The sequence below is a fragment of the Dasypus novemcinctus genome, chromosome 25 (assembly GCF_030445035.2).
Source record: "Dasypus novemcinctus isolate mDasNov1 chromosome 25, mDasNov1.1.hap2, whole genome shotgun sequence".
Classification (NCBI taxonomy): Eukaryota; Metazoa; Chordata; class Mammalia; order Cingulata; family Dasypodidae; genus Dasypus; species Dasypus novemcinctus.
This window is the reverse complement of record NC_080697.1, coordinates 58,726,288-58,798,376: the sequence shown is the minus strand read 5'-3', so window position 1 is coordinate 58,798,376 and position 72,089 is coordinate 58,726,288.

Genomic DNA, 72,089 nt, shown 5'->3' with positions numbered 1-72,089 from the left:
AAGTGCTCACCCAAAGGTGGCTTATGGGATCGAGGCCCCCTCTCAATTAGAGGGGGAGTGGGCATCACCATCCCAGAATCCTCGGGTTTGAGGAATAAAATATGGACTAGAGTGGACTCACTGGTATTCTACTATAGACTCGTGATTCTAGTAATGGAATAAATTATATCACTGATGTGGAGACAGTGGCCACTGGAGGTGCTGAAGGCAGGGAGAGGGAAAAAGGTGTAATATGGGGCATTTTTGGGACTTGTTATTGTCCTGAATGACATTGCAATGACTGATACAGGCCATTATATATCTGGCCATAACCTACAGAGTTGAGTGGAAGAGAGTGCAAACTACAATGTAAACTATAATCCATGCTGTGTGGCAATGCTCCAAAATAGATTCATCAATTGCAAGGAATGTACCACACTAATGAAAGAAGTTAAGGTGGGGAAGGGTGGGAGGTGTGGGGAATGGGGCATACGAGAATCCCTTATGTTTGTTTGTGTAACGTGTTGTGTAATCTAAGTATCTTTTAAAAAAATTAAAAATATATTAGGAAAAAGCAAAACAAAGGTGGTTTATGTTCGCGTTCACAGTTTCTTACACCGTGTTTGCACATGCTGCAGATTCTGGAGTTGTCGTTGCTTCTGTGTTGTTTACCGCTGTAGTCCAATCAACAGCCCAGACTCTGCACTAACTCAGGGGCCCAGGCTTACCCGGGCCTCCCTCTTCTCCTACTGCTATGCCTGTATCACATGTGGTGGTGCGAGTTCAGGTCAACTCTGAAGGAAAGTCCCTGGTGCCTTTCATTGTAACTGGACTGGAGGTGAGAGAAGACACAGACTGAAGTTCCCCTGGAGGGGCTTCTGCTAGCAGCAGATTACACCACCACTTTCCTGATAACATTTATAGATAAAGAACCCATCTCTTCTTCCTAACCCTACAGTATCCTGCTGTGGCTCCAAGGCACCTCTGCTCAAGAGCCGAAACTCAAGCTTCTCAACCTGATCACTTCTCGTTCCTTATCTTATTATTTTTCACTCTTAACTTCCAGTCTTCTTCCTCACCTCAGACCTTCTACATCAGTGTCTATCTTGTTTCCCCCAGCCTAAAATAAGCTCCCCTCTCTTCACCTCGACTTACTAAGAGCTGTCCTACTTTCTCAGCACTTCGTTACTGAGGCACAGAGGAGTCAGCACTTGAGCCTCAGCGTCAGATAGCATGTAGACTTGACCTGTGGTTCTAATCTGGTCTATTCAGAATGCCAAGGATTATCTGTAGATGCCCATCTGCTGCATAAGTCGAATACCTGTTCTCCTACCCACCCCGCCCTGACAATCTTCTCTGGATATGCTTCTAGGCAGGGCTCATAGTCACCTGGGACCCCTCACTGGCACTGCCCACGTGGCTGCTTATGCGGGCATCTGCTCTTATCAACCCAGAGTGTGGTCTGATTGTTCAATGCCTGTGCTGAACAATGTGTTAAAAATTTTGTGTGTCACCTTTGCTAGGAATCCTTTTATCTAGCTGAGAATCACGGATTTAATCTTGTGACTCTGGTATCCTGAGTTGGAAGTTGAGATAACCATTTATTATTTGTGTCATCATGGGAAAATTATTTAGCTTCTCATCTACATTTCCCTTTGTCATCTTAAAAAAACTTGGTTTTAATAGTAGTAAGTCCTGGAGCTGTTTTGAAGATTAAACGACATAATCCACATAAAGGTGTTGATATGGTGTCTGGTGCCTACCAAGCACTCGGGGACATAAGAGCCTTACTATTTCTCACTCTGAAATTCCAAGTTTAAGTACGTCTACATTTTGCTCCCCATTATCCAGGACATACTTCATTTCAGGGAAGTTGCAATGTGCTTCTTCTACAAAATATCAACAGGCTATTCATTGTAATAGTGATGCGTTTGTAGTGGTGATGCGCTTTCCCTAAACTATTCCTACTCTTCTGTTTGATCCTCTTGGACCAGTGGTGTAACTGGTGACGCGCTTCATTTGCTTTAGGAGCAGAGCCTGGGATCGCTGAGTGGCGTGTTTCAGAGCAGTGCTAACTGGCCGTGCAAGGACTGAGCCTATTGCTTGGTTCAGTTAGCCTCATGACCTAATCAAAAACGCCATTAGGTCCAAACCTCGGCCGCCAAAATTACAGCCCCAGGGCGAAAACATTTCTCTGTGAAATGGATATTCCAAATATGATGTTGGGTGCAACAGGAAGAGAAGAATACACCTAATGCAAACTATAGGCTATAGTTAACAGTAATATTTTAATATTCTGTCATCAATTATTATAAAGGTACCACACCAATGCAGAATGTCAAACCATGGGTGGAATATGGGAATGTTGCATTTTTAAAAATGACTTTTATGTAAACCTACAACTTCTCTAATTAAAGAAAAATTATAATAATTTAAAAAACACGTTGTGCTAAGAGAAAGAAACCAGACACAAAGTACTGCATGTGGTATGATTCCATTTGTATAAAATGTAAATATAAATAAATCTACAGAAACATAATTAGGTTAGTGGTCATGTAGGGCTGGGAAGAATGGAGGGATTGAGAGGTGACTACTAAGGGACATGGGTTTTTCTTTTCGGAGAAATGAAAATGTTTTAAAATGGATTGCGGTGATGAATGCACAGCTCTGATTATACTAAAAGTCATGGATTGTACACTTTGGATGGATTGTATGTATGAAGATATCTCAATAAAATTGCTTTAACACACACACATACCCAACAAAAGAAGAGTTAGTAGGCTGGGATTCCAAAAAAATTCTATTTTCACTACTATCTCTGTCCCCTACAGTCAGAGATATCTGACGGAGCCAGAGTTTCTAAGAGAAAAGGCAAAATTATAAACAAGGGGTTTGACTTACCTCCTGGTAATGGCAGGGAATAGTCAAATCCTGCCTTGCAACCTAAATGAAAAACAAAACATACCGGAAATGAAAATTAATGCAGGAACTCACACTGTCTAAGACAGTACTCCCAGCCCACCCCCTCTGTAGGATAGCACCTCGAGGGATGGCAGGCCACCGAGGTTAGTGGCCAGCACGACTGATAACCAGGAAGATCAGCACGGAGGAAAACTGGAAGGAGTGGCTATGCAGTTGCTCTTAGAAAATGCCATTACAGGGTCGGGAATGTCCCCTGAGAAACACAGGGGGACGCTGAGCTTACTCTCAGTTTGAGGATGGCACACAGAAGAGCCATCACACTTCACGATCTGCTCCACTAAAATTCCATCCATTCTCATTTACCTGATGGAAGTTGAGCCAAAATGAAGGAAAAAACACAGACAAAATAAACCATCTTCAGGCCTGGGGCCATTCCTGAGAGAACACTCCTGAGCGCAGAGGCTTGGGATCTCCTTGTGAGAACAAGCGGCTCCTTTATATTTGAAAGTAATAGGCTCGCTCCTAGTCAATGAAGTGAATCAATAAAGAAAGTACAGGTGTATGCTCCATTTCCCTGGATCAAGGAGTGACGTCAAGGGTACTAACCCTTGGCCCCTACCGGCCATATATTTGGGGGAATCTGACTGGTGTAGTGAGAAGAACATGGGGCCAGAGTCGGCAAGCCAGGCCCTGCCATCCTAGCCCAAGGACTGGGAGCAAGTGACCCACTCTCCCAGCTTCTGATTTCTCCTTTTTCAAATAAGGACAGACCCATGCGGTCGGCCTGCCTCTCAAGGTCATTATGAGAACCTAGTATGATTATTACATCAAAGCATTTTGAACACATGGGGTGCTTAGAAGAAGGCCAGGTAGCCTGTAAGAGCTCAATAAACGGGGAGTATTGTTTTTCTTGCTTTTACTATCGATGAATGTCACTGGGAAAAAGAGAGAGTGATCACTTTGCCAAGTTAAAGCTGAAATCTTGTCCCTGTAACCAATATCACCTAGCAAAGTCCTGATTATGCTTTATAATTACAAGCCAAAAGTAATGCTTTTAATTCATTAAGAACCTGGATCTCAACAAGTATGTTTATATCACTGTTCCCTCCAATAAATTCTGCCTATTCCTACCCTGTTGTTCATTTTGATACAATGTTCTGATCTGGTTTTTGAAATATAAAATAGAACAGTAAAAAAAAAATTAGGTTCTGTGGTCACAGAGTGATTGACCAAGTGTATGACTTTGGACAAGTTGTGTAATTTTTTTGGAATCTCAGTTTCCTCATCTTTAAAATGAGGCTATAATAATGGTACCTACTTCAAAGGATATTGAGAGAATTAACCAAGGTAATCGTGGTAAAGTGTTTAGCAGTGTCTGGCTATTACTACCAGCATCACTTTTATATTTCTGCCCAGGTTCGAGCCCCGCTTTTCCGTCAGTTCTTTTTCAGGACCGCTAATCCATCATGGACCTTTTCTGACTAATAAAAGGCAAACATGCCGATACGTTTATGTTTGCTTCTGTGGCGACAATTTCGGCTGCGCTGAGAGAAGCTGATCCGGGTGCCGGTCTGGGATGAGGGCCGAGCCGGGGTGCCCGACTTCCAGCGTCCCGACACCCGGAGCAGGACGGGGCTCAGGGCGAACGCTCAGGGCGGCCGCGGGGGCCCATGCCCCGCAGGGGTCGCGCCCCGCAACCGGCCGCTGAGCCGAGGTTTTTGATAACTGCCTTTGGCTCTGTCTTCCCTAACTCGAGTCCCACGGGCCTCGGAACCTCCGCCCGCCGCGGCCCGGCCCCGGGGCCTCGCCTTCCCGGGAGGGCTCCCGGCCGCCTGCGCCCCGCTCCCGGCACCCTGGCGCCGCGGGCCTCCGCCTGCCCATCCACGGCCACCCCCCACCCCCCACCCCCCACCCCCCCAAAGAACCCGCGCGCGGGCGGCGGGAGGCGCGGGGCCGTCTCAGGGCCCTGCCTGCGACGACCACCCCCGGCCCGGGCCCACCGCGCGGCGTGCGGGCAGCGGCGCGGGGGCGCACCTCTCCAGCGGCAGGGGCGCACGCAGGCTGCCGCGCCCTCGGGGGCCGCCCCGCCCCGCAGGCAGGTCGGGAGGCCCAGGTGCCAGGCTGGACTTCGCGGTCCGGGTTGGGGCGCGGCGTGTGCGTGGGTGGCTGGGGGGGGGGGGGGGAGTGGCCCCGAGCATGTGGGCGGCTGGCAGGATGGGGGTCCCGAGCAGGTAGGGGGGCGGCTGGCGGGGGGCGGATCCCGAGCGGGTCGGGGGGCGGCTGGCGGGGGTGGCCCCGAGCAGGTGGGTGGCTGGCGGGGTGAGGGTCCGGAGCAGGTAGGGGGGCGGCTGGCGGGGTGGGGGTCCCGAGCAGGTGGGGGGGCGGCTGGCGGGGTGGGGGTCCGGAGCAGGTTGGCCGCGCGTGCGTGCACAGGGGCCCAGAGCGGGGAGGGTCTGCCCCCTGCCAGGGTCTGCCCTTGCCCAGAGCAGCCCTGCGGCCCGGGAGTAGATATTTTAAAGGCGCCAGGACCGGCCCGCAGCTCTCAGAAGGAGGAGAGGCCTCGTGTTTTGGTGGCTTTCCCTGCACTTCCCCTGCTTTTTTAACTAGCGACGCCGCGTCCACTTCGGCCTGGATCTGGCAGGTTAGGGAGCCGGTCCCGCCCCGAGTGACCCTCCAGTCTTAGGAACACAGCTGCCCGTGACCCCTCGATGCGCCTCCCAGGAGAGGGCCGCGCCCCACAGAACTCACCGGGTCTGCGCAACCGCGGTGCTCTCCTGAGAGAGGGGCGACGGCGCGTTTAGCGGGGAGTGGGCGCCGTGTGAGCACCCCCACGAGGCAGTGCAGACCCTGAGCTCAAGCGAGAAGCCGCGTGGAGCCAGGAGCACAAAGCGAGGCTCCACTGCCGTGTTGTTCACACTCCTCCTCTCAGAGGACCCTGCCCACACTCCCACCGTCGCAGGTTCAATGTGCTGACAGATTAGACTTGCTCTGTAAGAAGCGAAGAAGATAAGAGAGGCAGCGTACAACTGAAGAGCCTGAAAGCTTGGCATTCCTAGTGGCGCTAAATCTTTTCAATTGGGCTTTGGCAGGGAATAGAGAAACCGTGTATTTTCATTTTATTACTTTAAAACAGATTATTCATAATATATAACCAATATGCACCAAAAATTAGCTAATGGAATATGGTGAGTAAGGCTAAGAATGCATAGGGTGGTCCCTAAGAGATTCTAAAATAAGATTTTATTGTGGAATAATTTTAAATTTACAGAAAATTTCCAAAGAAAGTTCAGAGGCTTCTGAGGGACTTGCTAAGTTGCTTACCCAGGTTTCTCTAATGTTGACAACATCAGGCATTACCTTGGGCCATTTGTCAAAACTGAGAAACTAACTTTACTACGTTACTATTAACTAAGCCACAGAATTTGGGTTTGTCTGAGGCTCTTGGGTTTGGGGGAGATACCACAGAGGTGATGCGCCTTTCTCGTTTCATCCATCCTACATCTTCCTGATCGCTGGTGGTTTAGCCCTGATCCCTTGTCGAGGTCATGTTCAAGTTTCTCCACCATTTCCTCCTTTCTTACTTTGGAAGTAAGTCTTTTCGACTTAAGGCGAGGGGAATTAAGACCCGACTCCCAGAGGGGGAGTACCTCCATATGTTATTTGAAATTCTTCTGTTAGAAGAATGTGTGGCTTCTCTCCCATTTAGTTATTCTCTCCCATTTAGTCTCGTATTTAATCATTTAGTCTCGTATTTAATCATTTATTGATAACAGTATGCATGAAAAGTAGAGTGACGATCTTGTCCAGATCACATATGAAAACCACATTTTCAATAAGACAACAATTATTTGGGAGGGTTATGATTATTTTAACAAATACCATTTAGGTATTCCAACTTTTACTAGTGATAGTAATAATAATAATAACAGGATAGTGAGGATGGATCTTCATTTCCAAAATCTCATGTTTTTCTGAAGGTGGGTCATCCCACAAGGGGGAAGTCTTAAAATGGACACTGCAGATCCATCTCTCCACCTGCTTAATTGATTTCCTCCACGTTCGGAGGAGAAGGTAGTCACACTGGTGGGAGGCTGTAACTTTTGGAGCATATTTTTCTACGGGGAAAGGGGGCCACACATACAGTTAAAGGCACTGTTCTTATTCATGAATTCTAAAATTATTTAGATTTCTACAGGTTTTAACAATTAGAATACTATGTGTGCATTTATGAATATGCATATACATATGTATATGTATTTTATATATAACAAGAATCCAGGGAGCTGTGTGAGGATTAAACGAGATGAAATGTGTTATAAAACGCACCTAATATAGTAAGATTTACATTTTAAAAATAAATCAATGAAATATATGCATAGATTAAGCAACTTGCCAAGTTATACGGTTTGTAAATACTGGTAATGCAACTTAAATTCTGACTCCCGCGCACCAGCTCTTCATCAGTGCATGATCATATTCTATATTTACGCTTATTTTACATAAACTGGAGGTATTAAGGAACAAAGTCAGGATTAGAAATCCGAACGGCCAGACTCGGGCTCTTCTGCTCCTTCTGCTTTATTCATCTATACTTGCTCATCAATATATGTAGTACACTCTTCCCTCCAAGCCCATCTTTCTTCTTGGGAACTTTCTAGAATCAGGAAAAATGACACACCCTAGGTGGAGGGACACCCACTGGGGTCTGCGCGTTCTGCCCGCCGGAGCGTGGCAGTGTTTCATCTCTGCCAAGCTTCAGCGATCAAGGTGGTCCTTGGTGTGGGGAGGACATAAGCGCGGGCTCTGCCGGCCCTTCTCGTGCACACGCGCTGGCCTCTCGGAACGCTCCTGCCATGAGGACCTTCCTCTTCCTCCTTGCTGCTCTCTTCTTTCTGGCTCCAGGTAAAATGAGCACCTTTGCAAGGAAGGTTTCCAGAGGCGGTGCCCAGAGAGCGCGAGCCTGGCCAGCGCGGCAGCCACGAGGCCCAGGAAGGAGGCAGCGGCCCTGCAGGGGCGCACGTGCTCCGGGGGCGCCTTTTCCCCCCAGTGCCTTTCCTGTAAATCCTGTGCATTCGCCGTTAGTATCTGGGGAGGACTGCTTTGGTGGCTTGACTTGTCACAGGTTTGAAGAAATAAAGGGGTGCCAGGAAGAATGCCTTTTGGTTCCCTTGTGCTCTTTAACGCACATACCAAAAAAAAAATTCAAAACAAGGGTAGCAGTCTATGGGCCTTTTAAAAAATAGTTATGATGGAGATTAAGGCAGACAAGAGAGACAAAGAAATGAAGAAATGCAAGGGAAAGGGAATGGCGCCTAAAGAAGCCTATTTTAAAGGAATACCTGCTATGGACCAGACAGGGCATTATGTGAAAGAATGCAAATGAAACTGACATTCCTTGATCATATACTAACAAGCTGGACACTGTGATAAATCTTCACGTGATGACATCTATCTAATTCTCCAAAGCGAGTGCTTTTGAAGGCAATTTTGTCCCACTTCTAATTTAGTCTTTTTTGGGGGGGAGGGGATGGGGAGGTTGGGAGACCCATTTTGCTGATGCAGAAATTGGGGCTCAGGCAGGCTAAGCCATTTGCTCATGGAGCTAGGAAGGGGTGAAGCCGTGGCTGGAGCCCGACTCCGTCTTGCTGCAGTGAGAGGAGTTTAGGGTATCATTCCCACATCAGAACTCTTTTCACTTTCTTCTGCTCCTGGGAAACTCTGGTGGCTCTACTCGATCCTGTCCCAAAGTAAGGTCTGAAACCAGTCTCGCCCCAAGTTCCAGAGAGCTGAAGAAAGGGCTGCCCGGAGCCCACAAGTCCACGATGTGCCAGAGGCTGGTACTCTATTATCCCGTGTGAGATGCTCAGAAGTTCACACCAGCTGTGCCTGTCCTCTCAACCTGTGTGAGAAGCCTGTGGGAACTGGCTCTGTGCCAGAATTAGGGAGCTCTAACACCTGTAGTGAGCCGTGCTCTGCATATGAAACTGACTTTGATGGGAAACTGACCAGAGGTACCCTTTTCATGATTATACTTATTATAGGATTATTCAACACAAGATCACAGAATATGAAGTTATGATATCTAAATGTGATCTGCATATTCATGTGCCACACGCACCCACACATGCAGTGCCGTTAACCTCTTGCTGGGTGTCTGTTGTGTCCACTGGAAGTCTGGTAGGCAGGGGCACTCTTGCCAGGAGCTACCTGGATCATCACTCTCATCTGGATCCCGGTGTTGAAGGACTCTTGTCAGCATGAGCTCCAGTGCTTCCAGTAGTACTCAGCCTCACAGCATTAGCGGAACAGGGCAAGAGTTCATTGAGCTTGGAAATTCCAGGGTATTTTTACTAGTGAACTTATGTATTGATGCTAGAGATGATTAGTCCATATGCTGGCACTATGCCATCTGGTGCTAAGTTTTACCTCTAAGTGTGAGCTAAGCCACCTTTTAATATTTTGTAAGTGCTGCTTCGGTGCATAAGACACCCTGGTTCACATATCCATATCAGGCAATCCTAAAAGGTTGGTTCTGATAAGATGTGCTGACTGCCCGGCACTCAAAGCAGCAGCTCTTGTGACAGCCACTGACAGATCACTAAAGTCAGACCTGGAATTCTATGCAGAGTATGTAAGCAAAGTCCTGGAGAAGTTCTCCAAACACTCTCCTCTCTGCTCTAGAGCACGTCCCTTGCACAACTGTCATCTTGATGGAATGTGCAGGAGAAATCAGACTGAGTAGTTGTAAACAATTCCTTTACTTCTATTCACCATGGTAACTTTTAAAGTCCTCTTCATGGATTTATCTCCTTTTCCTCCAGTCCTTGGTCTTTTTCAGCAACTACCATGTGGCAGTCTTTGAAAATGCGTTGGAGAAGTTAACTGACCCTGGAAGTATTTCTAGGAACAAATTGATAATCGCCCCCAGCAGATTTTAAGGGAAGACAATGACTCCAAAGCACTCCCCTGCTAGTCTAATCCAAATACTGGGAGAAAAATATATTTCTGCTGCTTTTCCGCTCTATGATAGTTTGAAAAGATATCTTCACTAACTAATTATATGACTGAACCTGGTAGCCAGACATATTTGAGAAGAAAAATAACCCAGGTGATTCCTTTCCTTGTGTAGCCAGGAATGAATTTTTTGATGAGCGATGCTACAACCTTAAAGGGAAATGTCTGAAATCTTGCCGGAAAAATGAAGAACTTGTTGCTCTCTGCCAGAAGGCTCTGAAATGCTGTACGACACTCCAGCCGTGTGGGAGGACGAACATTGAATAAGTCTGAGGACCTGTGCTTCCCAGAGCGGCGAGAACAGCCCAGATTCTTATTTTTACTCTGGCCTTTGGCCTCTTCTGTAAGCAGCTACTTCAGTGAAAATAAATGACTGTCTTTTATCAGCTGTCATGCAGTTCATGTAGAAGGTGGGCATGACTTGCCTGCCTCCGTGTTCCCTTTTTCCTGGCTTCTTTTTCTGTGTTTTGCAGTAAGGGCATTGTCGTAAAGCAGTCTGATAGTCCTCTAAAAAGGGGAGTAGAAAAGGCTATTAATCAGTTAACTGCTAGCTTGCTCTCAGGTAGTCAGTCCAACCAACATGATGAGATGAAGAAGAGAGAGAGAGGGTGGGCCTGAGCAAGGAAAAGGGGAGGGAGGGGGGAAGGGAGGGAGGGGATAGAGAAATGAACATAAAAAAATAAAAAATGAACATATAGCTTGATGGATAGCTATGTTAATGTAGATGATAGATAGATAGATAGACAGATAGATAGATAGATAGATAGATAGATAGATAGATAGATAGATAGATAGATAGATAGAAAACCATGGAATAATTTGGTTAGGTGAAATGCTTTTAATTTAATCTATGGAGGATGCCAGTGTGTTTCATACCTGTCTAAAGTTATCATCTAGATTCCATTCATCTAGTTGGGGCCAGTTAAATACTTCCTATGGATTTATCCCCTATCCATAAATCTGGGATCAAATTTGTTGCTTGTAAACGCGTCTATGATGTAACCTGGATACTGGTCCTGCACTGATTTTCTGCGATTTCCTTAAGAAATGGATGACTGCCAAATTACAAAATTACCCCAGGACTCTAATACCACCTCGTTTCAGTAAGGCATCTCTGTACTTAAGATTCAGTTTCAGTTCCCTGTCTTGCCTCACCCCCTCTTAAGTCCTCAAAGTCACACACTTTTTAATTATCCTCCTCGTTTTTAGGTAACTGTAGGTTCGCGTGCAGTTGTAAAGCACCATACCGAGCGAGCCCCTGAACCTCTACCCTGTTCCAAGCCATAGTGCAATATCACAACAGGACATTGACATTGATGCTGTCGAGAGGCCGATCATTCCCATTCTCACAAGGATGCCCCATGTGCCCTTCTAGAGCCATCCATCCATAGGCCCTGGAACCCCTACTCTGCTGTCCACATCGATAATTTTGTCCTTTTAAGAATACTATGTGAATGGAGTCACACAGTATGCAACCCCATTGGGGACTGGATTTTTTCACTCAGTGTAATTCTTGGAGCTTAATCCCAGTGGTTGCATGTATCAATTGTCTGTTCCTTTTTGTTACTGAGTGGTGTTCTGTAGCACAGGAGTATCACAGTCTGTTTCAACAGTCACCCATTGAAAGTCATCTGGGTGGTTTCCTATTTGGCATTATTTGCCATAAACATTAAGATATACAGGTTTTTGAGTGAATATAAGTTTTCATTTACTCTGAGATAAATGCCCAGCAATTGCACTGCGGGAGGTACATATTTAGATTTTTAAGACAATGTCATACTTTTCCTGGCTTGACTGTCCATTTTATATTCTCATCAACAGTTTAAGAGTGATCTAGTTTCTCCAGATCTTGCCAGAATTTGGTGTTGTCACTATTTTTAAAAAAAATTTTAGCTAGTTTAATAGGTGTATAGTGATATTTTGTGATTTTAATTTGCACTTCCCTAAAGTTTTATGATGGCATTTTTCATGTGCTTATTTGCCATCTGTTTGGTGGATCTTTGGTGAAATGTCTGTTTCATGTCTTTTGCCCATTTTCTAATTGGAGTGTTTGTTTTATTACTGTTGAGTTTTGAGAGTCCTATACATATTTTTGATCAGTCAGTTGTTGTATATGTTGTACGCAAATGCTTTTTCTAGTCTATAACTTATATCTTCATCCTCTTGGGATCTTTTTCTGTGCCGAATTTTGAATTTTGATTAAAATTAATTGATCACTTATCCTTTTATGAATCATGTTTTTTGCATGTCTAGTCTAAGAAGACTTTGCTTAGCTCTAGATTAAAGATTGTCTCCTATTATTTTCTGAAAGTTTTATTGTTTTACATTTTACATTTAAGTCTGTGCATAGTTTTGAGTTAATTTTTGTATAAGGTGTGAGAGTTAGGTCAAGGTTCACTTTTTTTGCCTATGGATGCTCAATTGCTCTAGAAGTATTTGTTTAAAGGCTGTCTTTTCTCCACTGAATTGCTTTTGCATCTTTCTCAAACATCAGTTTGTAGGATTTTACTAAACTGATTTAAAAATTTATGTTCACACAAAAACCAAGACTAAACTGTTTATGGCAGTTTTATTCATAACCACCAAAACCTGGAAGCAACCAAGATATCCTTCTATGGGTGAATTGATTCCGTGCAATGGACTATTATTCAGCAATAAAAAGAAATGAGCTACAAAGCATGAAAAGACATGGATGAATATTAAATACGTATTGCCATGTGGAAAATGCCAGTCTGAAAAATCTATATACTTTGTGATTCCAGCTATATGACAACCTGGGAAGGACCAAACTATAAAGATGGTAAAACAATCAGTGGTTGCTAGGGATTGACTAGATGAAGCATAGGGGATGTGTTAGGGTAGTAAAACTATTTGATACGATACTGCCATGGTGGAATGATCCATGTGATAATGGATTAAAGTTGGAGACATTACCGTGAACTTGTATTTAGGTTAGTGTAGATATAGATGGTTACATTTGGTTGTATGTGTAGATATCTGTATATGTACACAGGTTGGTACACACACACACACACACACACACACCACACATTTCTTGCTCTGTTAGCTGAGAAGACCTAGAAGCAGTGACTTCCCAGAAGCAATGAGCACACTTAGAGTCCAGACCTTAGTTTCTAATACCATTCTCTAATAAAAGGAGCCAGAGCTCCTTGGAAAAATGCCTGATTCTAGGACTGGGAAAGGATATACAGGAGGAGCCTGGAGAAACTTGTAGTGATAAAACATGGAAGTTCTATAAAACAAACAAACAAATAAAACACCCCACAACATAATGAATGGGGTGTGTCAAAGGAACACAAGAACCAACTGAAAGAGCTCCCAGTAACCAAAGATGAATTAATTTGGCAACAAATAAATACAGTAATATTGGATTATAACCCTGCATATAAAAGAAATATCCATGACTTCATAGTGTATAAATAAATAATTCAATAAGTATTAAAATGAGGGAGAACAGATAGCTCTACTTTTCAGAATTCCAAATAATTTATGGAGACATGTCATTCTCAAGAAAGTAGATCATAGCTCCTGTGTTTTATTTTTTAATTTTTTTCTTCTTTATTTTCTTTTAATGTTACATTAAAAAAATATGAGGTCCCCATATAGCCCCCACCCCACTTGCCCCACCCCTCCCACATCAACATCCTCTTCCATCATTGCGGAACATCTACTGCGCCTGGCGAATACATTCTGGAGCACCGTTGCGCCACATGGATAGTGGTCCACATTGTAGTCCACACTCTCCCACAGTCCATCCAGTGGGCCATGGCAGATACACAATGTCCAGTATCTGTCCTGGCAACACCACCCAGGACAACTCCAAGTCCTGAAAATGCCCCCACACCATATCTCTTCTTCCATCTCCCTACCATCAGCAGCCACTGTGGCCACCCTCTCCACATCACCACTACAATTTCTTCCCTTAGTAATTACAATAGTTCCCCAGCAGAACATCAGTAAATCCACTCTAATCCATACTCTATTCCTCCATCCTGTGGACCCTGGGATGGTTATGTCCAATCCCCCTCTACATCAAGAGGGGGCATAGCTCCTGTTTTAGTCTGCTAAGCTGCTTAAAGCAGGTACCATGCAATGGGTTGGATTAATTGGAAATCTATTAGTTTGTGATTTTTAGGCTGAGAAAAATGCCCAAAACAAGGATGATGCCCTCTTCCTGAAGACTGGCTGTTTGAGATCCTTGATGCCTCTGCCATATGGCAAGGTACATGGCAGCGTCTGCTGGTCTCTCCTTTCTCTTCTCAGTTTTGTTGCTTTCAGCTTCTTGCTTATGTGGCATTTTCTCTTTGTCTGAATTTCATTCTCTTATAAAGGACTCCAATAAGAGGATGAAAACCTCCTCAGCCACATCTTAACTCAAGTAGCCTTGTCAAAAGGTCCTACTCACAATGGGTCCACACTCAGAAGAATGGATTAAATTTAAGGACTTAGCCTTTCTGGGGTACATACACCTTCAAATGACCACAACACCACACTCCTTAGGTGTGGGCCATGCATAGTGACTTGTTCCCAAAGAGTAGAGTTTGGGAAGGGGGCAGGGGGAGAGTAACCTTCCAGTAGAGAAACGTGACAAGCATTATCTCAGCCGTATGATCAAGGTTAAGATTAACATGCTGATAGTGTATTCCCTGGATATGTGAGAGAAGTGGTCTTCCTCCCCCAAACTAATAACTCCAGTATTATCATGAGAAAAATAGTGACTAAACCAATTAATGGACAGTTTACAAAATACCTGACAAGTACACCTCAAAACTGTCAAGGGCATTAAAAACAAGAAAGTCTTAGAGATAATTGCAGCCAAGAAAGGAGCCTAAAGTGACCTGACCAGCAGCAAAATACAAGGTGGTGTCCTGAGCAGGACTCTAGAACAGAAGATGTTAGGTAAAAACTAGGAAATCAAAGTAAAGTTCAGGCTTCATTTAATAATCATGTATTGATATTGGTTCATCCATTGTAACATCACACTAATGTAATATGCTAATAATAGGGAAAGTGAGTGTGGGTTATATGGGAACTCTGTACCATCTTCTCAGTTTTCCTGATGGCTACATTATAATCTTAGACAGATAATCCTAACATCGCTGTCATTTTTTGTTTTTCGAAGATCAATAAGAGTTTTAAAAATATATATTTTTATTACAGAAGTTGTGGACTTACAAAACAATCATGCATACGTGTAGAATTCCTATACAACAACCTTTCACCAAGACACACCAGCATTGTGGAACATTTGTTACAGGTTATGAGATAAGATAATATCAGACTATTACCACTAACTCTGTTCTCTAATGGACATTTGGCATATTTTTTCCATATCACCCTATTATCGGCCCACTACATCATTGGCATTGATGCAAGTATATTACAGTATTTGTGTTGACTCTAGTCCATAGGCTTACATTAATTTTTCCCATGCTTCTCCACATTCCCAATACCCTGCAGTAGTGATGTACATCTGTTCTAGTTCATAGAAAGACATTCTTGCATTTGTACTATTAACCATAATTCTCATCCACCTCTGGGTTCACTGTGTTATGAAAGTCCCTAGATTCTTCTCCTGCTTTCTTTCAATTGACATTTAATATCTAGACTACCCTTTTCAGCCACAATCCTATTAATAAACCAGCTGCTGCTCACTATAATGTGTCCATTTCCACACTTTTACAGTCAAGTTAACTAAATTTCCTACATATATTAATCATCAGTACTCCTTCACAGCTCTCTTCTTATCGCCTATAAAACTATGCTCTAGGTTTTAACTCCATGCATTTATTCTTTGTATTTAGTTCATATTAGCGAGACCATACAATATTTGTCCTTTTGTGTCTTTCACTTAGCATAATGTCTTCAAGAATCATCCATGTTATCTTATGTGTCCCAATTTCATTTCTTCTTAGTAAAGAGCGTAGTACTCCATCATATGAATGCACCACATTTTGTTTATCCATTCATCAAGTGATGGATACTTGGGTTGTTTCCATCTTTTGGCAATTGGGAATAATGCCATTATGAACACTGGTGTGCAGATGACTCACTGTCATTTTTATGCTGGCTTGTATTCATTTTTTTAAATTTTTTAAAATTCAGTTTGAGATCTTTCTGTTTCTTGATAAAAGAGGTATTTTCAATTGAAATTTGGGCATTTTGCTTGTGATGTTATGAGACTCTGGGTCTATTTAAACCTTTTGTAGGAGGATATTTTTAAATACCACTCTGGAAAATGAAGTGGGGTAAGGGATGCCACTTATTTTCTTCCAGGAGGGGTAGAAGTTCAAGTTCAAGCAACTGTGTTCACACAGGGGTGGGGTGGGGTGCCTCGCCAACTGCTCTCTTTATAGCTCGGTGGGGGGTGGCTCCCTCTAAGTCAGTACCGGCACCTCCCTGGCTGGTAGGGGTGGAACCTCTTCTGAACCACAGAGAATGTGGGTGGGGGGGCATTACCTCTGGGAGGCGGTCAAGGCATGGACTCTCCATTGGCCCCCTCTGGCACATTCAACAGAGAGCAGGGGAGGTACTTCATTACTGCCAGGTGGCGGTGGAAATCTTTGTTAAAATCCAAGCACATGATGATTCAGGTAAGACCCAATAATTCATTCCTACTGGTTTCTTATTTCCCCATTGATATAGGGAAATGTAGGCCAAAATATTCTCCCCCCCAAAGGAAGATAAGCTTTCTATTTCTATTTATTTCTGTTTATTCCAAATTTCTTACTAACAACTTCATTATGTCCATAACAATGGCCTAAATTGGCCTGATTCCAATAGACTGACCTTCATATGACAGTGAACAATAGAAAGACTTTCATCCCACACTTGGATTTTGTGGATAACTGGGTGAATTGATAGATGATGAAAGATGAATTCTTATTCTTATTGAACAAAGAAAACAGTCTTGGGTATTTCTGATAAGTAACTATGCCTGGTATGCAACATGTACTAATATTCATATTTGCATTACTGATGAAACCAATTCCATTCTCAGATACTTATTCTAGAAGTTTTATAATTTTGTGTCTTGCATTTTGGTCTGTAATCTATTCTGAGTTAATTTTTGTGAAAAGGATAAGGTTCGTGGCTGTATTTATTTTTTTCTTTACATAAGGACATCCTGTTGTTCCAGTTAGAGTCACTGCAAAGACTACCCATTCTCCATTGAGTTGCCTTTTCACCTTTGTAAAGGAGCAGTTGGCTATATTTGTTTGGATCTATTTCTGCATTCTCTCATATGTTCTATTTATCTATGTGTCTCTTCTTTCACCAATACCATGTTCTCTTCATTACTTTATAGTAATTTTATAGCTTTATAGTAAGTCTTGAAATCAAGTAGATTGGGTAGTGTGTCCTCCAACTTTGTTCTTTTCAGTATTGTGTTGGCTATACTAGGTTTTTTACCTTTCCATATAAACTTTAACATCAGTGTGTTAATATTTACAAAGTAGCTTGCTGGGATTTTGATTGTGCTTGTGTTGAATTTATACATCAATTTGGGAAGAACTGACATCTTAACAATTTTGGGTCTTCCAATGCATGAACATAAATTATCTCTCCATTTATATAGATCTTCTTTGATTTCTTTCATCAAAACCTTGCAGTTTTCTGCACACAGATTCCCTACATGTTTTGTTAGCTTTGTACAGAAGTATTCAATGATTTTTGGTGTTATTGTAAATAGTATTAATTGGTGATTGAATTATGTCCCATGTAAAAGGAATTTTTCGGTCCTAACCCCTGGCCTGTGGATGTGTAAACAGAACCTTTTAAGATATTAATTAGTTAAGGTGTGCCCACACTGAACGAAGGTGGGCCTTAATTGAATATGGCTAAAGATATTATGAGCAAAGGAAATGGGTCACAAAAAGAGAAGCCACAGAGAGTAATCAGAGCTGGAAGTCAGTGGAACCCTGAAGAGAATGGAGAAATCACTGCCATATGCATTGCCACGTGGCAGAAAAGCCAAGGGCCGAGGCTCGCTGGCACTAGCCCCAGAATGCTCCAGTCTTCAGGGAGGAAACACCGTCTTGCTGACATCACAATTAAGGACTTCTTCTAGCCTCCAACAATGAGTTAAGATGAGCTAATAAATTCCTGGTGTTAAGTCAACCTACTGTATGGTATTTGTTTTAGTAGCCAAAAACTAATATAGTATTACTCTTTAAATTTCAGATTCAAATTGTTCATTGCTAGCATATAGGAAAGCAACTGACTTTTGTATATATATTTTTAAAGATTTATTTATTTATTTATTTCTCTCCCCTTCCCTCCCACCCCCAGTTGTCTGCTCACTGTGTCCATTCACTGTGTGTTCTTCTGTGACCTCTTCTATCCTTATCAGCAGCACCGGGAATCTGTGTTTTTTTGTGTTGCATCGTCTTGCTGTGTCGGTTCTCCGTGTGTACGGCACCATTCCTGGGCAGGCTGCACTTTTTTCACATGGGGTGGTTCTCCTTACAGGGCGCACTCCTTGCTCATGGGGCTCCCCTATGCGGGGGGCACCCCTGTGTGGCACGGCACTCCTTGCGCGCATCAGCACTGCGCATGGGCCAGCTCCACACGGGTCAAGGAGGCCCGGGGTTTGAACCGCGGACCTCCCATGTGATAGGCGGATGCCCTAACCACTGGGCCAAGTCTGCTTCTCGACTTTTGTATATTAATCTGCAACACTGAAACTTGTATATTTTCTTGTAGTTTTCAGGATATATTTGGCGATTCTTTGGCATTTTCTACATTGACAATGATGTCATCTGCAAACAAAGACGCGTTCGTGTCTTCCTTCCCATATTTCCTTTCTGTTTTATCACACTGGTTAGAGCCACCAGTACAATGTTGAGTAGGAGTGGTGAGAGAGGACCTTGCCTTGTCCTGACCTTAAGGAGAGCTGACAGCCTCCACGACTGGACACGGCTTTGCGGAGCCCGCTCTCTCCCGGGGTTGCTTCTGGTGAATGAATGAGCACAGCGTGGCCCTGGAGCTGGGCGAGCTCTGCCTGGTGCAGGACTCCGCTGAAGGGCAGTCTTGCCTCTGGGCTTCTCCACCGGTAATGCTGATATTTTCTTCACTGAGGTCTGAGGCTCTTCCTACCCATTGTCCTCCTGCCCGCCCTCTGACACATTTCCTGAGTGTCACACCTGCATTGTGGTCTGAAGGTTTTCCCTGCCTGCTCCCACTCCTTCACCCCTTTACCCCTCACAGGCACTTCCCCTAATACATTTACTTCATTTGGAATTCCTTTTGATATTCATTTCCTGAAGGACCCAAACTTGGACACTTGGTGCCCCTCGGTGGTGTAGCCTGCTGTTGTGTAAGTAAGCCTGGCTTTCCAGCACATTTCTCCCTAAGGGGGTGCTCTGGGTAAGATGCACTTACTACCGGATTTTGCTTATGGGGTACAGACAAAGTGTGGTCTATCAGGCTTTTACAGCCTACATTCCAGGAGGAGAAGAATTTATTCAAGAATGTCAACTTCCACAGTTGAGATTTGTACTTTCTCTAAACTATTTCATTTTGTTTTCTTACTTGGTGTTTGCCTATGGGCAAATTCCCAGTGCCTACGCTCTGTGCTGTTTTGGGGTAAATCCAAGTGTTTATACTTTCTGGAAGACTAAAGGGTAAGAAGACAGAGTGTTTGGTGCAGAGCTCCTTTCTGACTTCCCTTCTCAGCCTGCCCCCTCCACCCTCAGCCCCTGCCGGTTGGCAGTTCCGCAGCCAGACTGCTTGTCTTGTCACGACGCCATCGTCACGTACTCATTCCAGCTGTTGTCCTCCCATAGGCTCCTTTCCAGAAATGTGCGGAGATCCTTCAGGCGTGATGACCTCCCTAGACCCCACACCGTTCTTCTCTTTGACATTGTGTATTGATCTCTTTCCACGTGTTTGCTTCAGAAGGGTCTTTGGAGGGGTGGACTTTAACCCCATTTGTCTTTACTATTTTCACAAGAAGCATCAGACTGAAATTCAGATGGAACAGTTTCATGCCAGTGTAACTACAACAACTGAATGCCACTTCATCCGACTCAGAATACCAAGGCTGAAAGGCGTCTTAGAGATGATCGAAGGCAATTCTTGTTTCAGAGGGGGAAGCTAAAACCGAGGTAGCCGATGAATTGCACCAGGTGACGGACAGCCCCAGGCAAAGGCCCCTTTGCCGTCATCGCCCTCCTGCTCTAACAGGCTTTCTGCTGTCCCCCGGCCCCTGCCACCTCCCTCCCTGGCTCTGGGTGCCGCTCACAGTGAGCGCCGGCTCTCCAAGCTTCAGCAAGCAGGAGCAGCGTGGCCCTAATACCGCGCTCCTGCCTGCGGGACGTCCCTCGGCCCTGCCGCACTTCTTTCCCCCACCTGCCACCATGAGGGTCCTCGCCCTACTCGTAACCAGTTTTCTTCTACGGTACCAAGCTTCTCCAGGTAAAAAGAGCCTCCTGGCTAGAAAAATATATCTATAAAGTTGTAGGGGATGGGAGGCAGGGGAAAACCATGAGGGAGGAAGAAATCCTGCGGACTCGGCAACCTTCTTCAATTCCAGCCTGAATCGTTTTTGCCCTCATTGAGGCTATGAGTAAAAGAGAGTCAAATGGTTACATTCAAATGGAGTGAAAGAGAGTCCCCATCCATGTCTTGGCAGCAAGGTTTAATACCTTAAGGAGCCAAATAAATAAACAAATAATAACTAGCTAACTAACTAGCTAGCTAGCTAACTAGCTAACTAACTAACTAAAAGGTAGGGGGCTCGGTAGCGCTGACGCCTACCCTGGCCGTAGGAGTTCCCCTGGGCGCCCCCGTGGTGCCCCGTAGGGCAGCTCCAGCCACCCCTGGTTGATTTGGGGGTGGCAGGTGCCTCCTCCTTCTCCCCGTTTCCCTCACAAACTGCCTTGTTTTGCACAGAAAGGGGACCACCCACCCACTTAAATTTCGTAATACCTTTTCATGTCCAGACAGAGGATCAGGATGAGGGAAATGGAAGATTAATTTCAGCAGGCACAAAGCACATTTCCTGATAGCCCAGGTAACGGGTGCCTCGGGGCTCGGCTGAGGACAGGTGGATTCAGAGCGAGCGGACACCGTGTCCTGGGCTCTAGGCCGGTGGGCGCACCTGGGAGTGGACAGCCTCGGGATGTCAGATTTGGAAAGGGCCTTGGAGACCGGCTGGTCTCCCTGCTTTTAAAGGCTGAGTGTCTCAGAGCCATTCAGCAAGATAGCTGGCCGAGACCCACACTCATTGTTCTGACTCATAGACCCCACCCGGCCCCCTCTCCAGAACACCCAGAAGGTTCTCTGAGCCTCTGAAGGATGGCCGTGTGCCCACGCCCTGCTAGCCTGCGTCTCTGCTGCCGTTCGGGTGGGCGAACTCCTTCGCCAGCGGGCGCAGGCTACCGTCACTTTCTTCGTCCTCTCTTCTTTGGCCATTTCCTGGGCACACTTCTGTAGTTCTGCTACCAGTCTCTGCCAGGTTCCCCTCTGGGTTCTGCCATAATACAATAGCAGTTTCCTTAATAAAGAGCAGATGCCCTCAACCTGTGATCCCCGGACACAGAGCAGGGCTCCTCCCAAGGCAGGAGGATGCTCTCGCAGAGCTGGCCACCTCTTCCTGTCCTCGGCTGCGGTGACCGCTGTCAGATGCGCCTCTCCCATCTAACTGTGAGAAGGGCCCTCAGGAGGGAGATGGTTTGGGGGGAAATGGATGGGGAGGTGGTTGAGTGGGAGCTGCATTGCCCACCCCTCATCTCTGGCTGCCCCTTCTTTTGGTGACTTTGGCACTCACTGTCTCTTAGCCCCTTTAAGTGCCTCTGATTAATGTCCATAGGGCCTGGCTATGGGTATACAGGATGGCAATTAGTGATGTAAGAAGAGAAACAGTATATTGTGGTCCAGTCGAGAATGCATTTATTGCTCAGGATGTGAATTCTGCCCCTGTATTCTCCCTCTTGCATTTTTCACTCACAGTGTAAGACCAAAAAAATTGGCTTTTTATTCCAGTTTGGCCACTGAGTTGTTGTGTGACTTTAGGTTAGCCACTTTCCTTCTCTAAAACAAAATGTCAGGCTGGTGAGGCTTCCTGGAATTTGACCTTCTAACCTTTTAAAGTCTGTATTTCTCATCTCTTCTGCTTCTCTTCTAATTCTAAGCTTCTTTTTCTCTGTGCTCACACTGGGGGGGGGGGGGGTGGGGTCTCTTATTCCCCCTCTAACTGCAGAAGGTAAAGTTGTCAACTCCAGCCATCTGAGAATCTTATATGTGTCCGGCTTCCACATCATAATCCACCTAATATTTCAGCTCACTTTGCTTCCTTCTTCTTTGACTTACACGTAGATCACAAGGGCTTGCTTTTGAAGGAAAGTCGCAGTGTAAACCGACTCTTAACCTCATTCACTGCTGAGGAAGTCCCAACAGTTACCCTTTTTGATATTCTGTTGAGCACACTCTGTAAACCACCTTTTTAGTCCTCAATGTGCCCTGAACAGAGGACTCATAGTCGTCGAAGCTGGAAACTTTCTTTACTAGGACACAGGAAGAAAATAAAATCCTGGCCCAAATGTAAGCGGTTGGAGTGATCTTGCCACTTCTGCTTTGTGGTCAATGGACAGATGGGGACGGGGTTGAGGCAGGTCAGGACAGGGCACTGGGAACCGGTAAGGGTGGCGGGTGAGCACAACCTCGCCCAGGCCTGAGCTACTGGGTGCGAAACTCAGAAAACAGGCGATAACCTCTTAGGACACCCTGGCCTAACCCCTTCCCTGCCCGCTGGAGCCTCAGTGCCAGAAGACCCTTCCGTTTGATGCCTACTCAAGCTCCCGTCCCCAGTCCCCGCGCGCGCTTCTGCTCTGGTCAGAGCGCTGCCCCACATCTCGGTGTGCTTCCACTTTTCCCCTCACTTTGCCATAAATTCCCTGCTTGCTTGCCTCATTTGTGGCGCGTCTCTGAGTTCTTTCTCATGATGGGGCTGAGGACCTGGGAGCCGCCCACACCTGGTAACAGTGGCAGGTGCAATAAGGACCCGGGCCTGGTCTCAGCACGGCCTGCACCCCTGCTCTCCTTCCTCAAATCTGGTGCCTGCCTAGAGCTGGGAAGCACCCCTCGGTGGACCCAGCTCCGAGAGGCCATTTTGATCCACTTTGTAGCCATCCTCTCTACCATCCACCTTGTTTTTCGGCTCTCCTGATGCAGCTGAAAGAAGCTGCCAGCTTGGCATGCGAATTAGCAGAAGGCTTACAAAGCTGCTTTCCTCTTTGGAGATCCATTTCTGGGACTTTGAAAAACAAACACAAGGGCCAACAGACCAGGATTCGATTCTGTTCTGTTCCGTTCTGTTCCATTCCGTTCCATTCCGTTCCATTCCATTCCATTCCATTCCATTCCATTCCATTCCATTCCATTCCATTCCATCTGATATCATTTATTCAACAGGTATTTATTGAACACCATTATGGATTAGGTACTGGGTATATAACGATGAGCAACGTAAGTGTGATCTTTACATTTAAGGAAATTATGGTTCATCTGAGAATACCAAATAACTAAAAAGTAAATGTATGACTACAACTTGGGACAAACACTATAAAATAACAAAAAATTTGCATAGAGAGGAAGTAGTTTTGGGGTACATAACCAGATGAGGGGGTCAGAGGGAGATTTCCCTGATATTGTGACATTTGAGTTGAGAGCTGAAGGTTCAAAGAGGTCATTCATGGAGGGGAGAAGAGGTACTCCAGGTGAGCGAAGGCACCAGACAGCAAAGAGCTGTCGTACCAGAACTGCGAGGAGGGGCAGGGCTTGACCCAGGGACTGCTAGGAGGGAAGCCTGCGCTCAACCACTGGGCCACGTCAGCACCCCTGAGATGGTTTTGTCATTTTTTTGCTCGTTGTTTGCTTTTTGTTTTTTAGAAGGCACGGGAACTGAACCCAGTACCTCCCATGTAGGAAGCAGGCGCTCAACTGCTCTAGCCAATTTCCTCCCCCTTGTGGTTTTAGCGGGCAGAGTGGGGACGCTGGTGGAACAAAATGAGTTTGAAAAAGGTGGCCCAGGATCGGATGATTAAAATCATGCTTTGGAGAATGGGGTAAAGGGTTTGATTGGCTTTAATCAAAAAGTAATGGGGAAAAAATGAAAGAAAAAAAGGAACGGTAAGAGTTATTGCTCAATGAGTACAGAGACTCCATTTGGGGTGATAAACAAATTTTGGTAAGGACCGTAGTGATGTTATACAATATGGAAGTATCATTAATGCCAATGAATTGCACACTTAGAAAAGGTTAAAATGACAATTTTATGTTATATATATATATATACACACACAAACACAATAAAATTAAAACAAACAAAACAAAAAGTAATAGCAAGCCGTTGCAGGGATTTTAAGATGGGGAATGACCTGGGCCAACTTACGTTCACAATAATAACAAAAATCGCCTTGGATGGGAAGGGGACGGTCAAGCCCACCTGGTTGGGATGCGGGCGAGGGGGGGGGTTCCGGGGAAGCCGCTATCATAGTATCCTTCACCGCAAATGCCCAGAATTCTCTCGAGTCCATTTCAGTCTTGCCCCTGAGGAACCTGCTGCCAAGTCTTGCCTCCGTGTCCTCGGGCACAGTTAATCCCATTGGCTCCTTGTGCTCCCCAGTGAGAAACTTCCTGGAGGAGGACAAGGTCTGCGGCTACGGAACTGCTCGCTGCAGGAGGACGTGCAAGGCCGAGGAGCACAGAATCGGAAGATGTCAGAACACGTTTTCTTGCTGTTTGAGAAGATGGCATGTCCACGTGCTGAATCCTGCTGTCACGTCCTTACCACAGTCTCCTGGTCCGTGGGGGGGCCGCCGGCAAGACCTCTGTGCTTCCTGCAGAGCCTCTTAGGGCTCGAGCACCCCCAGTTTCCATCACTGATCCAGTTCTTAGGCAGGGCCTTGCTGAGCCTCCACCGAGTGCAGAACCAGCACAAGTGGATCGGAGCAGAAGGCGGGGGCCAAGCCTTCTGAGCCCCCAAACTGGCCTTGTCTCATTGAGATATGGGGCTGGGGGGGCGGGGAGGGATAGCAATGCAGGTTACAGTGCCGGCTTTCACACTTTAAGTGCTGATGTATATGTATAATTTATATACACACATCAGAATGAATTAAACATCGCAGAATTTTCTTTTTATTGCTTGAGTTATATCAATTTATATTGATAACACTGGTTTTCTTTTCTGATCAGAAATTCTGCTCGACAGTTACATGTCTTTTGTTAATTAAAATGGAAAATAAATCAATATCAAATACAATTTGTTTGGACTACACTATATTTCAAAACATAGACCTTAGGGGAGAAAGCTGATGAGGCGATAAGTGATGAAAAGGATGCTGTTTAGGGGTGGAGTGGACATCACCATCCCAGGGTCCGCAGGATGGAGGAATAGAGTATGGATTAGAGTGGACTTACTGATATTCTACAATGGAACTATTGTGATTAGTAATGGAAGAAACTGTAGCATTGATGCGGGGACAGTGGCCACGGTAGCTGCTGAGGGTAGGGAGAGGGAAGAAGAGATATGCTGTGGGGGCATTTTCGGGACTTGGAGTTGTCCTGGGTGGCACTGCAGGGACAGATGCTGGACATTGTATGTCCTGCCATGGCCCCCTGGGTGGACTGGGGGAGAGTGTAAACTACTATGTAAACCCCTATCCATGTGGTGCAGCAGTGCTCCAAAATGTATTCACGAAATGCCATGAATGTCTCACGATGATGAAAGAGGTTGTTGATGTGGGAGGAGTGGGGGAAGGGTGTGGGGGTATATGGGGACCTCATATTTTTTGAATGTAACATTAAAAAAAAAAAAAGAAAAAAGATCTGGGAGGTTGATCCATACAGGTGTCTGTGGCGTGTTACATCCAGCAGATGGCAGCAGAGAGCAGCTCTGAGCAAGGTGTTGCATGAACGTCACCCAAACTCATTATTCTGCAAACTGATTTAAAAAAGGAGGAATAAAATTAAACATTTGACCTGCATTTTTTGGGTGGTACAAACTGTATTTTTGGGTAACTAAATAGTTTGTAAAGAAAAGTTTCTCTTTACAAAATGAAGAAGAAGTGATAGAATGATTTTGCCAATGCCTTTTGAAATAATAATCTAGCTGCTGAATATCAATAACCCCTAAACTAGAAAAGAAAGACATCCTGAAAATGTGTGCTTCCTATTAGATGAACACAATGCCATGTACGAGCTATTAATCTGGATTGTATGCTTTTTATCAAAAACAGTAAAACGAATCTTCATTAGCCACCCCCCCAGCTTCGCCCATCACATACCCCCTCCCCAGATTATTTTAAAGAATTCTCCAGACTCAGTTCATGTATGAGTACTTCAGAAAAAAACGCCGTTTGAAGAAATACCAGTATTGTACTATTATTACCCAGGAAAATAGACAATTATCCCTTAATTTAACTTATTAGCTGATGCCTCACAGATGCCTTTTGGACAGTTTTAGAATCTGTGTCCAATAAGGGCCACCCACTGTCTTGGCATGGCAGCTAGCCCTCCTGTACAGATGGTGGGGTGTGCTTTCTATTCCACCTGAAATATGCTGGGCAAAAAGTCCACCCGAATCCAGGAAAGCCTGTAGGTCTTACCACAGCAGTTACAGGAGGCAGAAGTACCTGGCAAGCAGCACCCAAGGATGCACATGCCAAGCCCGGGACACAGAATAGTCTGTGAGGACAATGCCACACTTATTTAAAGTGACTAGTGCTGAGTTGGTGTCATCTCTGTTATTCTTGTCCTCTGTGTTTTACAAAGGGCTTTCACTTACATAATCTCTTTTTTTTTCTTTCAAATTCTACTCAATTTATTCATTTTTTAAAAAATATTACATTAAAAAAATATGAGGTCCCGATTCACCCCCACTGCCCCCACCCTACTACTCCCCCCACAGTAACACTCTCCCCCATCATCATGACACATCCATTGCATCTGGTGAGTACATCTCTGGGCATTGCTGCACCCCATGGCCTGTGGTCCACACCATAGCCCACACTCTCCCACGTTCCATCCAGTGGGTCATGGGAGGACATACAATGTCCGGCAATTGTCCCTGCAGCACCACCCAGGACAACTCCAAGTCCCGAAAATGCCTCTACATCTCATCTCTTCCTTTCATTCCCCGCACCCAGCAGCCACCATGGCCACTTTTTCCACACCAGTGCCATATTTTCTCGATTCTTAACCACAATAGTTCATGAATAGAATATCATTAAGTGCACTCTAATCCTTACTGTATTCCTCCTTCCTGTGGACCTTGGCTTGGTTGTGTCCATTCCACATCTATGTCAAGAGGGGGCTTAGATTCCACATGGATACTGGATGCAATCCTCCTGCTTTCAGTTGTAGGCACTCTAGGCTCCATGGTGTGGTGGTTGACATTCTTCAACTCCATGTTAGCTGAGTGGGGTAAGTCCAATAAATCAGAGTGTAGGAGCTGAAGTCTGTTGAGGCTCAGGGCCTGGCTATCATATTGTCAGTCCAGAGATTCAAATCCCCTAGGTATATCTTAAACCCCAGCACCAACTACAATTCCAGTAGAGTAGCATGAAAGGCTTGTGAAAAGAGATCACATCTGAGTCCAGCTCCATCACGCAGAAACACCAGCTGCAAAGAAGGGCCAACTGACATGGCAGTGAACCCCATCTGCCATGACCATAGAACCTGTGGATCTCTTTAGCCCTCAAAAGGACCAATACCTGGGGTTGTATCTACTTTATCTGTCTCTGAGACTCTGCTCAGGTGTGCATAAGGGCAATCCTTCTGACAACCTCCAGACTCTTTTTTAGAGACTCATAGCCATATAAACTCATTTGTCCTTTCCATTTCCCCCTTACTTTAGGTCAAACAATATTTTTAACTCCTGTTATTATATGTAGACAGGGATATTCTGCTGGTCCATGTTGAACCTTTAACTCAAGGTCATTTTCTAGTTACGTCATCAGTTGGTACTTGGTAGTGATCCCTCGGTGCCAGGGAGGCTCATCCCTGGGTGTCATGTCCCACGCTGGGGGGGAAGGCATTGCATTTACATGCTGAGTTTGGCTTCGAGACTAGCCACATTTAAGTAACACGGAGGCTGTCAGGAGGGAACTCTTAGGCACAGTGCTGCTCTAGGCCTTGTTCTTATTTCAGGTGTATAGGCTCACAAGCATAGTCATTAGTATCAGGGGCTCACTGTTGGACCCTCATTCCTTCCTGGTCCTTGTCATTGCACCTGGGGGACTGCCGCTGCTCCCCTAGGGACCACAACAGAGCCCCCGCCGGCCAGGAACCCAGTACCCCCCCAGCTGTTGTTTTTAATTGTTTCCACTATGAGTATATCCAAACATTTCCATGCACCCTGGACATATGCCCTGTATAACTCTCTGTCAACCATATATCGCCTGTCCATAACATCCCATACCAGTATTCCTCTGCTGCCATTGTTGAACCACTCTGTGATCCAAAACTTCCTGAAAAGTGAAGCCCAATATAATGTCAGGTTCCCTTACTAGTAAAATGGAATATAGCGATGAGTTTAAAGGTTAGATATAGAATACGTATTGATTTGGAAAAATTCTACATCCTATCTTTTTTTTTCTTTTTTCCTAATTATTGAGCTTCTCTTCACAAGAGCCTTAGATCACAGTAATTCATATATACACTATAAAGTACTCCCACATATCCATTATAAAACCTTTTCCCTTCCACAGCGATAATCTTTTAACTTATTCATATCATATTTACTGAAACTGATGTACAGATATTGAGACAATAGCTTTCAAACAAGGTAACATTTGTGTTTACATTGTGGTTTATACTTTAGGCTATACAGTTTTCTAAATTTTTTAGTTATCCTATGTTTTACATTATGGTTTACTTTATTAGTCTGTCGTCCCCTATATGTTTTTGGTGTAATATTACATGTTTTATATCCATCCTTGTGTACTCTTGTGAAACACTTCTTTTACCCTCACATTTACTTTGGTTCCATCTATTCAATATCTATTTCCCCCTCCCCTTGGGGCCCACAGTGACAGTCAGTCTTCATTTCTTGAGGAGCCATGTTCAGAGATACTTGCATAATCTATTGATGCTTACAGTAAGCTCTCGGATTAGGCATGGTACTAGTCCTAGCCTCACCTTTCAGGTGTGGAAACTGAGGTCTCCGAGGTGCTGAGTGGCCTTCCTAAGGTCAGTCCACGTGTTAGTGCAGGACCGAGCCTCAGCGGCTCTTCTCAAGGACAGCTTGCCTGGCAGCTTGCCTGGTGGCTCAGGGCAGCACACCTGGAACTCAGCCCCACCCCTCGGGTAACTCTGGGAAAGCCACTGAACCTGTCTGTGGCTTGAGTCCCCATCCGTAATGTGGCCATTCTCCTAAAGACACGTAGGAGCACGCAGTCAACTTCTGGCCCTGTTCTAAGATTGCTTTTTGCCTCCTTCCTTCCTTTTAGTTTGCTGTTTGGCTTATGGGAAAGGCCATGTTGTATTTCCCACAACATGACCATTGGGCAAAGCAGGGGCCTTCTGCACACCCCAGTCACTCCCGCAGCAGGGGTCAGCGTGGAGATACGCAGAGAGAAAAAGGACTGCGCGTAGGACCAGGGTGACCTCATGCCGTGGTTTTCCCTGAAGAGTGTCCCCTGTCATTCATGCCTTTCACTTTCAAAAGGGTCTGGAGTTTGAACTGGCCCCTGTGGTGGTTTGGAGGTAGGCTCCCCAGAAAAACGCTCTCAAACTTAATCTGGGAGCCGATGCGGCTCAGTGGTTGAGCACTGGCTTCCCACATAGGAGGTCCCGGGTTGAAACCCTGGCCCTGGTACCTCAAAAAAAAAAAAAAATTAATGGGGAGTGGATGTGGGTCAAGCAGTTGAGCGCCTGCTTCCCACATGGGAGGTCTTGGGTTCGGTTTCTGTGCCTCCTAAAAAAAACCCAAAAAACCAAACAGCAAGCTAACAAATGAGAAAACCAGTCAGGGGAGAAGATGTGGCTCGGTGGTTGAGCACCGGCTTCCCACATACAAGGTCTCCGGTTCAGCCCCCAGCTCTGGCACCTCAAAACAACAACAACAACAACGAAACAAAAATACCAAACTTAACCTATTCCTGTGGATGTGAACCCATTGTAAGCAGGACTTTTTGATGAGGCTGCTTGAGTTAAGGTGTGGTCCAATAACTCAGGATGGATCTTTTTAAAAAATGTTTTAAAAAGATTTTATTTATTTCTCTCCCCTTCCCTACTCTCCCCGGTTGTCTGCTCTCGTGGGTCCATTTGCTGTGCATTCTTCTGTGTCCGCTTGCATTCTCAGTGGCACTGGGAATCTGTGCCTCTTTCTATTGCATCATCTTGCTGCGTCAGCTCTCCGTGTGTGCAGCGTCACTCCTGGGCAGGCTGCACTTTTTTTGCATGGGACGGCTCTCCTTGTGGGGAGCACTCCTTGTGCGTGGGACTCCCCTACATGGCAGACACCCCTGCGTGGCACGGCACTCTTTGCGCGCATCAGCCCTTGCACGTGGGCCAGCTCCACACGGGTCAGGAGGCCCTGGGTACTGAATCCTGGACCCTCCATACGGAAGGCGGACGTTCTATCAGTTGAGCCAAATCTGCTTCCCCAGGATGGGTCTTAATCCTATCGCTGAAGACCTTTATAAGCAGAATGAAATGCCAACAGAGAGAGAGCAAACCTAAAATTCAACAGAACCCAAAGGGACCGACCAGCAGAGGCCACCGTGTGCCACACTGCCACGTGAGAACGGCGCCAAGGACCTAGATCATCGGCAGCCCCAGAATGCCAGAGTCTTTGGGAAGAAACCATTGCCTTGATGCCGCCTTGGTTTGAGCTTTTTCCCAGCCCCCAATCTGCGAGCCCTTTGTGCAAGCCGGCCCCTGGCAAGGTGTTTGCTTGAGCAGCCAAGGAAACGAAAGGTCCCCATAGGTATACGGCACATAGCATGTTAATGAATTCCTACACTCAGCACTGAAGGGAATTACAAGTACACTAACTCTTTAACTTCATGGCTTAATAGAAGCAGAACAGGGAGGCGGATTTGGCTCAATGGATATAGCGTCCACCTACCACATGGGAGGTCCAGGGTTCAAACCCAGGGCCTCCTTGACCCGTGTGGAGCTGGCCCATGTGCAGTGCTGATGCGCACAAGGAGTGCCGTGCCATGCAGGGGTGTCCCCCATGTAGGGGAGCCCCACGCGCAAGGAGTGCGCCCTGTAAGTAGAGCTGCCCAACGTGAAAAAGGTGCAGCCTGCCCAGGAGTGGCGCCGCACACACGGAGAGGTGATGCAGCAAGATGACGCTGCAAAAAGAGAAACGGATTCCTGGTGCCGCCGAGAATGCAAGCAGACACAGAAGAACACACAGTGAATGGACACAGAGAGCAGACAACTTGGAGGGGAGGGGAAAGGGGAGAGAAATAAATTTTTAAAAAATCTTAAAAAAAAAAGCAGAACAAAGGTAGATTTCTCTATTTTATTATTTACGGAATTGGTACGAAATATTTAATCTTTTGTACTTGAGGCAGTACGTCCTTTGGATTTCATCTTAGAACAGAGTCAGAAACCCAATAATATTGCTAATTATCATCTTTCTTCTGAGGATGGACACAGATCTGAAGGCTGAAGTTTAGAATTGATGATCAATAATCATTCTATAATCCCATGGATGGGGAAAAAACTAATAAATATTAGGACCAAAATTCTGCCCCATTTTTTCCGAAGTCAATTTACCACTATCTCAAAGCAGTTTTCTCTCATACCCTGAAATTTTTCCTGACTTCTTTTTCCAAAGAGGACTCTAATCTTTATGTCTATCTTTTCTATATATTAAGATATTTTCCCTAGAAAGGCACCTCTGCCTATGTAAATGAGGTCCAGGCAATCCTTGTGGCTTGTTTTTAGCATGTTACAATCTAAAAAATATAAATAAGAAAATCAATATAGGAATCTCTGCTTCATACTTCAGTGAGTCTCCTCCGGGACCCGTTTCTCTGGGTCATTCAACAATGCAGTAGAAGAGTCCCCGGTTGATTCTAGGGAAGCTTCTGAGCCCACACTGGGCTCCACCACTGTTTCTCTTCTCACATTCATATTTTCCAGGCCTCAGTGGGCAGCCACTTGGGAAGGCAGAATGAAGGCTTGTGACTGCTAAAATCTCACCCCTGCGTGTTTGCATTTTCCTTCAGGGCTGTGTGGACTGGCTTCCTTGCAGCGCAGCTTTAGCATTTTACTTGACCCTTTTTACCTGGTTTAAATGGCTCCATCTCTCACAACCTAGGCAATTCTGTTGATCAGTTGAATGAACAACAACATGACAGAATTGGAACCCCTGGTTAGAATACTCTGGAAGGGGTCCTCCCTCGGCATGCTGGGGCCTCTGGCAGGTGAGCTGTGATCTGGTTTCCCTGGAACACACAAAGCCGGCAGGAGATCCCTGGAGTCAGAACACGGTTCTGTGGGGACGGAAGTAAGACCCCGGCCTTTGTGGCGACAACACCTGCTTTTGTCTATCTGAGCACAGTCGGCTTTTCACTGTCCCTCTTTTCCAAGGAGGTTTTAAAATTATGGGAGGGGGGCGCTTACCTCTTTTTCTTAGGATCGAGAAGAAGTGAGACCTAACTCTTGATGACTCAGTTTCTTCCTCTAGAATATATCAAATTAACGAATCAGAATTCATTCCTTTGAAAGAGTGGGGGTTACCAAAACGCTGTCGTATTTTGATTCATGATTTCCATTGATGCTTATCACTATTAATATCTGACTATTGGAATGGGCTAGCTTGCTGTTCTGTTTTTCTTTTTATAGGCAAGACAACCCAACTCTGTGCTCTAAAATTTGTATCAGTTTTGCGAAAGATCCCAATCCTAAACTTTAAATAATTATAAACACACTGTGAGAAATATCCACTGGAACAGAACACAAAAGCGAAACAGGCGTGTAGGCGAGGGAGTAAGAGAAGTCCTCCTCTGGATCGAGGGGCGGCAGCGTCGCCCCCTCTTCTTGTCCACCTGCTTCCCCGACGCCCAGGAGTGGAGGCCCCGGTGGTCAAGGACTCGTGTCCAGGGCCAGCGGCCTCCCGCCCGCCAGGCCCCGGGTCCCAGCACCTCTCTGCGCGGGAGGGCCTCCTAATGCCTGGAAATAGCAGGACGTGGCCGGTGCTGCGGCTCCCCTGACCAGTGCCGCTGTCGGGGTGACGGCGGCCGGAGCTGCTGGGCACCCTCCGCGCACACCTGCTGGAGCGCCCACCTCCCGGCCCTGCCCGTGGCTCCCTGGGCGCCCAAGGCTCTGGAGTGGCCTCTGCTGCGGCCCTTTCTCCAGGAAGAGGCCGAGTATTTTCAGTCACACCACTAGCCCGAGACGCTTTGTCTGCCTGGACCAAGACTTGTCCGCATGTGGGACCCAGGGCGTGAGCGTGGCTCTCCCGTCCTCTCCCATGTACTGGTGCTGCCTGACTCCGAGGTTCTCCAACCAGAGCCTCTCGACTCCACTTCAGCCCGCAGCGGCCCTCCTGGGTTGTGCATGCCTGCTGCATTACAGAGAAATGAAAACCCAGGCCTGCTAAAAAGAAGATGAAGGGGAAGGGAAAAAGAAGAGCCTTGTGTCTAGTTATTACCAGAAGAGAAAACCCAGGTTCAATTATGGAATTTTTTTTTTTTTAAGCAGAATTACATTAGAAAGAATCTGTCATCAGGCACCTGAGGAAGAGAGGAAACTAGAAAGGGGAGAGAGAAATGAAGAAGACTCACTTATATTAAAATAGATAAAGGGAAGGTAAAAGGAGAGAAGGAGGTTGTGGAGGGGCCAAAGAAACAGGGAGAGAGACTTGAATGAGAAATGATTTTGGAACTGTCTATAAAACTCAAGACATGACCGCTTCAAAAACCAGGTCACACCTGAGAGGTTTTATTTTTTTTCTGCATGCTTTTTTATTTACACTAAATAATCCACTTCAGGAGACAGGAGAGAAGCAACAAGGTAGCTTTATTTAAATCACCATTTTGGGAATAACAGGGGCTTGTTGAGAAGCACTTAAGGAAATTGGTGATTTTATGATAATTGCATTTATTTCGCTTCTCTCTTTTTCATCTTTCTGTTACTCCTCTCGCTTCCTTTTCTTTCTCACTCACCAAGCCCACCCAGGGCATTCAGGCATATTATTATGCTTCCTGAGAAAGGAGCTCAAGTGTTTGTTCTGCTGGCAGAGATAATGCACATCCCTTTATTCTGTGCCACTGAGAGAACATTCTGGAAGGCGGTTCTCCCCGTGCTCCGAGCCCACTCAGCCAGTTCGGCTCTATAAAGGAAATCTCGCTGCCTGCCCACCCACCCAGGAACGGCCCCAGCAGACATGAGGCGCTCCCTCCTCCCGTTTGCCAGCCTTCTCCTTGTGGCCCTGCTGTCTCCAGGTACGAGCCCGGTGCCAGGACCTCTCTGCGGTTTCACTTCCAGGGTGGGAATCCAGGCTGGGCGGGGACAGACAAGCTCTGGGAGCACATTTTCTGGGTGGGCTTTTCTGCAGGAGCCCCTCAAGTCCAGTTTGGAAATGACACTGACTGTGGCAAGAGCACGGGGCCCCTGAACGGGCTTCTCAGGAGGAGGCAGCTTGGCCGGCTCCACTGCCTGTCCCTGTACCATTTCCCTTCCCTTAGAGATGGGGACAGTCTGTGTCAGGAAGAACCCTAGGGGTCCACAGTGATATTTGTGACATCGTCCCTAGGGGAGGGCTCCGCTTGGTTTTCATGAGGAACTCAGACTTGCTTTCTACCGCCCACCGTCTCCCCTCCCTCCCTCCCTCCCTCCCTCCCCCTCTCCTTCCCTCTTTTCCTTCCTTCGTTCCTTCGTTCCTTCGTTCGTTCGTTCGTTCCTTCCTTCCTTCATTCCTTCCTTCCCTTCCTTCCTTCCCTTCCTTCCTTCTTACTTTTTCTTTCTCTTTCTCTTTTTCTCTTTCTCTTTCTTTCCCTTTTTCTTTCTCTCTGTCACACACATACACACATGCATACACATGTTCACAAATGTTTACACACACAAAAAGCATTGCATCAACTCACTCCAACCCATCCTTCACTTTTACTCATTCCTTAGAGTTTGTCCTCTGTCCTCATGGACCTGCTAAATGGACAGCTCTGAAAATTTTCTGTTGTGTATTGCCCTTAAGCAGGATTGTCCAGAGCCAAATATGTTAACCACCGAGGCACCGAGAGTCGCAGAGTTCCCAGGGAAGACTCTCCCAGACAGAGGATGAACGAGTCTTATTTGCCTGATGACCAAGCAAAACACAAACTCTACCAAAGAGCACACGAATTCTTACCACCGCGTGAACCCCCTTACGAAGGTAAGTCATGTGATGAATCGTGTGAAAAGTTCATCCATGCAGAAAATGTTTAATAAATGAATAGAGGGGAATGTGACAATGCCAGGAGGAGAGGGGCTGAGGGTAGTTCAGAGTATGGATATGCTGCTTCAGGAGGACACGGTGTGGAAAGCTCAGTCCCTCAACTGGTCAGGAAGGGACATAAGAAGGCTGTGGGGTCTTAGCATGTCCTGAGGCCGGATCACTGAAGGGCTAGTGAAATGTGGGTCCACTGAGGAGTTAAGAGAGAGAAGTATCTGAGTCCACTTCTAGACCCTCTGAATTCACTCAGGTCCAACAGCCAGAGGAGATGATGCTGAGTAGAACATTCTTCTCATTCCAGGGTTGGTGGCCAAACAAGCTCATCCACTCTGCATGAACTTCCTGAATACTGCTAAGTGCTGGTGCTCAGTGAGTGTTCAGGGAAGTCTGCTGGGGTTGGAGAAGCAGAGGATGGGCCTTGCTGGCTACTTGGACCAACAGGATTTCCCCAGGCAAAGGGAAAAAGATACACAATTTTGCATAACAAATATAAACCAGGCACAGTAGTAGGCACATGCCAATTAGTCTAGAGCATATCTATGAGAGAGTATTTTTCCTTGGGTAATGAAGAAACTGAGGAGATTGAAAATAATTTGTCCAAGAACATGCAGCTAATAAGTGACAGAGCCAAGATTTCAACCGGGTCTGTGTAGGTCCAAAACCCATACTACTTCCAGTATATTACCCTGGTTGCCCAGTTGTATGGAACTGAAAAGTCAACTACCAAGATAAAGGATACCTTTTACATAAAATTATTTCACCCTTCTCTGCCTACCAAACTCATCTTTCAAGAATCTTGTTAAGTCTTCCTATTTGCATCTACCCAGGAGCCTTCACTGACTACTCCCTTGAAAAGATACCAATTTCTCCCTTCTGTTTGATATCCTGAGCTCCCTTTTACTCCCCAAGGTTCTCAGTCACTAATCATATGCTCTACTGAATTGTTATCTGTCTTCCCATCTGGGACTGTAATTTCCATACTTATCAGGTAGTTCTCCTTGATGCACAAGACGGACTCGGAATGTCTGTAGTGTCCCCCACAAGTCCAGCACTGTGCAATACACAGAGTGCAGCTGGGAGGAGGGCATCAGTCCTTCCTAACTTCCAAATCTGACAAATGTAATGATATCTTCTTGAAGACCTTAGTCCAGTCCTGGCAAAACTGGCGCTCACAGAAGTCAGTCTCTGTGCTGCCTTCCCCCGTCCTGAATGTGCTTCATTAGCATTTGAAATGCTTTGTCATGCTCTTTTCCAAAGGACGACTTCTGCAGTTCCTGTGCTGGCATTATCCCTGGTATTTCTCTCCTGCCTGGGCTAGCAGTCTGTTTTTCCAGTGTTTTCTCTTCCGCCTATCTTTTAGGGCTGGGACTGCTCATTTCTCACTAGAAATGCTTTCCTGGCTGGTCCCATTCATTATCATATGCAATCTAGATCCTGTATGGTTGTGGCTCCCAAATTGCCTCCATGCTTCTAATTCCAGCACCATTACAAATACTTCAAAGTGAATATGGCCCCAAGTAATGCTTGTTTATTTGCCCGTGTGGTGGTTTGAAGCTGTGTGTACCCCCAGAACAACATTCTTAAGTGGCATCCATTCCCGTGGGCGTGACCTCAGCGGGAGCAGTGCCTCTGGATGAGGCCGCTGCAGGTAAGGCGCAGCCCTGCCCAACGGGCATGAGACCTAATTCCTTGCTGGAGTCCTCCTAATCAGAATGGAATTCAGACAGTGGGAGAAAGCCGTAAGCAGCAGGAAGCTGAAACCGAATCCAGAAGAGAAAGGAGGACCCAGGAAATGCCCCACGTGCCCTGCCAAGTGACAAACTGAGGACCAAGGATCGCCAGCGGGCAGCCCAGGGTGCCAGGGCCTTTGGGAAGAAAGCATCACCTTAGTGACGCCTTGGTTTGGACTTGTTCCCTGCCTTAAACCGTGAGCAAATAAATTCTCATGGTTTAACCCGACCCATTTCATATTATTTGCCTGAGGAGCCCAAGAAAGTAAAACAGGCTCCAAATCTGTTCCTCCTTTATTATTCTGAAAGAGGCATTTTGTTCCGTATAAACACTTGACAATACCCCTTTTTAACTAGCACAGTGGTTCTTATACTTGTTAGTGAAGAACGTAGAATTATGTTGATGTTTAGATATACATTTTAAAATATTGATGATATGACTATTTGAAATAATATATTTAAATAGTTGAATATGAGAAATAGGAAAAATACTAAAAATATGGAAGTGGGAGTTGGCACAAAATGTTTAGAAAAACGGTATTGAAAACAACACAGCATTAAGAAAATTCTTTTATTTACTTTTTCTCTGAATTGGGGAAGATGTCCTCTTATTTCCTTGTATTGACATAATACTTCACTCTAGGTCTAGGAATATAACATTCCATAAAAACCTAATTGAAAAAGAGTGATTGAGAGGCTAAACCCCCAAATACTTAACCCACCATAGAAAGTCTTTATCAATCTGGCATTGACGCATCCTACCCACACTTCCTGCCATTTTCTGTCACCTGTTTAGCATTCAAGCCACTCTTGCAACTTGTGTAATTCCTGGAAAATACTTTGCTCTTTCATTTAATTTCACAAAGCCTATATGGAAATATCTAACCTGAGTTCAAGACTGCTGTTGTGTCTTGACAGCTTCACTGGATGCTGCTTCCTCTCTGTTCCCAAATCTCTTTGTGCGTACCCTACGATCTCATTAGAATGACTTTTAAATAAATGTTTACATGTGTCTTTCCCCACTAGACTCTGAGCTCTTGATCCAGAGAATGTCCTCAGACTCTGCCGTAGCTCATGAAGGAATCCAAAACAATTTTGCCTGGAAGGAATGACCAAGTGAATTAATTTATCAAATGAACAGAAATCTGTAGGGCCCCTTTCTTTTTGTACATCTGTTGAATTTCTGTCTTTCTCTCTTGCTAACATAGCTCTTTCTCCCTCAAGAGTTATTAACGTAGTATAAATAAAAGGCCATTAAAATGGACTTTTCAGCTGAGATTCAGTAGAAAGCAGGTAAAGAAGAACCAGTGAGACAAGTCTTCAGCCCTCTCCTGTGTTAATAGCATTCAACGGCAAAGAGTGGGAACTGAGAGATGGTTTTTGAAGAAGCTTTTGAGAAGAGCTATGGTGAACTGAGGAAAGGCTGGTCCCTGCCCACGCCATGAGCCATCAGATCCAGGCTTCGACAGAATCCCTTGAGAACTTAGTATGTGTCTCCGGCTATATGGGGCCACAACGGACTGGTGTCTTTCCTGCCTCAAACATTTGAAAGGCAAGGGTTGGTCAGGCTGTTTTCTCTAATGGCCAGGGCAATGTTGAAGCAGCTGCTGCTTTTCAATGAGCTTTTCAATGATTCCCAGTGATTTGGAGGTCAAGGAATATGTACGCATGTTTTAATGGCTGAAATAGTGGTCACATCCAGGAGTCACCTTTGATTCTATTGAAGAGGGAAACCGTTGTGGCCAAGAGGCAACAATATCAACGTGTTCCCGATGCTTGAGGAGCAAGGAGGGAGTAAACACTAGTTGGAATGGGTTCTTCTGCCAACTGACTCAGAAAACACAAAATCAGCTCACAGGAGTACTAACCAGTAAGAAACTTCTGGTCTGCTTTCTCCTCCTTCTCTCTGTTACAAGCTCTGATGTATCAGAAACCATATTAATCCAGCTGGGAGAAGAGTAGAATCTTTAAGAGCTGCATTGCTGACCACATCTCCTGCCCAACTAGAATCTGTCTGCTGCAGCCCTGTCTGCAACTTCAGGGATAGTGTGTCTTTTAGATAAAGGGACCGGTGAGATAAAATGAGAGAGTGTAACTTTTCTCTAATAAAGAGTAAATGATTTGTGTTTTTCTACATGTATGTGTGGAGGCATGGAGGGTGGGCACGTATTAACATGGATGTTAACAGAAAGAAGGAGAAAGCTAAGAGAACCAAGGCTATTATAGGGGCGATGTTCTTCGCAAAATCACTAAGAGTAGGGAGGAGAGAAGGTTCTTCCCTGAAGTTGTGTGGGCCATGAAGAAAGGCTCGAGATAGAGAAAACCAGCTTGGAGATTGAACATAATTCTACCAAGGTTGACCATTGTTTGTGATCCACCTATTGAGGATCCCTGACTAGTTGATTTTTATGTCCCTTTTAGGCCATGCCTCCAAGATCAGGATGAAAGTTCATGGGAAATGGGCCCCAGTAGAAAATAATGTCCATGAATACCTGGAGACAGTTCTGTGTTGAGCATGTTAAGTTCAACACAGAGAATAGTACTTGGGACATCGCATGCCCTCAGTAAATATTTCTTGAACATAACCAGGGAAATTGGTTTGTATTATGAAAAAAAATTGCTGAAGTGACAAAATGTTTTTATAAACTCAACTTTATTGTAATACAAGATTCGTAATATTAGATGATTGTATCTTATGAATTACAGTGGTGTGGCAGTTTGATATTGTTTATGAATTTCAAAAATAGATATCAGATTATGTTTGTAAGCTGGTCTGTCTCTCTAGGCATATTAAATTATATTAGATTCACAGGTTTCACTTTTACTTGATTAAATAGTGATTAAGACTTTGATTGGGCCACATTAGTAGGACGTTGCATCCCCTCCCCATGGTGGGTGGGGACTTGCAGAGAAAACAAGGCACAGGAGTTAGTTGGAGTTTTGAGCTGAAGCCTGGGAAGTAAGCACACAGAGGAGCAAAGCAGCTGAGCCTGGTGAGAATCGAGCCTTCGGGAGAGAGACAAGTCGGTCCCTGATAGTCTGCAACTGGCCTTGTGGAGATAGCAGGGCAGCTGATCCCAGAGAGAAATAAGCCTCAGGAAGAGAGGAACCCAGGAAGCCTGAAACTTGGCAGATGTCAGCAGCCATCTTGCTCCAACATGTGGCAACAGACTTTGGTGAGGGAAGTAACTTAATGCTTTATGGCTTGCAACTGTAAGCTTCTACCCCAAATAAATACCTTTTATAAAACCCAACAGATTTCTGGTATTTTGTATCAGCACCCCTTTGGCTGACTAATACAAGTGGTAATCATATAATTAAGACATTCTTATGACTAATCATAATCAATCATATCTAACATGTATACAGTGCTCTGTTCTAAATGCTTTCCATAAGTTAACTGACTTAATCTTTATTACAGCCTTAAGATGTAAATTCTATTTTTATGCCTACTTTGCAAATTGGGAAACTAAGAAAATAGAGTGATTAACTTTCCCAAAGTGACAACAAAACTAAAAAGTAGCTGAGCCAGGATTAGATGGTATCCAGATGGTCTCTGAAGTCTTTGTGTTAAAAATACTGCACCATTGCCTCTCATTGCCTTGGCTGCCTTGTTAGAAGATTCTAGGGCCAGGGATTCCTAGGATCAGTGTGTGCCTCAACCAATTTAATTATTACAATAGCTATTTGCATATAATAAGCATCTACTGTGCCCAGGGACTTTGCTGGACCTCATACAAGCTTACAAGATGGGTATTATCATCCTTCCTTGTGGAGAAGTAACTTTCTCAAAATCACATCTACTTAAGTAGCAGAAAATTTGTGTAAATTCCAAACTATCTTCTTCCAAAACCTATATTACCATTTCAATTCAGGGTAAGAATTTTTTATTCATATTTTAGAGTTAGATTTGTTGACAAAAGTTGCAGACTGAATAGGGGCTGGAAGGCAAACACTGGTTTGGACTGTTTTAGGTATAATAATGTAACCTTCTCTTATTAGTAGAAAGTCTATGTCTCTGTTTTCCTACTGGAGAGCATCTAGATGAGGACTGGCAGAAAGCAATGAGAACCTACTTGAAAATCACTTGGAAAAAAAAGTGATGTATTTAGTCATGAAATTAGCATCCTTAGAGAGACAGAGCTCTCTTCAAGGACCTGAGAGCTGCTACACAACGGAAGGACGGACGGGATTATTTAGTGTGGATCCAGAAGACCCGACAAAATCAGAGAGTGAAAATCATAGAGTGGGAGCTTTGAATCCAAACAAGGAAGAGAAACTGAAAGTTCTCAGCAGTATTTAGGTGATTCTAGTTTCACCTGCCAGAGGTAGCCAAGTGGAATTGATTCCTGCATTGTGCCGGGCTTTGAACTTGATAGATAAATGCTCTGAATAATTAAACCTCTGTTCTGCAAGGAGCAGAGCTATATATCTGAAGTGGATTTTATAGTTTAGAACTTGATGGGAGCCATAGAGATCTGTTTTCTCTCTGTGGCCACCATTCTCATATCCCTAATGGCTAAAATAACTACTGTTTGATTCTTGAGGCAATCTATAGAGGCTAATGTTGGATATTTCTTTACACAGAGCCTGAACCAGATTTCAAAATTGTTAACTGCAGGAAAAGCGAAGGCTTCTGCCAAGAATTTTGTAATTTTATGGAAACACAAGTGGGCTACTGTTCCAAAAAGAAAGATGCTTGCTGTTTACATTGGTACTGAAGTTGCTGACCTAGAAGCCAAAGCTTTGTCTACCTTCCTGTTTTCCTGGGCCAAGTCATCAAACAGGAATAAGTTTTCTGGAAAAGAGGCTGAGCGGAAAGAAGCTGAGTCATTGCTGTCTGAGCCAGGCAAGCTGAACATTTCACTGTAGAAAAGAATAGGCTAAAACTGGTTACGCATAATTTTACAGACATAATCTTTTAGAAAGTGGCTTAGCTTGAGAGGTACAGAATAGTCTATATTACACAATTTGTGCTGGTAGATATAGATGTAATAAACTTTCATAAGAAAGCATTCAAGTCATTTGTCTTCATTTAATAAATATTTTTTGAATACTGAATTCTGTGCTAGGCACTGAGAAAGGGAAAAAGGAATTAGATATGTGGGGAGATAAGCATCTAAACAAATAAAACAATAAAATGAAATGTTTTGTATGTTATCATGTGGACATAGCCAAGGTAATATGTGGAACAGATAAATGTGGGTGATTAGATTTGCCTGGAAAATTAAAAAAAGATTTGTTGGGGGATTTTAGCAGAGTTTTGGAGCATCATCAGGAGTTAAGTTGAAAGGGAGAGGCAAGGATTTCCAGGCAGAGGGTATGGTTTGTAGAAAGGCATAGAGACTGAAAGAATCATTTGCTAAGTAAATGGAGAGAAGTCAGGCAAGCCTGGAAAAGAGAGGCATTAATTAAAAGTAGCAAATGAGGCTGGTGTATGAAGATGATGTGAAGTTGTGAGAGAAAGCAGATACAATACTAAAGATCTTGGAATGCTAAACAAGGGAAGGTTATCAGGTGCTTCAGAAGAGTGACATAATCATATTTTGAAGTTTAGAATATTCACTCTAACAATAGGTTTGGGACTAGACTGGAATTGTGTAAGACTGGAGGCAGCAAGATCAGATAAGAGATGATACAGTAGGAGAGCAATTCAGTTCCTAAAGCAGAGATAATGGGTTTGAAGAAGAGAACTACAAGGAAAGACATAGTAAAGAGACTGCGTTAACAGGTTTGGTAACAGAAAAGACAGAGGACAAAAAAGAAGAGAGAATGGCAATGGGGAGGACAGCCATTGTGTTAACCAAGGCAATGCATGTAGGAAAAGCAGCAGCACAAGTAGTGGGGTGGACAGAGTGAGACGGGCTTTGGACATGTCAAACTTGAAGGGCCTGAGGCACTCATAGATGCCAACTGGAGAGCTGAATGTAGAGAGGTGGGGAGAGGTCCCAGTAGAGAAGTAGAGAAAAGAAATGAAAGGATTAATGTCAAATGTGAAGTCATCAAGATACAGTATAAGGCATTCCATGGAAAGTTTCCTTTCAGAAACAGCTAAATAAAAGGACAAATCCCATTTGCTTGGAACCCTGGAGAACAATAGAGACTGGAGGATGACTCTACAAGTGCTGAATCAAAAATTTAAAAAGACACCAAGAAAAAGGTAGGTGATCTGCAACTTGAACCTGCCAGTCCAGGTCTCTCCGCATTCTCAGTTCCATGCAGCTGAAGAGTCACAGAGCACTCTGGCCCAGGCAATTCCTGTCAGGGTTGTGGACCACAGCAACTTACTGCAGCTCCTTAGAGTCCCACAAACATTCAGGCATAGAGACCTAAGACATCATAGACCCAGGGTAGGGCCCTAATGGTAGGTAAGTGTGTATATGCAAAAACAGCCCTTTGGAAACAACTAAGACCCATGGTAGGCCTGTTGGCAAGTGGTGCACACACCCAAACCCATCTCTAATTACTGGTGCACCCTAAAAAAATGAACTTTTGAACAATGACCCCATATGGTGCCCTGGGGCACGATACCCTAACATGGTATTTACTGGAGGCAGAAAAACCATTCAGAAAAAGGGGAAGACAGAACTGCTGTAAGGCAGAGTGAACCCCGGACTGAAAAGTGTAGGAAATAAACCGGCACTGAGCCTGGGAGGGAAATTGAGCAAATCATAGCCATGGGAAGAAAAATTTGCACAAAAACAACCAAAACAGCCCAGGACTCTGATAGAAGGAACAGAGGAAAGGAAAGATCCAGGAGATGAAGCAGTTACACATAATAGAGCCATTTTAAAAGTTGCAGCACATGTCTAGGACAAGAGACAGGTGCAGAAGACTTGAGACGATCTGAACTATTAGATACAGGCTGCCCTAAAGTGGCAGCAGAAACAGAACCAAGCTTTGAAGAAGAGCCTTAAGACAGAGACAACCTATAATAAACCCTTAGGCAAGAGGAGGAAACTGACCTCCATTAGCCCATCAAAATAACCAAATGCCCAGACATCAGCAAAAAATCCCAAGTCATACCAAGAAACAGGGAAAAGTGGTTCATTCAAAGGACAAAATGAAAACTTCAGAGGAAATACAGACATTAGAGCAACAAATAAAATAAGTTCAAACAAGTCTCCTAAATGAATTCAGGAAGTTGAAGGAAAATATGGGCAGAAATAAACTAAATATGAATACAGAGCTAAAGGATATTAAGAATCTTATACAATGAGCAAATAAAAATAAGAAGTAAAAAGTTTATAAAGGGGCAAGTGGATGTGGCTCAACTGATAGAGCATCTATTTACCATATGGAGGATCCAGGGTTCGATCCCCTGGGCCTCCTGACCCATGTGGTAAGCTGGCCCATGTGCAGTACTGCCACATGTAAGGAGTGCTGTGCCATGAAGGGCACTAGGGGTGCCCCACACACAAGGAGTGCACCCCAAAAAGAGAGCCACATTCCGTGAAAAAAGCGCAGCTGGCCCAGGAGTGGCACCGCAAACATGGACAGCTGACGCAGCAAGGTGACACAACAAAAAAGAGATGCAGTTTCCCATTGCTGCCGGATAATGCAAGCGGACGCAGAAGAACACACAGTGAATGGAAACGGCAGACAACAGGGAGGAAGGGGAGAGAAATAAATAAAATAAATCTTAAAAAATTTATAAAGAAGCACAACAGAAACTATGGGGATGAAAAATGCAAAAATGGAGATTAAAATAAGACTAGAGGCATACAGCAGTATAATTGAACAGGCAGAAGAAAGAATCAGCAAACTAGAAGACTGGACAATTGAAGCCATACTGTTGGAAGAAAAGATAGACAAAGAAGAGAGAGAAGTAAACATTGCTTAGGGGCCCCATGGGACAGCATGAAGGATACCAACATACACATCATGGGAATCCCAGAAGAGGAAGAGAAGGTAACAGAAAGACTGTTTGAGGAATAATAGCAGAAAATTTCCTAACTCTTATGAAAGACATAAAAATACATGCCCAAGAAACACAATAAACTCCAAACAGGATAAGCCCTAACAGAACTACTCCAAGACACATACTAATCAAAATATCAAATGTTAAGATAAAGAGCAAATTCTGAAAGCAGTAAGAGAAATGTGATCCATAATATACAAGGGACCCTCAGTAAGAGTAAGTACTAATTTCTCATCAGAAATCATAGAGGCAAGAAGGCAGTGTTATGAAATATTTAAGGTATTGAAAGAAAATCTTGCCAGCCCCAAATTCTTCATCTTGAAAACCTGTCCTTACAAAATGAGGGTGGTTTTAAGACATTCACAAATATACAAAAACTGAGAGGATTCATCACCAGAAAGATCTACCCTACAAGAAATGCTAAAGGAAATTCATCAGGTTGAAAGGAAAGAGAGGCTTGAAACAGTATGAAGAAGTGAAGATCTAAAGTAAAGGTAACTACACAGGTAAATGCAAAACCCAATAGTATTGTATCCTCAGTATGTAGCTCTACTCTTTATTTCCTGTAAGAGTTAGAATACAATTGAATAAGAAATAACTATATTTCTTTGTAAAATATATTCAAAATATAAAGAGGAAATGTGTTATTAGAACAACCTAAAGGGTGAAAGAGAGGGGTATGAAAGTAGGGAATGTATATGCTATTGAAGTTAAGTTGGAATCTTTTCATATTAGTAGGTTAGAGGCTTAGTTGTTTAATACAAACCTCAGAGTAATCTTAAGGAAAGTGTTTTTAAATATATATAGAAATGGAAATGAGAAAGGAATCAATTAGTTCCATCGCAAAAGAACAACTACACAGAAAAGGAGGTTGCAATAAAGGAAAAGAGAGACAAAAAAGATATGAGATATAAAAAACAAAGGGCAAAATGGCTGAAGTAAGTTCTGACTTATCAATAGTCACACTGAAAGAGATAGGTAAAGTAGATACAAATTCAGAACTAAAAAATATATATATTTTTTAATGAAAGACACACCTTAGACCCAAAGACACAAATATTAATATGTTGAAAGTGAAAGGATGGAAAAAACATTTCATACAAATAGTAACCAAAAGAGAATCAGGGTAGCTATACCAGACAAAATAGACTTGAAGTCAAAAACGTTGCCAGAGACAAAGGAGGGCACTGTTTTATTCTGCTGGGCTATCAAAAGCAATATACCAGGAAAGGAGATGTGGCTCAAACAGTTCCTACCATATGGGAGGTCCTAGGTTCAGGTCCTAGTGCTCCCTGGAGAAGGCGAGCAAACAATGAGCAGACAGATAAGAGAACTATCTAGGGGGGAGGCCATAAATAAAGAAAAATAAAGTAAATAAATAAATCTTTAAAAAAATCAATATTCCAAAAATGGATTGGCTTTTACAATGGGGATTAACTAGCTTAAAAGCTTACAGTTTTGAGGATAAGAAAAATATGTAAATCAAGGCATCATCAGGAGATGCTTTCTTTCTGTAGACCAGCTGCAGTGATTGTGGACTCCTTGGTCACATGGCAAAGCACATGGTGGTGCCAGCTGGTCACTCCCTTCTCTTCTGAGTTTTGCTGTTTTGGCTTCTTGGTGGAAGTTCTAGCCAGAGCAGTTAGGTAAGAAAAAAGAAATTAAAGGGGAAAGTGGCTGTGGCTCAATCAGTTGGGCTCCCATCTACCATATGGGATGCCCTGGGTTCATGTCCAGGGCATTCTTTATTTATTTATTTATTTATTTATTTATTTATTTATTTATTTATTTATTTATTTATTTATTTCTCTCCCCTTTCCCCCTCACCCCAGTTGTCTGTTCTCTGTGTCTATTTACTGTGTGTTCTTCTTTGTCTGCTTCTGTTGTTGTCAGTGGCATGGGAATCTGTGTTTCTTTTCGTTGAGTCATCTTGCTGTGTCAGCTCTCCATGTGTGCGGTGCCATTCTTAGGCAGGTTGCACTTTCTTTCGTGCTGGGCGGCTCTCCTTATGGGGTGCACTTATTGCACGTGGGGCTCCACTATGCGGGGGACACCCCTGCATGGCACGGCACTCCTTGTGTGCATCAGCACTGCACATGGACCAGCTCCACACAGGTCAAGGAGGCCCGGGGTTTGAACCATGGACCTCCCATGTGGTAGACGGACGCCCTAACCACTGGACCAAGTCCACTTCCCCCCAGGGCCCTCTTGTGAAGGCAGGCTTGACCACACACTGCAGAGAGCTGCCAGCCCACAAGTGTCTTGGAGTGCCACCCGACCTGCAAGCACCACAGAGAGCTGACTCAGCAAGGTGACACAACAAAAAAGGGAGACAAGGGAAAACGCAGAAGAGTGCTCAGCGAAGCAAACCACAAGGGGGTAGAAATAAATAAAAATAAATACAGACACAGAAGAAGACACAGCAAATGGACATAGAGAGCAGAAATCAAGCAAAAAAAAAAGCCACAAGGGGGGGGGTGGATTAAAAAAAAAAGAAATAAAAGGTCTCCAAATTGGAAAAGAAGACCTTAACAAATAGAAGGATATTCTGTGTTCATGGATTGGAAGACAAAATATCATTAAAATGAAAATTCTACCCAAAATGGTTTACATGCTCAATGCAATTTCAATCAAAATTTCAACAGCCTTCTTTGCAGAAATGGAAATATTAAATATCAAATTTATTTGGAAGGGCAGGACCCTGATTAGCCAAAAGTATCTTTAAAAAAGTTGGAGGGCTCACACTCCTGACTTTAAAGCATATTACAAAGCTACAGTGGTCAAAAAGCATGGTACTGGCACAAGGATAGACATATTGACCAATGGAATCAAACAGAGAGTTCAGAAATAGACCCTCACATCTATGGCCAATTGATTTTTGAAAAGGCTGCCAAGTCCACTCAATTGGGAAACAATCATCTTTTCAACAAATGGTGCTGGGAGAATTGGATATCCACATGCAAAAGAATTAAAGAGGACCCCTATTTTACACCATATACAAAAATTAACTCAGAATGGATCTAAGACCTAAAAAAGGAACCAGGACTATAAAACTCCTAAGAAAATGTAGAAGACATCTTCAGCATCTTTTATTCAACAAGGGTTTCTTGGACTTTATACCCAGAGCACAAGCAACCAAAGAAAAAATAAATAAATGGGATCTCCCCAAAACTAAAAAGAGTTTTTTGAATCAAAAAACTTTGTCAGGAAAGTGAAAAGACAACCCCTTTAAATGGGAGAAAATACTTAGAAACCACATGTGACAATTAGGTTTTTTTTTGTGGATTCCAGAAAAGATTGTATTCTTGAGCTAATCCATTCCTGTGGGTATGAGACCCTTTGTTTGGGTTGGATTAAGGGCACTTTGATTGGATTATTCCAGTGAGGTGTGACCCAGGATGGGTCTTGTTACTCTTGCTGGAGTCCTTTATAAACAGAGGACTGAAAGCACAATGATACGCAGAAAAAGGCAGCAGAAGCAGAGAAATGCAGAGAGGCTAGGAGAGAGGACCCGAAGGCCAGAGACTGGAATCAGCTGAGCACAGACCTTGTTTTGGTATTCCAAAGGCTGCCAGTGCAAAATTATCAGAAGTGGGTTGGCTTTAATAAAAGGAATTTACTTGGTGGAAAAGCATACAGTTCTGAGGCTGTGAAAATGTATAAGTCAAGGCATCATTAATGATGTTTTCTCACCAGAGGTTGGCTACTAGCAGATCCTGGAGTCCTGCCATGAAACAAGGCAAGATGGAAGGTCTACTGGTCTCTCTATACTTTCTCACCAAGCTCAGCTGTCAATGATCAGGCATCTCCCCCAGGGTCTTGTCTCCTTGAGCTTCTCAGGGCTTCTCTGTATTTCTGAAGGTGTAGGTGAGCCTGCAGTCCTCTCTCTCATATAGCCTCCTGGTGCCTTCCTTTCTCTGTGTCTCTCTTCCTTTTTGCATGTTCTCAGTTTATATAAGATGCAGCAAGATCATGCCTCACTGATGTAGTCTAATCAAAAGCCCTAAAGCAGTCTAACTGGAAGTGATCTAATCAAGGAGTTCAGCTAACTGAATCTAATGCAATTGTAGGGCACCAGGCCCACAAGAAAGAGGCCCCCAAGAGGCTCAAAGAGAGGAGGTCTGGAGGAGAGGAGAGAGGTGAGCCATATGCCAGAGCACCACAGCTGAGCTCAGGGAGGAAGTAAGCCTGGAGTAGAAAGGAGAGACCCAGACCAGAGAGCTGCCACTGTGTCTTGCCATGTACCAGAAGTCCAGGATCACCAGCAACTAACCTTCAGTGAGACAGCATCTCTGATGATGCCTTGATTTGGTCATTTTCACAGCCTCAAAACTGTAAGCTTTTAACCTAATAAATCCCCATTATCAAAGCTAACCCATTTCTGGTTATTGCTTCCAGCGACCTTTAGCAAAATAAAAGAGAAATTGGTACCAGGAGTGGGGTGCTTCTTCTATGCAAATACTAAGAATTCTGGAACAGTTTTATAAATGGGTAAAGGGTAGATTATGGAAGAATTGTGAGATGCTTGGTAGCAAGGGCCTAGAGTACTTTGAAGAGACTGGTAAAAATATGGATGTTAAAGATACTTCTGAGGAGGCCTTAGACAGAAATGATGACTCTGTCATTGTAGACTTGAAGGAAAGTGATCCTTCTTTAAAGTGGCACTTGCTTTAAAGTGACACAGAATTTGGCAGAATTAACTCCTGATGATAGATGGAAGGCAGAATTTGAAAGTTATGAGCTTGGATATTTAACTGAGGAGATTTCCAAACTAAATGTGGAAAGCATGGCCTGGCTTCTCCTTGCAGCTTCAGCAAAATGCAAGAGGAAAGGGATAAGCTGAGAACTGAACTCCTGGGCACAAAGAACCAGAAGTTGATGCTTTGGGAAATTCCAAGCTCCCAGAACACAAGTCCCCAGAGAATAAGGCCCAATGTGAGGATTTACTTGAACATGGATCCAGGAAACCATTTCCTTGCAAGTCAGGATTGGTAATGCAGTTATACAGGACGTATTTGCATAGTCTCACTGTCAGACAGCTCTGACCTGTTTCCTGCGTGCTAAACCAACAAGATCCATATGAACTGAATCACTGCCAGCCTGGGACAAAGGACAAGAATGGAGCCATTGAAGGAAAAACAACTCCCACTTTTTAAGTGTTAATTCCCTTAAGTTTCTGGGAGTTTTACACTGACTGCTAATCCTTGCTTTCCTCAGCAGATCAGCTGTGGTCTTCGTGGTGGGGTCCTTCAGCCAGTGAAGGGTAGGAAGCAATGAGTGTCTTTGTTCAACAGAACCAGCCTGTCATGTATCCTATAATTTTGTGTAGAGTATCTGTACTGAAGTTAAGTTTGATGGATATCTTAAAAGACCCATACTGAGGAAATAATGGGATGTCACAGCATAACCTTTCTATGAAAGACCTGTGTTTATAATAGTTTACTTAACTATTAGTAGACTGCTTATAATTTATGTTACCAAATGTGAGTTCACCATTCTCTCCATCTTTGTTTAATGCTCACAGGTCAAGAATCTTTTCAGAAAGTTGTAGGTATAGATATCTGGGTTATAATCAAGATTCCAAGGCTCAGAGAGAATAAAACCAAATACACAGAACCATTTAGAGAATGCTGCCTTTCCAAGCTTATTTCTGAATAAATGTGCTGCGTTTTTATTTCCCACATGCACACACACATGCACACATATGATGTCGATATCCAGTGATAATGAAGGTATGATGACACCAGGACTTACATGCAAAACCAGCAGCATGGGCCATTTATAGAACGGTTTTGTAAAAAAAGTTGTTAATAAGTATACAAGACATAAAATACTTATACTCCTTGACTCGGCTATCCTGCTACTCAAAAAATACTTGCAGGAAATAGAGATATTTTGAGAAACTTTTTTTTTTCATTTGAGAAACTTTTTGAAACAAAAATCTAAATGCTCCAACTGGAACCAAATTTTAACAAACTATGATGCATCCACTTAAAGGCATATAATATATACCTTAGACACAATAAATATAAAAGCAATGAAAAACCATGAAAATGCATAATATAAAACTTTTGAGACAATTTTGTGTCCTAAAAATTAAAGGTTATAAATTTTTCTATATTATATAGAAAAGTAATTTTGAAAAGAATGTCCAAAAGCAATAAATGCGTTTAGGTTCACATGTTAGGATTATTGGTGATTTTTATTTATTTTATCTTTAAAAATACTCTCAAACTATTGTGTTGTTGTGGAAACAGAGAGATTCAATGATTGCATACTGAAGGCCAGGACTCAGGAATATTCTTGACAAGAAAAAATTTATTAAGAACTGGCCAGGCCCGGGAACTCCTGTCCAAAAAAGCCGAGCCCTGAATAGGATTTCTAGGTCCCTTTTATACAGTGGATGTAGGTACTTTTATGAAAAAAGGACTTTTCTTTGTTAGTTTCTTAGAGTTTTAAGTGTCTGAATACCAGATAGGTCTTGAATTAACATATCGCCTACTCCAGGTAGGCTTGAATTAACATGTTGTCCACATTCCGTCTGGATGTAACTTTGAATACACATTCAGTCTACCTCCTTTCTGAAAATTAAAGCCTATGGGACCTATACTACTTAATCAGCTTTTTAGAAACTTAGGCACATTGGATATAGAATTAGATAATTTTGAATTCATGCACAGGCTATATTAGTATTACTTTCAAACTTTAAATATACATTTTATAATAAAAGACAATTGGATAGAGCTGAGGGTAAATGTGCATGTGTCTATAAGCAGACAGGATTTGCTCAGAGACAAAGACATCCTGCAGTAGATTTAAGTTGCAGCATTAGAGTCATAAATTTAACATAAGAAAGCATTTCCTGGGCTTTAAGATGATAAAATATTAATGCATTTTACCCAGAGAGATTTTGGTGTTTATTTTGAGGTTGATAAGAAACAGGTAAAAAAAATTTTTTTTCTCCTATTGTCTGGTCTTTGTTGCTGTTCTGCTTGGAGACAATGGAGCGAACATAATGACCTGTCTGGGTCAGTTCCGGGCCAGCGAGTCCATTAGTTATTCTTGCCCTGTTCTTTCCACAGAAACCACTTTAGTGCAGGACCCTAAGCAATGAGGAGCTTTATGGACACCATTTGTACCCTGGTGGGAAGAGGCTCAAGGCAGCCAGCTGTCTGGGTCCCCGCAGAGGCCTTCTGGGCACACCCAGCTACCTTCCCCTCCCCTGCCCACAGGCACACGGTGTCCTGCCTCCCACCCCCCTCCCATTGTCCTGCTGGAAGCTGTAGGCAGGCTTTGATCCCTCTGACTCATCCCTGAAGATTCCCTATTTTCTGCTCCATCCCCAAGTCCGCTGGTTGGGGGAAAAGGATGTGCAGGCAGGTGCAGTGGAACTCGTCCTGTGACTTTAAGAGGACCGTCCTGGGTCTCCTGCACCTGTCCACACATGTGGTGGTCACTGCAGCCTTGTGGGCCTGGCCGCCTCTACCCCAGCCTAGCCTTGCTCGTGGGTCCTAAGAAATGACCTCTCTGGACCTGGTTCTCTCCCTTAGGAATAAGAACAGAAATACAAATCAGTGCATCCAGAAGAGGAGAGACTGAGGCCACTGGCAGAGTCTACCTCTTTCTTGATGGAACAGGAACACCTCCCTGAGGTCAGAGACGTAACGTGAGCATCGCCGTGAGGACAACTGGGATGGGATCAATCCCGGTTGCAGAAAAGGTGCTTCCATCAGAGGGGCCAGATTAAAGGGCTCTGTGGAGAGTAAAGACACTCTGGGGGCTCTGAGGACCCATCTGGCCAATCCTTGCAAGCTTTCAGGAAAACAGGAAAGCTTGCCAAGATCTGTTTTCTCTCTCTCCCACCTGCTTCCTGGGAACCCCACTTCTGTTTGGCCCCTATTCTGTTCATGAGAACACTCAAAAAGGATTCTAATCACTACCTCCTACCTTTCCTGTAATGGGTCAGCCATTATTTCTATTTGACAGTGAGACAATTTAAGGACAAGAGTTACTTAGTGACTTATGCAGGACCCTAGTTCAACTCTTCTAACTCCAAGTGTAGGGTTTTGTTTTGTTTTGTTTTGTTTTGTCTTACACTACATTGACTATCCTACGAGAACACACATTTGTGTCCCAGAATGCTTCCTGGCAGCAAACCCAGAGATAGAGAAACCAAATGACGACAGAGATACTGAGAGTTGGGGCTCTGCGTTCCCCCACGAGCTCAGGGGAAGGGGCTTTGCCTGGGGTGGGGCATAGGGCTGGCCCAGCCCCATGGGTATCTTTTAAGCAAGTAGTGTGTGCGGAAGAAATGGCACTCACTGGGAATGAAAGATACTTGGGCTCTGTCCCAGCTCCAGTAATAATTGTGTTGACGAGTGCAATAGGCACACATATCCCTGTCCTTCAAGCCCCAAGGTAGTCCTAACAATCAAATGAGCTGTACTTGTATGAATGAATGATGTGTCCTGAGAAGCCAAAAGCGTGGTCACAACTGGTGAAGGCGAGTTGAACAGAGATCTGCTGGACCAATTTCACTAAGTCGTGTGGCTAGCCCAGTAGATGAAAGGAACTGGTGACTGTGGGGGCTTGGCAGCCCCCCTGTGCCCCGTCTTGATCCTGGAAGAAAAAGATCAGTGAGGGAAACAGGGCAAGAATTTGGTATAGGGCATAGGGAAATGCTAAATAATTTCCCTAGTCTTCTATCTCTCTAATATGGAGGACTGCAAGAAATAACCAAAGGATTGATTCAGGATATTGGAAAGAAAGCCCCTAAGGAGCTTTCACACTATTTAGTCTTTATTTTTTGTCTCTTGAGAAACAACAGGAAGAAAAACAGAAAAGAGACAGAAAAGAAAGAACCCATGTGGATTCTGGGATGGGAGGAAATCAATGGGCAGATCGTTGCGAGGGGATGTTGTGGTAAGGGTATTAGCCAAAGCGTAAGAACAACTGCCCTCAGCAAGAGGTCAGCTGGTGGCCACCCAGTTTATTTCACTTGGGCTAAACCAAGGGTTGCGTTGATAAAATTCAAATGGCTGGGAACCAAGCACTCAATGCAAGTATCTGGTGAATAGAGTAATTGTTCATATTACAGACAATCAAGACACTCTCCTGTGATTTTTGGGAGATAGTAAAAGCTGAAAATTCTGTTTTTATCTCCAGGACATGAATCACTGTGGGTGTTGAAGTAGACATCTGGTGAGGTAAGAAATTCTTCAGTAACATGAAAAGTTAGTTTGAACTGAAGAAATATAAGTATGAAATAGACTTGGAGGAGGGAAGTTAGCTAACCACTATATGCTCTGGCTGGTAGAAGGCACTTCAGGAACCAACTGAATGTCAACACCATAGAGATTTCAGGTCCAGGGACAGAGCTAGACTTTCTGTCCTCAGATTGATGTGTAACCTTTGTAATGAGGAAGGGAACGTGAAAATAGTTTTGAGCATGGCCAAATTTAAAGGAGGAAATTCACCTCTGATTCCTTTTCTCAAAAAGAAATATGAGAAAGAAAGTAAAATTTACAATGTTTTCTCAAGAATGGCACTTGGATGAAATATTTTCTGATATCTTGAATATTTGAGAATGATTTTCTTATTCACCTATGAAAGGTAAATTCTTGAAGAACCAAATTCTTGAAATGCAATTTTCTTCTTAAAATCTCAAAGGTGCCGTTCCTCATGGAGCATTTAATGTAGTGGGAGAGGCATGTCTGCTCTTGTTCTTCTATTAGACACCTGATTTTACTATGGTTCTTTTTTTGTTTGTTTTTATTTCAAAAGTTTTGTTGCCTCCCATTCTCATTTTACTGGTTTTACCTGAAAATTAGAAAGCTCCATTAACTGACTTCATCTGGCCATTTTTTAATTCTTAAAATATTTTTAAAAATTGTGTTTCACTCTTATTTCATCTTTAACATTTCTGTTTTTAAGCCTTTAGGTTAAATGACCTTCCCATGACTTGCACAGCTCATATGCTATAACAGTGTTACATATGTGTCTTTTTCCTCCTCAGTCTGGAAGGTCAAGTCAAACAAGCAAGCAAACAGCAAAAACTTCTGCCCATGAGCTTACATTATAGGGAGAAAAATAAATGAGTGAGAAAAAATGTCTAGCCTTACTCATCCTTTATTTGGGAGTAGTAGAACTCTATCTCAGCCTCACCTGGATGGCAGGTGCTTGTGAGCAATTCCCAGCCAAATTCTAACTGGACCCACTAAGTTTCATTTAGTGAAATTGGTTAGGCTAAAATTGGGAATGAAAACTCTATAAAACGTTTGAGCAGCAATGGCACAACCCGGAGAGTCTTCCAGAAGAGGTAATTGAAAGTGGCCAGAAGCATTCTCTCTCCTTGTACTGTAGAATACCACGCAGTTTGGGCACCTTGAGGGCTCAGTCCTGCGCGTCTGTGTCCATCCCAGGGTAACGGCACCTGTCAGGAGGCAGTGGTGGGGTGGGGATCCCAGAGCTGTCCCCAGCAGATGCTTATCATCTCTAAACACATCTCATTGTGAACGTGGTGCTTGGAATCTTACTCACCGGGTTTGTAAGTCTCAACCAACCCTTTGAAAGTAACTCCTATTATTCCTAGTACCCAGATACAGAAATCCAGGTTAAGTAAATGGCACAAAAACTTGAAAAAAGGAATTTATGCAATGGACTTTTGTCCCAGTTTTCTCTGATTTCCAATTGATGCTCAGTTCTTTAATGAAGGGAAATTCTCTTACCATGCTCTAAAATAATGGACTGAATACTAGATTAAGATTGTTAAAAATGGGGTAATGGAGAGGATCATCCTTTCACATGTGTATAATGGTGAATATGGGTCATTTTCTGGATGAGGCATGGAATAGTGATCTCAACCAGTTAATGACACATCTTCTCCTGCCAAGGGATTCACAGGTGCTCGGATGCCAGCCTTGAGGGTTGTCAGTTAAATAACAGCATAAGGTAGCAAAGGCACGGCAATGAGTAACTAGCTGACTGATTTAAAATCATGACCAAAATATGTGGGAGAAAAGAACATTGCCCCAGGAATCAGAAGACTCATGCTGTGATGTGGAGTTGTTGAGCCTTGCTGCCTCATACCTCCCTGGGCTTCTCTTTCTTAGCTATTAAAACTAGGCTACTGATAACTGTCCTGCCCAATTTATGCAATTGCTGAAGAAGGGACAAAGCTTTCGAAAGTTAATTTTTCATTATAAAATATGTACTAAAGCAAGGTATTATGATTAAATTTTCTATAAAATAAAAATTAAAAATTTGTATTTGATCGTATCTAACTTCTGTTAGATATGAGGTTTAGAATTATTCATTACTATTCCTTATTATTATCATTGAGCTTTAGAGATAGAATCAAAGAATTGCAAAACTTTCAGATCCCATTGGACTTAAAACCACAGAGCTTCATTTTCCAGTAGAAGAGTCGAACCCCTTGGAGAGATGAAGAGTTTGACGTCAGCACCTATCAAAGTTTATTAAGGTTTTGGAGGCTGGTAATTGTAGATTCTCAATTTTATAAACTTTGTGGAATATTTTTCATTTTGTCTGAAAATATTGCAGCTGGAACCAGTCCTTTGTCTTTGCTGATTGTAAAACAATTGTCTCAGGGGGACAGGGGGTCCGGGGAGAATCATGCTTAGCCATGGGAAGACTTAAAGGTGGGGCTGAAGGACTTGGTTTGAAAGTTCACAAATAAGATGAGAGTGTATTCTTTTTTATACGATGGTGAATAGATGCTTTGTGTATGCACGTAGGTGTATTTATCCTCACTGCTCATTACAGTGCTGAAAGCAAGCACACCTGAGGCCTGCTCAGACCTGGTTGCTAGAACTATAAGGAGCCATCCACATGTCCTCAGGTGAGCTACTTCCCTGAAATGAGCAGGATTTTTAACAATTCAGTCATTGATGTATGGTGTCAAAAATCCCCAAGGTTTTCTTTTTTATTATGGCAAAATACACATAACATAAAACTTCCCGTTTTAACAATTTAAAGTATTGAATTCAGTTGACATTGTGCAGCCATCACCGCTCTAACGTTCCAGACCCTGTATTTATCAAGCTGACGCTCCCCAGTGCGCCCTTCCCAGTCTCTGGCAAGCCCTCACCTGCTTTTGTTCTCTATGGAAATTTCATATAAATAGAATCATACAATCTGTAGTCTTTGGTCTCTGGCTTCTTTCACTTAACAGAATGTTGTCAAGGTTCATCCATAATGTAGCATGTATCAGTATTTCATTCCCTTTTATGACCAAATGATAGTCGTTTGCATGGATATATCACATTTTGTTCATCCATTCATCAATTGATGGGTATTTGGGTTGCCCATTTTATTTTATTTATTTTTTTATTTCCTCCCCCCCCCTCAGTTGTCTGTTCTCTGTGTCCATTCGATGTGTGTTCTTCTGTGACCGGTTCTATCCTTATCAGCGGCACTGGGAATCTGTGTTTCTTTTTTGTTGTTGTATCATCTTGTTGTATCAGCTCTCCATGTGTGCGGCACCATTCCTGGGCAGGCTGCACTTTCTTTCGCTCTGGGCGGCTCTCCTTATGGGGCACACACCCTGCGTGTGGGGCTCCCCTACGCGGGGGACACCCCTGCGTGGCACGGCACTCCTTGTGTGCATCAGCACTGCACATGGGCCAGCTCTACTCGGGTCAAGGAGGCTCGGGGTTTGAACTGTGGACCTCCCATGTGGTAGGCGGACACCCTATCCATTGGGCCAAGCCCGCTTTCCCATTGCCCAATTTAAAAATTGGGTTGTTTGACTTTTTGTCCTTGAGTTGTATCAAGATATTCTTTTAGTATATAAAAATTTTTTTGCTCCTATTAAGTGTTTGCTACCTCAAGGCTATCTTTCAACTCCTTTCCTTACACTGTTGTTTTCTCTTTATGAGTATAATGCACATCAGGGTAACTGAGCTTTATTGTGTCTTTCAAAGCTTCAATTATAGAAATCTATGACCAGATATTAACAAGATTATTTAGTGAGCTTGATTTCCTAGTTTGTCTTCCTTTGGAGTGTTATGCCTTATGCTTTAGAACTATTTATGAAATTCTTTTTATGGTGGTTGCCTTCCATGTCTGCGACTAAGAAACAGATTTAAGTCTGGAGGAGAAGATATGGTGACAAATCTGGATATTATTAATTACTTTTCTCCCTCAAATGAATTGAGATTCTAAAGAGCTGATTTTCCAACATGGCTCATAAAAGGAATCAGAAAACAATCTCCAAACCATAATTTCACAACTATTTAAGCAATGGCTCTACTGCTTGAAAAAGTATACCAACCACCTTTACTTAAAACTTCTCTTAACAAGGTACAGTGCAAACAGAAGGAGTGAATATACACAAAGTATACGAACATATGCTTATTTATTGTCTCATCTAAGGTTTCATTTAGTGGATATATACACTCTAGTGTGGATATCAAATAATCGTTTTTGTGTTTTAGAGCTCTACTTTGACCATCTGTGGAAGTGTATTTGGAATTAAAACTATTCGTGGCAGTCCTTGAGTTTGGGGTTGACGGTGGTGTGCAAGTTAGTTTCCAAGGGCCAATTGAAGCCGCTTATGTCATTTTAAAATGGAAGAGTTCAGAGAAATGTGTTTGAACAAATGCTCCACAGAAAAACAATTTCAATTTTCAATACATTTATTACTTCCTAAGTTTGATCTTCACACACGTATCACGTCCTCAAGTCTACCTTTTGATTACTTAGTTCGTGGCCACCTTTTTGGCAGAGAGAGAAAAGCAGTTTGTAGCTCCCATGACAGTTCCCCTAAAGCCCATTTTTCTAGGAGTTTTAAAAGACACAGCGAGGCCTGTGAATCAGGGTACCCTTTGTCAGGGCCCTCTGCCTTCGCGTAATCTTTTCAGCCCTGGAAACCCCTAAACGAGCGCCCGGCCCTCGCCTGCCCTGGAGCTCAGCCCCGCGGCCACAGCGCTCAGGGGCCCTGGCCGGCCTCGGGAGCTCGGGCCGCTCGGCCTCGGGAGCTCGGGCCGCTCTGCCCGACGTTTGTGTCGAGACGCACCTTCTAGCTAAGACTCAGCGTCAGGGCTGCAGGCCCGCTAACCAAGGGGGCGACGGCTGTGCAAGGACTACACGCCGCGCGACCAAGGGCGAGGGAGCTCCTGCCCCTCCGCAGGAAGAGCGCCAAGAAGAATTGAGGGAAAAAGGGAGACAAGCCCAGAACCGTGTGCATCGTGTGTTATCATTTATACAAAAAGGGGGGTAAATTCATACACGTTTCTCTCTGCAGAGAAAGCCTGTGGGTATTCAGAAGAAACTGCTGAGAGCTGTCATGAAGGCCCCGGGGGACAGGATGGGAGGAAGACTTGCTTTCCACAGTTAGTAAAGGGAATTAAAAAAAAAAAAAAAAAAAAAAATATATATATATATATATATATATATGTAATGACATAACCCTGAGACTAAAAATAAGTACAGCAAACGTTTAGCTGCACCAACTAGGCGTTTCAGCCTTATTCATCATGTACACCTGTGTGGAAAGGCGACCCCTCATCTCTTCCCTAATTCCATTGTCCTCGAGGCAGGCTCAGCTTGTGTCTCCCTCTCTCTGGCATGTCCCTGTCCTGCCAGACCCCGGGCCCCGGGCAGTCCTTTCCAGCACAAGGCCAACAGCTCTGTGGTCCCCTTTGCCGCCCCTGTCCCCCCGGCCCCCGACGCCTCAGTGGGGACTCAGCCTTCTCTCTCTTCCTCTCCAGGGCCTTGAATAGCAGCGGGCACCACAGAAGGCACACGACAAACCTCGGCTGAGTAGAGAAGAGCTTAGCCTCTCTCCTCGACGTAGACAATGTCCTGACCTGTAATAGATTCATTTCGCCAAATTTTGACTTTTCTACAAAAGGACTGATGTGATAGGTTGAATCTGTCATTTTCTTTCACTGTGCATGATGTTTGTGAGAGAACTACTTTGTGTGCATCCGCAGTTTGGGTTTAGTTTTCCACCTTGTGTGGAGATACAGGATTGCATAATACACTGGGTTTGTTCTCTGTTCGTAGCTGCAATGAAGAACGCTGCTGTGCATACCATGTTCTGGTACATGCCTCTTGGTGCACGGGGGCCTAAGTTTCTAATGGGAGTGCACTTGGGGCAAAATTGCTGGGCCGTGGGCCAGGTTCAGTGCGGGTGGACACTAGCCAAGTGAACGCTTTTGGAGGCAGGAGACTTGGCTTTGAACTGCCCTACCTCCCTGGCACAGCCAGCGCCAGGCCCTGAGCAGCACCCACCAGTGCTGGTAACCTTTCCACTTCGACCCCATATTCCTTGTTATTGGTCAAGCCGGGCTTCTCTGAGTAGCAAGAAGCCCGTCTATTTTTAGGTAGGAAGGGAACAGCATTTGTACCTTCTGCCCGCAGGCTTGTTCAGTAGAGCAGAAGAATGTGCTCATCCTGCTCAGTGTCCCCAAAATCGTATAAATGTCCCTTTTTGTACCTTCTCTACTCCACTTCGCCTCACTCACTGGATTTGCTTTTCTGCACAGGAGGGCTGGGAAATCCTAGGGAGCTTAAACCATGAAGGTCCTCCTTTGTTCTGCTGTCTTCTTCTGTGTGGTACTAACTAACTCAGGTAAATGCCTCCTGGTTAGGTGAGAAGACTGTTCCAACCAGCAGAGACCCGAAGGGAGAGAACCTGGGAAAGAGGCAGGAGCTGCGCCAGTGTGTGTGCATGGAGGGTCCTGTGTGGACGAGGCTGTGTGCTGGTGGTGGTGGCAGGTGGATCACTGGGGGGCTTGGCTCTGGGTCCCTTTGATCTTCCTGTGAAGACGTTTAAGAAGTTAAATGTGGATTATAAGGGTCAAAATATAAGACAAAGAGATATCTTTGCTCTCCTACAAATAGGAAGCATTCACTACAGTCAGAAAAGTTTATGAAGGAAATTACACTTGTATGAATGTGGGAGCTGAAAGGGAATTAGAGATCTACTGCAGCCCCACATTCTACAGAAAAGAATCGAAGTCCCGAGAAAGTATTACTTTAACTGCTGTGCAAAGAGCTATTATGGCAGTAATAGTTCTTTATTACAAAATCCCCCCAGTTTTCATAGATAACGTATCTTACAGATGAGAAACCTGAAGCTCGCCCTGCTAAGTGAATTGCTCACAGAGGAGGATGAGCAGTTACTAGAATGCAGGTCTCCTCGCTCCGTTCATTAGCTGTGGAGCCTTGCGCGCCCCCCTGCGTGCCCCCCTGCGCCGTGCCGGGGCTGAAATGATGCAGGGCCAGCGCAGTAAGCCTCATGTGGAGCTGGGATACGAGCCACGCTGGCGGTGGTGTTTAAATCCTGCAGTCCGCGCAGGGTTTTCTCCCCTTTCGTCATGATTTTAGCCTGAATTTACAGCCCTGCGATGAGAGCTTCCTTCCTTCCCCAAGAGAAAGTGCTTTCTTAATGGGAGCTTAGGAGGCTGGACTTGGCTTACCAGCCCCAAGTCATGGTGAGGAGGCTTTTATTTCCTCCCTTTCACTGTGGGACAGGAAACTAAACACAGTGAGGATCAGGACTATTCTCCAGAACTTCCTTTGTTAACCCAATGGCGTTAACTCACATCTATTACCAGGAAGCTTGAGAACGCTGGTAAAATATATCCTTTTCTGAGGCCCCCCGGGGCCAACTGATGTCTCAGAATCTGCCGTATGAGGCCCACAAAAACGCTTTGCAATGTAGATTGCTTTCCTCTTTTAAGGCTAAGGAACTGAAGCTCAGTTAAGTTACGTTGGCACTGTCCAAAGACCCTAACAGGTAAGCGCCAGAGCCAGGGTCTGGTAAATGCTTGGGCTGGGCTGTGGGCTGGGGTCATCCTTTGAGCCCTGCACTGTTTGAATTAAATGTCACTGTGTTCTATTGTATCTGTAGGGGATATCCCACCTGGAATTAGAAACACCATCTGCCTTCTGCAACGTGGGAACTGCAGACTTTTTTTCTGCCATTCTGGTGAGAAAAAGGCTGATATCTGCTCTGATCCCTGGAATAGGTGCTGCCTACCAAATACAGGGGATCAAAAAGAGAACACTGAGATGAAAAACAGCTCTATTGTGACTTAAAATGTAATTTTCTGGAAGGCAGGGATTTTCGAGTATCCCAAGGGCTTAGAAGAATGTGTGGCTTCTAGGAGTGTCTAATAAAGTTTGCTTAATGAATTCAGCGCCAAAGATGAAGGTCAAGTGAAAGAGTTTTCCTAAAAGCTTGCCTGCTTTGCCTTTTTCTGCTACCTATTTTTAGGGGGGCCTCAGAATGTTCCAATATTCTACCTACTTCCCCTATTCCAGGCAGTACACTACTTTCAGATAGAGGTAGACTAGAAAACAAGTTCCAAACTTATTTTCAGAGGGACAGAAGTGCAGCCAATTGCTGGCCTCTTTTCTACAGAATGAAATTTCTTCTCATCACACCCAACAGCAGGCTTCTCCTGTTTGTCCACACTATTCAGAATGAGCCTTGCCCTCTTGCCCCCCAAGTTATAATAATGCCACATTTACAAAGGATTTTATTGTTCTCAAAGATTTTCTCATGGGTTATCTCAACTTATGTGCCCAACGGTCTAATGAAGGACAGTCAGATAGAAGCAGTCTCATTTTAGGGATGGAAGAAACATGAAAACCTGAAAATTATACAAATTACCCTAGGTCAACAATTCATAAATGGGATTCTTGGTGTGCCTAATTAATTGGGTGCTCATTCTTCTCTGTTGTTCCTCAGGAGAATATTGGTGAGCTGTAGCAGAGCGTGGGGGTTTTGTCCTCGCTCAGGCCCAAGAGTCGGGGGGGCTTGCTCCTGCCGATCAGCCGGCGGGGGGTGCCCCAAGAGGGAGCACCGGTTCTCCAGGCGTGGGGGACGCGCGGTTGGGGAAAAACCATGGAGACCGCTTGAGCGCAAGAACAGGTCTGCTTTATTACGGAAGTACACTTAGCTATATAGGGTTGGGTAGAGGGAGGGGCGTGATGAAGGGAGGGTTGGCTAAGGGGCGGCTGTGGACAGGCTGAAGCTGATGGATAGACCTGAGGTAAGCAGTTACTGGGGAAGAGGGCAGATTGTGGGTTGGCAATATGGGCGGGACTGGCGGGAAGGACGGCGGGGGCTGGAAGGGGAGGAGGGGTGGAGAAAGGCGGCAACAGTGAGCAATGAATTTTTTTTTTTACCAAATTTTTTTATTTTATTTTACTTTTTTTTACGATACATAGATCACACAAAATGTTACATCAAAAAATATAAGAGGCTCCCACATACCCCACCCCAGTAGGGCTCTTGTTCATGAAGACTGCTTAAGGTTTACGACACTTCGCCCTCTTCTTTTCTGTGAATCCTGCTCACAATTCATTACCCCTACCACACCCTGAGAGCAGTGGCTGTTCATTACATGTAGGAGTCGTAAAGAGTGATGAAACCCAATGTGCAGGCGCGTGAGAGGGGAAGAGCCCGCTCTTCCAGGCTGGCAGGGAGCTCGCAGAGATGACTTGGTTCCAGGATTTCTGTTCATTGCCTGAATTCAGTTGGCTCATAAATAAGCTGCACTTCCTTTAAGAACTGCCTAGAAAACATACCTTTTTGGCTCCTGCATTTATTCCAGATCAAGTTGCAGTGAACACTGGGCATACTCTGTGGACTCCCTGGTCTCTTCTAAACTGACTCCTGGTTTTTGTTTTCTGATACATTGACACAGACCCCTGGGTTGCAGAGAGGAGTAGCCTCTCTGGAACCAGCCACGTCCACAGAGCCCTCTCCCAGTCGGTGGGGGTGAGAGTCTGTTCCATACCTGGAGGGTGCGGCCAGACAGAGGGTGCTGCGCCAGGTTAACCTCCCTGCCTGGGGAAACAGCACATCTCCAGGACTCCGAAAAGGCAGAACAAACCTGCCGGGGGTAACACTACCACATGCCCGGTAGACCTGCCCACCAGATAGAAAAGATACAAGGAAGGGAAACGGATGTGGCTCAACCAATTGGGCTCCTGTCTACCACATAGGAGGTCCAGGGTTCAATGCCGAGGGCCTCCTGCTGAGGGCGAGCTGGACCACGCGGCGTGGTGGCCCACCTGGAGTGCCAGCCCATGCGGGAATGCCGCCCTGCGCAGGAGAGCCGCCCTGCGTGGAAATGCCGCCTCACGCGGGACAAGGCGCCCGGCGCAGGAGTGCCAGCCCACGTGGAGAGATGGTGCAGCAAGATGATGAAACGAGACACAGAGGAGAGGAAATAAGAAGACGCAGCAGAACAGGGAGATGAGGTGGTGCAAGAGAGTAATCGCCTCTCTCCCACTCCAGGAGATCCCAGGATCGGTTCCTGGAGCCCCGCTGTGGGAAATGTGAGATTCTAAAGGAATGTTGGCACACCCCACCCAGGCAGGGGAGAGAAGAGGCACCACCCAGGGCCTGGCTCAGAAATGCCCCGCGTGTGCTGAGGTTTACTAGGGGCAGAAATGAAATGAAGGTGGGGAAGACTGGGCGCGGGGGGCGGGGGGGTCCCAGGATGTCTGCCGTGACCAGGATTGGAGTCTGTCTGGCAGTTTATTCTATAGAAACTTCCCGTGAGAGGCAGGGTGGGCGGGGCAGGGGGTGGCAGGGAATAAACCAAATCGTCAGCACAGAGCCTTGGAGCTCCAAAGGTCTGGGGGTCTTTCTACTTTGCCACTTGGGGATCTGGGCACGTTGCTCTCTCCATAGCATCCGTTTACCTATCTGTAGAACGGTCTGATTGCTCCAGATCAGCCACGTGGTCCTAAAAGCCCTGGTATGGCGCCAAGGCCATGGGAAGCCCCGAAATGCGTTTTCCCCCCAAGCCAGGGCCCACGTCGGCGCGGCAAGCAGCAGGCCAGTACTAACGGTCACCGCGAGAGGGCGCGTTGCCACCTCCCGCCCACGCGTGGCTTTGAACCTGTCGCTTTTGACCTTGCTGGGAAGTAGCAGCTGGGGGTCAAAACAGCCCCCCAAACGGGGCCTGTGAGTCACCGCCATTGCTAGACTGAATTTCCCGGCATTCATTGGAGCGTCTTAGTCATCTCTGCGCCGCACAGAGAAACCGTTTCCTGCAGGCTCATGGAGGTGAAATGAATCCAAATGAGCTGGACCCCGCCGGGATGCTGATCGAGGCCCGGGGGCCTGTCTTCTTACAAGGACCGTGGCCGAGCCCGCCGCAGAGCTCGACACCCTCTGCACAGCTCGACCCCCCCTCACAGCTCGACCCCTCCTGCACCTGCCCTGCTGCAGGGCGGGCCCTGGCCGTGCAGACTGAGCACGAGGGCCTAGAGGGGGCCGCAGGTAGCAGAAGAGCCGTGGGCCGTGAGGGCTCGTGGGTTCCAGCCGGCTCTCCCATTTAGTTGCCGTGTGACCTTGGGTAAGTCCACAGTTCCACTGAATGCCTCCACCCAGAAGTGTCCAAGACCAGCTGGGCTCTGCCTCCATAGAAAGCGGTGCCTGCGCTCGCTCCTTCCTTGCTGTCCTTGGCTCCCAGATCTGCTTTCCACTGGGACCTTGCCCTGCCCTGCCCCTGCTCTGGGGCACACGGTCGGAGCCCTGGGAAGAGGGGGCCTGGGGTGCTGACGTTGGCAGACCTCTTCTCTTGGGGGCATGGTACTCAGAGGGTGAGCCCCCTGCTGACCCAAGCGGGGGCCAGGGGAGCTCAGGCATGTGGTCTGGGGCCTCGGCCAGCCGGAGGGAGACAGAGGGACCCGGCTCTGGTGGGGGCCCAGAGTTTCCTATTTTGCAAATCTTCATACTTTCCCCATAGATCCTTTTTCTGAGATAAGTATAAATATCCTCACTGTACCTCTCAGACTCAGTTTCCTCTCCTGAGATTATACCATAAGCAAATAGTAATGAGAGAGGCAGTGTCTCTGTAAACCAGCTCAGATGTCAGCTCGACTCTCAAGATTTATTTTATTTATTTATTTCTCTCCCCCCTCCTCCCCCGCCCCGTTGTCTGCTCTCTCTGTCCATTCACAGTGTGTTCTTCTGTGTCCACTTGCATTCTTGTCAGTGGCACCAGGAATCTGTGTCTCTTTTTGTTGTGTCATCTTGCTGCGTCAGCTCTCTGTGTGTGTGGTGCCATTCCTGTGCAGCCTGCACTTTTTTTGCGTGGGGTGGCTCTCCTTATGGGGAGCACTCCTTGCGGGTGGGGCTTTCCTATGTGGGGGACACCCCTGTGTGGCACGGCACTCCTTGCGCACATCAGCACTGCGCGTGGGCCAGCTCACTGCACGGGTCAGGAGGCCCTGGGTTTGAACCCTGGACCTCCCATGTGGTAGGCAGATGTCCTATCAGCTGAGCCAAATCCACTTCCCATTTACTCTTTTTTTTTTAGGTATTGGGGGTCGGGAATTGAACCCAGGGCCTCATTTGTGGGAAGCTGGCACTCAACCACTGAGCCACATCAGCTTCCCTGAGTTGGTTTTTTCATTTGTTTTACTTGTCGTTTGGTTTAGGTTTTGTGTTTCTTTTAGGAAGCACCGGGAACCGAACCCCAGACCTTCCCATGTGGGAAGCAGGCACCCAACCACTTGAGCCACATCGGCTCCCAACACACTCTTACACCTTCCCTGGCCCTCTTCCCGGCACAGCAGAATTCATTGCTCTGTGTCCCCTCGGGTCCTTTGGTGAATCACAATACGATTTGTCACCTTACGGCCATCGTGTATTCCATGCTCTTTCTCCTGTGAGATTTTGATTCCTCAAGGCCAGGTCTGGGGCTTACTGATTTTCATGCCTTTAGTGAGCAGCAAAGAGGGACGAAGGTGAAATGAAATGAGTACGTTCATCCACGCCTCGCACGCAGGCCTTCTCCAGGGCCCTGCGCCTGTGGTGCCTCCTGGTGCTCTCTCTTGCACCCTTTGTGCCAAGCACATTACATGTATTCATCTCCATTAACCCGTGGAGCAGTCTGATTATGCCCATAGTACAGATGGAAACCGAAGCCCCAGAGACGAGAAGGCACTTACCCAAAGTCACACAGCACCTGAGCGAGGAAGTTCTGTTCAGCTCTGCCAGGGAATCAACAAGGTTCTTTTAGTGCCCATCTGAGGGATGACGAGCTTCGCCTGAGGCCACGGAGCAAGTTAAGTGTGTGCCAGGACGAGTTCCCAGTTCAGCCCACTCTCCCCTTTACCACATCCCCCCTACCCTATCAAATAGAAGCGCAGTATTCATTCGCAGGGCCACTTCTGGCTCTCAGGAGAAGATCATGAGTGAGGAACTGCTTTTCATATTGTTCAACTTGATCTGCACAACAGCCAGTGAGGTGATTATCATTATTCACATTTTAGAGAAGAGGGAACTCAAACCTACCCAATTTAAGTAACTGCCTGGAAGCACAGAGCTGGGGAAGCGGCAGAAAGGAGCTGGAATCGGCCCTTTCTTTGCCTGTCCAGTTAGTGAATGTGAGGAAGCTGTAGCGCTCGCTCCCCAAGGGGCTTGGAGGGAAACTCGCCCACTGTGCGCTGGTGGAACCCCGATCACCGTTAGGGTTTGATGTCCGTTGCCCTTTGGGGTGAATATATGAAGAGTTCAGGATTTCTGCCAAGACACGCTTTTTCCTAGATTGGGGCGAGGTAGCCATTCTGCAGCTACACTCCTGGGAAATTACCTCTAACATTTTACGTGCTTCCCCCAAAACTAAAAGGCTGCAGTGAACGCCTGCCCTGTCTCTGAAGACAGGAGGCAGGCAGGAGTCCTTGGAGACGACTCAGATGGGGAGAGTTGCCCCTGCTGGGTCTGGGGGTGTCGGGAGAGACACACATTCAGACGCCTCGGTTCTCCTGTTCCGCATCAGCAGACGCAGGCTTCGCCCCTGCCGCCGAGTGTCCAGGGAGACTTGACCTGTGGCTGTGTTTCTCTTCCTGAGAACCCGGGAGGCGCTGGAGACACAGGAACCCTGGTCAAGGGCTGAGGCCACTGTCGAGGCCCTGAGGACAGCTGCTTCTGTCTGGAAGTCCCTGGGCGTGCGTGTCCTGGGCGCACACAGGCGGGAAGGCAGAAGGCTCCTGAGGGACCTCTGCTCACCTGCGAGGCAGGGCTCCAGCAGACCTGACCAGGGTGTGCCTCCCTGTGCAGACATCAGCTTGACGTAGCAAGGGGCCCTGGCCTACGGGCCTTCCTCGGTGGGTGTCCGCTTCCCAGCAGGCATCGAATACAGCACAGGAAGTGACAGGTGAGCACCGTGCGCTCCGGTGACCGGGGAGGGCTGGAGGAGCAGAGCCAAGCCGAGGCCGTGGCTCAGCAACAGGCTTTGGTCGGAGCACTGGATGGAGAAGCCAGAACCGAAGCCAGGGGGCCCATGGGGCACAGACAGGAACTTGGGTCACTCCGATATTGGCTTGGCACAGCCCCCTCCCCCCTGCAGCCAGAGTGGCTTTTCTGAAGTACTAATCTGATCGTGCCATCGACTGTTTAAGACATTTCAAAGGCTGCTCATCGCTCCCATGGTCAGCAACAAACTACGTGCTGTGGCCGCTAAGACACGGCGGGCCCCTGCCAAACCCCAGCCTCGAGTTGCTCTCGTGAAGTCCCGACTCGCTCACGCTATTTTAAACCCCTGAACTCGCTGGGACTTGGGTTCCAGGGTTTTGTACGTTGTCTCCTTCGCCTAGGGCGCTGCTCACCCTTCGGCTCACTTGTCCTTTTACATCTTAGCTTTGGCAGCACTTTCATGGGAAGCTGGACGCTGACGCGGAATCCTCCTGTGTGTCACTGTGGCCTGCCCACACGTGGGGCTGGGACCCTGCCCCTGCCTGGCTCCTCGTCCAGATCTTCACCAGGCTCCTTGATAGCTCAGAGGCTATGTCCTGTGCCCATGTCTTCTTGAACATGTAGCACCATGTCTGTTTCATATTTCTGGAAAGAAGGAAGAAAGGGGGTGTAGCAGTTTGAGATGGTTATGAATTCCAAAGATAGATGTTGGATTATGTTTGTAAACTAGTCTGTACCTGAGCATAATTAAATTATGATTAGGGCTTTAAATGGGCCATGTCACTAGAGCGTTGAGTCCTTTGCCCTTGGTGGGTTGGGGACTCACAGATAAAAGACATGGCCAAGGACAGAGTTGGGGTTTTTGATGTTGGAATTTTGATGTTGGAGTTTGATGCTGAAGCCTTAAGCTGGAGCCCTGGGATGTAAGCTCACAGGGGAAAGAGAAGCCCCAGGAAGAGAGGAACCCTGAGGCCAGGAAAAAGCAAGCCCTGGGAAGAGAGGAACCCTGAACCCAGAGAGAAGCAAGACCCTGGAAGGGAGGAACCCTGAACCCAGAGAGAAGCAAGACCCTGGAAGAGAGGAACCTAGGAAGTCTAAACCCTCGCAGAAGTCGGCAGCCATCTTGCTCCAACATGTGGAAATAAACTTTGGTGAGGGAAGTAACTTATGCTTAATGGCCTGGTATCTGTGAGCTCCTACCCCAAATAAATCCCCTTTATAAAAACCAACCAGGCTTTGGTATTTTGCATCAGCACCCCTTTGGCTGACTAACAGGGGGGAAGGAAGGCAGGAAGGCAGGAGGGAAGGAAGGCAGAGGGAGGTTGAGAGTGAGCTCTGTGGCTGGCATCTGGGAGGGTGACTTAGACCAGTCCCTACCAGAGATCTTCATACCCTCCCTTCCTGAGTCACAGTTGGCTCAGGGCTTGGAGCAGAGGAGGGGGCGCCTGTGATTGGGCATCAGCTATGCAGCTGGGTAGAGGGCAGCAAGTGGGAAGAAGGAATAGCCAACAACAAGACTTTCAGACTCTTGAAAAGGTGGCCAGATGTGGGTAGGTGCCTGGAAGCAGGAGAAATTGCCAGAGCTGAGGACATCCTGAAGGAAGTCTCTCTGCCATCCTTCTTTCCCTAACGAGGGATTATCTCTCTACCCCATTCCTTTCATAAGCCTCAAATGTCCTCACTCCACATGAGCACAGGACATCAGTGCCAGTGTGACTGGGAGAAAACGTGGTGGGGCAAGTCCAGGCCCTGAGGATGCAAATTAGCATCCGCCTTGAGGACACACAGAGCGGAGGCCTGGTTCTTTACCAGCAGATGGAAGCCACTGAATGAGCCAGGCTGGAGTTCCCTGGAATTCACATGCACTCAATCGGCTGGTGGGTTCAGGTGTAATGTTTGACAGGTGTGGTGCATGTCACAGGTGAGCACAACCAAAGGAACTAAACATGCTTTACAGCTCACGTCACTGTTGTTGCCCTGTTGATGTATGGTGACTCTCTGAGGTGCGTAGACAGCCTGGGAATCTGGCTACCAGGTGAGGCTTACCTGTGAAAGCCAGGTGAGAGCCCTTCACCATTCAGGAGTCATCTTCCTCTAAGCCTATGGCTCTCAATCCCTTCCGGTGGCAGACTCATCTTGGCAGCTTTTTTTTTTTTTTTTTTTTTTTTTTTTAAGATTTTTATTTATTTATTTAATTTCCCCCCCTCCCCTGGCTGTCTGTTCTTGGTGTCTATTTGCTGCGTCTTGTTTCTTTGTCCGCTTCTGTTGTCATCAGCGGCACGGGAAGTGTGGGCGGTGCCATTCCTGGGCAGGCTGCTCTTTCTTTTCACGCTGGGCGGCTTTCCTCACAGGCGCACTCCTTGCGCGTGGGGCTCCCCCACGCGGGGGACACCCTTGCGTGGCACGGCACTCCTTGCGCGCATCAGCACTGCGCACGGCCAGCTCCACACGGGTCAAGGAGGCCCGGGGCTTGAACCGCGGACCTCCCATGTGGTAGACGGACGCCCTAACCACTGGGCCAAAGTCCGTTTCCCCTTGGCAACTTTTTAAAAACACATATTATACAGAGGGACCACCTGGAGAAATTCTGATTTAGTTGTGCAGGCGGGTCCCTGGGTCCTTTTGCCACAATACCCTGGTGGAACTATCCTGGATCCAAGGAGAGAGCACTGCCTCTGAGCTGTGTACTCAGGAGCCCTCCAGCCTGCACGCTTCCCCAGCCCTGCCGCTCCGCAGTGGGCCCTGGCCTTCCGTCACCTCCATGCAGCAGGTGATGTTCCCTAGTGTCCTGACTCCAGCTCCTACCCAGCGGGCTGTGGGGTCTCTGAGCCCCTGCACTTCTAATGCAAAGCCCTCCCTGGCCAGACAGCCCATGTAATGGGGGTCATCACCTGCCATGTCAACCAGGTTGCTCTTCCAAGAGGCATGCCTGGGAGACAGCCGCCAATCAAGGGCTCATTCAGCCCACCTCAGGCCCATCTGGAGAAGGAGATTTTGTTTTCGTTTTTCTTTTGTGGTGAAGAATCAATCCACTCAATAAGTCTTCAACTATAATGTCAGAAAATATTATAATAATGGAGAGGCACCCCAGTAGGCTGAAAAAGAAATTGAAGTTTGATAATGACCATAGCTTTTTATAAATCAGGTACATGACATAACATGAAGCCGCTTGAGCTTCTATGATATGTGAAGGGAAATTATCAGTATTTTTTGTTGCTTATTTTACATTAGGTCAAAGAATTGCTAATGATTCTGAAAATAAGGTGTCATTTCTCAGGATACCATATTGTAAAGATAAAGTCGTCCACCCTTCTTATAGTCCACCTTTAATCTTGACAATCTCAAATTTCAAGGAAAAAATAACACTAGATTTAATGAAATCAGAATAAATGAGAAGCAAAAGTCTAGTGCTATTTTGAGTATTTCTGAGAATTTTAGATAATCTATCAATAAATTATATTTAAATTAATAAAAGACAAAAGGGATCCAATTTCTTTTACATGACCTGAACCTTCAAGATGACTGGAAGCATTGTTTCCAAATTTCTCTGCAGTGACTTTTATTTTAACAAATCAATTTTATTGTTACATATTAATAAAGCATAAATCCATCCAAAGTATACAATCAATGGTATTCAGTGTAATCACATATTTGTGCACTCATCACCCCAATCATTCCCAGAGCACTTTCATTATTCCAATAATAATAATAAACAAAAACAAAACTTCATCACTTCTCAATGTCTCTATGCCTTGCCTGCTGTGCATAGCTATTGTTCTTATTCTTATCACTTTGGGTAGAATTGACAGCTTAATGATATTTAGTCTTCCAATCTATGAACATGGAATGTCCTTCCATTTATTTAAGTCTTCTTCAGTTTTGGAGAAGGAACATGCACTAGTCAGCCAA